At 39.9% G+C, this 65535-nt stretch overlaps 3 protein-coding genes across 3 annotated transcripts; 1 reads left to right on the forward strand and 2 right to left on the reverse strand.

The window, feature by feature from the left end:
- Window positions 1-4845: 4845 nt before the first annotated feature.
- med9 (mediator complex subunit 9) lies at window positions 4846-6302 on the forward strand. The gene is made up of 2 exons (XM_027005086.2): window positions 4846-4938; window positions 5351-6302. Exons 1-2 carry the CDS (start codon window positions 4862-4864, stop codon window positions 5568-5570), a joined length of 297 nt encoding a protein of 98 aa, XP_026860887.1. The 5' UTR covers window positions 4846-4861; the 3' UTR covers window positions 5571-6302.
- A 91-nt stretch (window positions 6303-6393) lies between these two features.
- rasd1 (RAS, dexamethasone-induced 1) lies at window positions 6394-8087 on the reverse strand. Its single transcript, XM_027005081.2, has 2 exons — window positions 7741-8087; window positions 6394-7533 (listed from the first exon to the last, which is right to left on the reverse strand). Exons 1-2 carry the CDS (start codon window positions 8009-8011, stop codon window positions 7007-7009), a joined length of 798 nt encoding a protein of 265 aa, XP_026860882.1. The 5' UTR covers window positions 8012-8087; the 3' UTR covers window positions 6394-7006.
- A 958-nt stretch (window positions 8088-9045) lies between these two features.
- On the reverse strand, window positions 9046-59089 carry pemt (phosphatidylethanolamine N-methyltransferase). Its single transcript, XM_027005084.2, has 7 exons — window positions 58835-59089; window positions 57204-57311; window positions 42184-42299; window positions 30189-30334; window positions 25075-25186; window positions 13357-13431; window positions 9046-11956 (listed from the first exon to the last, which is right to left on the reverse strand). The coding sequence occupies exons 1-7, from the start codon at window positions 58946-58948 to the stop codon at window positions 11902-11904; spliced, it is 726 nt and encodes a 241-aa protein (XP_026860885.2). The 5' UTR covers window positions 58949-59089; the 3' UTR covers window positions 9046-11901.
- Window positions 59090-65535: the final 6446 nt, after the last annotated feature.

Genomic DNA, 65535 nt, shown 5'->3' on the forward strand with positions numbered 1-65535 from the left:
ATAGATGTTGCTTCTAGCAGTAAATGGAATGCAGTGATGAAAAACTGCCCTCCCTTTCTTTCTCACAGAGGAGTTATTATGTTTTTGCCCTCTCTGTGGTTTCTTCGCTGAAGAGGATGGTGTCATACATGCGAGCCAGGAGCCAGGCACAGTGAAGGAGTCCAAAGCCTGGTGTATCAGTGCAATATCTGTTCAATGTGACCAGTCGAGGTACACGGTATAAACATTGAAAAACATTTAAGTTTCAAGTTTCAAGTTTGGTTTATTCGTCACATACATAGTCATACACAGTATAACCTGCAGTGAAATGGTGGAGAGTGCTCTGTCCAAACTGAGGAAAAGAAAACAGGGGTGCATAGAGAAAAATATATATATGCAAGATAAATATATATATTCTATGTATGTACAAAATATATTAACAATGTATGTACAATATATGTATATTATGATTATATACACAATGTACAATGTATATGGTTGGGTATATATGTACACAATCTACAGAATGTACAGATCCATTTTGTATAGTAACATATCAACAGTTGTTGTGTAACAAGGTAATTGAGTATAAATCTATATATACAGATGTACAGATATACAGTTATGTTACATGGTGGTGGTGGTCCCCACAGTTTATCAGTTTCCCTGATTCAGGGCCCGAATGGCCTGTGGGAAGAAGCTCCTCTTCAGCCTCTCTGTCTTGGTCTTCAGGGCACGAAAGCGCCTCCCTGACCTCAACAGAGAGAAGAGTCTATTGTTGGGATGGGTGAGGTCCTTCACAATTTTCCTGGCCTTGGTCTGGCACCGCTTGTAGTAGATGGTCTGCAGGTCAGGAAGTTCCGTGTGAGTGATGCGCTCTGCTGAATGCACTACCCTTTGGAGTGCTTGTCTGTCCTGCTTGGTGCTATTCCCAAACCAGACTGTGATGTTCCCCGTGAGGATGCTCTCGATAGTGCAGGTGTAGAAGTTCCGCAGTACTTTGGAGGGCAGTCTGAAGTCTCTTAGGCGTCTGAGGTGGTAAAGACGCTGACGAGCCTTCTTTGCCAGGGAGTTGGTATGGCGGGACCAGGACAGGTCCTGCGAGATGTGAACACCAAGGTACCTGAAACTATCTACTCTCTCCACCGTGGTTCCACTGATCCTCACAGGTTGGTAGTGCCGCTCCTGCTTCTTGCTGCAATCCACGATCAGCTCCTTTGTCTTACTGACGTTTAGGAGGAGATTATTTTCCTGGCACCAGTTTTCCAGGTGTTTAATCTCCTCCAGGTAGGGACTCTCGTCGTTGTCCGAGATCAGACCCATGACAACGGTGTCGTCAGCAAACTTGACAATGATGGTGGAGCTGGAAGTGGCTGTGCAGTCGTAGGTGTACAGTGAGTAGAGCAGGGGGCTTAGGACACAACCCTGAGGAGCTCCAGTGCTGAGGGTGAGGGTGGATGAGGCGCAGTTGCCCACTCGTACTGATTGTGGTCTGTCTGTTAGGAAGTTGGAGATCCAGTCGCACAGGGATGTATGCAGTCCTAGATCCCCCAACTTAGTAGTGTTTTTTTTTTTACAAATGTATTACATTAAATAACCAAATATAGCAAAAATTGGAAAGTACTTAACTTCAGTGTAAGAACTGAAAAATAAGTTGTTTTTATAACTTTAGTTTATAGCCACTTCTTATAGCTGTGACAGCATCGTTCCAGTCCACTAGCCTTTCCCCGCCCAGACTGAGGTCCCAGTCACCGGAGTACTGATAAGCTACACCTGTCTCTCATTCCAGTCACCCATATAATATCCCAGTTTCTCACCTCGAACTTGCAAAGTATTGTATCCCTATGCGCATACTGAGCGTTTCTTTATTCCTTTTGATTCCCCGGCTTTTGACCTCTGCTTCCTCCTCAGACTACGCCTTGTTCCTAGCCCCTTGGATTATTCGTACCTACGGACCTTGCAGTGAGAACGGTAACCTCGAGTCTCCTCGTTCGGAGGACGCACTGCGTTGACGACTGCTGCTCATATCCACCACATACCCAATCCTGTCAGTGCCAATAAACTTGTGCTATTGGATCCTCACTTATCTGTGTCTGGGAGTTCGTTACAATAGCCTACTCCGTAATAGTATCTACATAACTGTACTCCATAGTAAAACAGGTACAAAGTGGTACACAATATTTTTGGGGGTGTATAGAAGAAAGAGTTTGTTGGGCCTTGATGGAATTCTACATGCAAATATGTATAAAGAGATGACGAGTGACATTTTCTCAACTGTCATTCTTTGAATGGACATTTTTCAAACATGTTAGAATTAAATTATTAGTTTAATTATTAGTTTTTCCTGTACCACTGCTTGAAGACAGTGTCTTCTAAAAACTGGCAGTAGATTTGGGAGTTGATTTTGAATCCATCTTCAATCAAAAAAGGTCCAGCTAGCTCATCTTTAATAATACCAGCCCATAGCAGTACCCCACCTCCACTTTGCTGGCGTCTGAGTCGAATTAGAGCTCTGTGCCCGTTACTGATCCAGCCATGGGCCCGTCCACCTGGTCCATCAAGAGTCTATCTCATCTCATCAGTCCATAAAATCTGTCTTCAGTTATATCTTGGCCCAGACTTGATATTTCACCTTGGGGCTTGTTCAGTGGTGGTCAGATTTAAGCCTTCCTTACCATGGCCATGTCTCTGAGTACTAAACACCTTGTACTTCTGGGCACTCCAGGTAGACTGCAGTTCTGGAATATGAGAGCACTGGAGGATAATAGGTTCCTGGTTACTTCACACTTGATTCTTCACAAATCTTTGGCAGTTATTTTGGGTGTTTTTTCTCTCAAAATTTTTCTCTCAACATGCGGCTCTGTTGACTATTTGCAACAAAACATTTGATGGTTCTGTGATCACGCCCCAATATCTTAGCAATTTTAAGAGTGCTGCATCCCTCTGAAAGACTTTTCAGAATTTTGACTTTTTTCAGAGCCAGTTATACCTCTTTTTTGGCCCATTTGCCCAGAGGAAAAGAAGCTACCTAATAATTATGCACATCTTGATATAGGGTCTTGATCTCCTTAGGCCACACCCTCCCTCATTACACAAATACAAATTCACCTGATATGCATAAATACAACAATCATTTAAGTTTATACAGCTTGGAGTTGGAAAATCTGCATAAATATGATGATATGGTCAAAATATACTCTTGCCTAATAATTGTGCACCCAGTGAGTGTGTGTGTGTGTCTATGTATATATAAAATCTGACTCACACAAGGAGTGATGCAGGAAAAATGAATCTCTCATGTATTGGAGATGGAAACAAAGCTGTAATTAAGCTTGACTGAAGGCCAGGAAATCATGAGGGAGAAAAAAAAAAGATTTTACATAACTTCGGAGCTCACGGCAAAGAGAGCAAGAGCAAGAAGAGAATGGCCTGTTCTTTCCATGTCTGTATAAGTGGAGGGAGGTTCTGTTGATATGTTGTTGAGTAGTGCATCTTGTTCCTCTGATTTCTTACATACTCCTGTTTACATGTCTTAATACATGACCAGCTATGCCAACTGTGACGGCTGTGACCTGAACAGGCACACACTCATATACATCAGAGAACTGAAGCAGATCAACCGGCAGAAGCAATTCTGAAGAAGAAGCAGGTTTGTGGACAGCTGCAAAAAGCCCCAAGACTGGGTCACCCTGAAAATGATTTCGCTGAAGCATACACCTTCCAATTTGCCATTTTGGGGGATTCTGAAAGAGTGGAAAACTGATGTCAACATAATACTATGGAAAGCATGAAAGAGAAACATACAATGCAAAGAAAATACAATGATGTGATCTAACAACCAAGTAAGCAGCTGAAATATCCAAATGGCTGGACTGTCCCCGGGCTAGGTGGATGCTATTGAGGAGGGGCTGGTAAATCTGCAGGATTTTGTCCCAGTAAACTAGGAGCACAGCTGATATACAACGAATTGGTTGTTTGGAGCCTGACACTGACTATATATATTTGTACCCACATCGGACCTGGTCTATTCCCTCCTGTCTGCTGTTCCCACAGCACAATGGGATCCAAATGCATTACCAAGAGATGAAAGACTTAGCCCTGGGTTTGTAAACTGCTGGAAACTCTTCTTTTAACAGAAGTCCTTCTTCAGAGTTAAAGGTGTATCTTTATGCTCCATTTTTACTCCATCTCATAACAGCACTTGTCCAGCATGATGCCCAACTATCATACCTTACTTATCCTTACACACAGATCGGGCTGCTTCTCTCAGGTCTGACTGCAATGACCATGGGAGGTTCAGCAGTACTCTGTCACAACTCCCATGCCTCTCTCCAACACCCCAGCCCTGTTCCACTGTAGGGAGATTTAAGGACATGTCACAAGAAGAGAACAATTATTAAGAAAACACTCCACTGGTCAGCAGAAAATTTTGTCTGGGAAGAAAACCATGGAACAGTGTGGACTGAACATGTCACAATACACTGTGTTAGTTTCTTTAAGAAGTTCCAAAACCACACCAAGACCGAAACGACCAAAGTAGATATTCCAATGGCACTTTCCAGATAGGGAGTTTATAATTCATACATCTGTGCTATGGCAGAACATTTCAGCAAGGTGGTGGACAAATCTTCAGAACTCTGGTACCACTAACCCCCTTTTAATAAATAAAAATGTTAGATTGTTAACAAAATCCAAATAAATAAATAAATGATAATAATAATAATAATAATAATAATAATAATAATAATAATAATAATAATAATAAGGAAACGCTAAAACAAAGAAACGTCACAGTGTTGGACATGGGAAACATTTAGCTGACACCACCGCGCCACATGCTTATGACGCAAAAAAATATGCGTCAGATATTAGTCACACAAATATGGCGACTACTGTATCGGTAGTAGAAGAGGTAGAAGATTACTCATTTTTACCTCTTATACACGATATTATCAAAGGGTAAGTAGGGTTTACTTTAAAGATATATGCACTTATATGATAAGCAGTCTGTATTAATCAAAAACGATCATGTATGGAACTTGTTTTCGTAAACCAATTGTTTCTTGGCAAGTTAGCTAACCAGCTAGCTAGGCCTGGCTAACCAGTTAATAACCGGGCAAATGATAACTAACGCTAAGCTAACCTAGATAGCTAAATATCTAGTGTGATGGCGATATCTTCTGTCTTAAATCTTGCGTCTGTATCTGAAAAAAAAATGCTTTGTTGACTGCAGTCAATATTTATTTGTATAATTCATAAGGTAGCTATCGTTAACTAGCTATATTTTAGTTATTTCTTGTCGTTCGCTATAGTGTTTTCGTGTGGCGTCCGTTTGTGTTAATACTAGCTAACATTGGTTCTGCGTCAATAGCATGGACAAAGACAGTCAGGATGTCCACCAGGAATTAAACAAGTTGAGGACAAGGATTCAAGACGCACGCGAGCAGATTTTAGCTATGCCCGGCATCGACGTGAGTCCCGAGGTACAGCAGCACGAGCTCTGCACTCTGAGGGATCAGGTCCGCACAAAGAATCAGCTGTTGCAGAAGTACAAGGGCTTGTGCATGTTCGACATTCCCAAACCTTCCTGATTAAGGTGACCGGAGCCTGTTGCGTAAAAAGGACGAAAAGTGCAGGTGGATAATTTATTAAAGAAAAAAAACGATTGTCTGCAAAGGATTTATTCGACTAAGCCACAACTCTGAAAAGGAATCAGTCCTTATTGGTGCCAGTGAGACTGCATTATTTATTCATCTACGTTTGCAATTTTTGCGAATGTTGGACCTAGCTGCGCTGTCATTAAATTAGTCAAAAATAACTGAATTTATATACTGAACTCTGTCTAATAAACTATTATAAATGTGTAAACATGTCGATCTGTATTTTGAGTTGTAGCATGCACTGTATGGTCAAAAGTATGGACACAGTTAAGTGACTGCCATTACAAAAATACAAGCTTTGGTGGAAACTACATGGTTATTTGCCATAAATGGATTGTTTACAATAGATCTGTTATGTCTTTATACAGTTCTGTATTCATTGAATGTGCAGCCAGTCGTATAGAAGCTAATGTTATGCAATCATAAGAATTCTTGGAGGCTGTTGTCTGCAGTAAATGAGTCTATCCATCTGTCCCAATGACTTACGGGGATGGGAAGCTTTAAGGTTTACTTTTATAGTCTAATCAAATTGTGCATGGAAAGTTCCCTTATAGGCTACAGTTTCTTTTTGTGGCATAAGGGGAAGTTCACTTATTATAATAGGCTATGGTTTCTTTGTGACATTCTGTACATGATGAATAAACTGAATCTGGCTACGATAAAGTTATGATGTTTATCACATTTTCACGGACTATTCTATGTGCGATAAATCGATGTCGGATACACGGAGTTCAGTTTGCTTTGTGATGTGGTTACTAAGTGACTAGTTTAAATGGAAGACGGGCGCGCTACATTGTTCCTATCCATCCCACACTCATCAACTAGATCGAAGAGCAAAAATGAATAGGCTTATTTGACAATTTATTTATAATATCCTGTTATTTGCAAAAATGTACAATGACATAGAATAATAAATATACATTCACAATAAAAATGTTAGAAAACAACATTCAAGTATTTGGTATAAAGTATAACAAAATGTAAACAACAGTAATCTATTTTTAACATTGCAGCCCCACACGCTCGGCATGTGCTTTCACCCCCAAAAAAGTAAAAAATAAAATGCAGATGAAACAAGCTATTTTTTTTACGCTGTTTGTTGAGTAGCACAAGTAATTAAGCCACGTTACAGAGCGCTCTGACTGAGCAGAACAAAGGGACATTCTGTGAACAGCTCGTGGGCATAACACGCGCTTTCGCGTCGCGAAGTGACGGTTCAAGCCCATGACATTTCCACCCGTGCTCAAACGCTACTCTCGGCGTCACCGCACGGAGTGAAGGGCATAACAACCGTGTGCACGTCCGTCCGCCTGTGGCTCAACTGTTTCATCTCGAGAAGGAAACATCACAATTTCGTCGGGTCAGTCTTAGCTAATAACGCATCTCTCTTTATCTTTGCCCTGGCTGCCCCCGACCGCCTTCTCTTTTATGTACATCAAGTCACTGTGCACACTGGGGCGGCGCGCAAAAGGTGCCACGATTCCATACGCGTCGCCGTCTTTAAGCTTCTTGTTTTTGAAAGACTTTCTGTGCAACATGTCACAGTACTGCACCGAGACCTTACGGTGGAGGTCCGGACTCATCTCGTTCGGTAGTTTTGCCATGGTGAAGAGTCTCTGAAACATCAGGTCAACATTAGTGTTACGCTTGGCCGAGATCTCAAAATATGCGCACTGCTCGTCTCCCGCCACGAGCTGCTCAATCTCCTCGCGCTGGACTTCTCGGTAAAACTCGCGGTCGCCTTTGTTGCCGCAAATCACGAGCGGCACGTCAATGTTTTCCTTGGTTTTGTTTTTAAGGCAGGACTTGGTCTCGTATATCTGACGCTTCAGGCGCTGCACTTCTTGAAAAGACTCTCTGTTGTCCACGCTGAAAACCAGGACAAAGACGTCACCTGCGGAGAACGAAAGCGCACAAACATAAGTACAGGTCCAGTAGCCCCATTCGCAATCTCAAAAGTTACTTTAAATATCTTTGTATTTTTACGCAGACGTGCGCTCTCTTCCAGACTATCAGGATACATAAGGGGTATAAATGAACTTCAAACTACAGCATTGCGTTTTCCATGTGTTCTGTTAGATATTAATAAAAGTTCATTTACCTGTAAGTATGGACAGTCTTCTCATAGCAGGGAATGGATGATTCCCTGAAGTGTCCAAAATGTCCAGTTGGTACACATCACCCCTGATGCTGTACAGCTTTCTGTGAAAGTCCTCGATCGTCGGCGTGTATTGATCATCAAATCTACCGTTCAGGAAACGGGATACTATAGACGATTTTCCAACTTTGGTGGATCCCAGAATCACCATTCTATAACAGTTTTTCGCAGGTATGTCAAAGTCATTCTCCGGAGGTGACATTTTCTTAATCATGGCTTAGGGTCTTCTGTAGTTTCACAAACACGCGAAGCCAGGAATTACTGTGTATCCTTTCGCGTTGGAAAGGATGAAATGTGCTTCTAACTCCAGTGGTGAGGGTCGGTTATTTAAAGGTCTTCAGGACTCCTCCTCCCAAAGGCGTCATTACGGCTCTTGGCTGAGATGTAACGGGTAGCGTAGCGTATGATGCGTCATTCCGCAAAGATCAAGCTAAGACAAGTGCTTTACTTTGCGGTGACAGTGAAACACTGGAAACTCTCGCCCGGTTAATAAGAGCTGCTGAAAAAGATGCAGATACACACATTGCGCGCCTGAAAAGGTGGTTATGGCAAAATTCGAATTCTTTATAATAAATATTTCAAAAGAACACAACCTAATTTAACAGGATTTGCATTCTATTCTGCAGTTTGATGGATCTTTACATAAATGGAATATCACGAAATGGAGTGTTACTCTTATTTTTGAAGAAAGTAGTTCTTCTGCAACTTCTTCCTGTAGGAGGAACTAAATCGAACTAAATCACTCACCTAAACAAACCAATTAAACTAAAGATAGAAATTAATTCCCCCTTTTCGGCAGTGACAGAATTTAGCCCTGAATTTGCTTAGCTGTTTTTTTAAATGATCTGAGTAATATGACATTTCCTCCATGATAAGGCTGTTCTGATGGATTTAGTGCTCTTCGCGGTGGAAGAAGTGCTTTACTTCTCCTTTGCGCACCGCGCAAAAACTGTTTGACCTGTCTATACCGCAAGAGGGTGCATATTTGTCAATTTGAGTACGTAAGGTTTTCTAGTCGAACGATCAGTAAAACAATTTGAAAAGTAAAATCGAGGATCATTTAACTAACTTATTATAAAATTATTTTCTTTTAAATAAATTAGTCTGCGGCTCCCACAAGCAAACCTCAAAACTTGATTATGATATTCCAGCCCACCCCTCACCAGTGATTTTCTTCCTTACTTTATCTTATTTTTTATTATACCTGAAATGTAGTCACAAGCAGCACAAATGAACATGACACATATAGGCAATGCATTAGAGCTTTAATGACATACAGGGGAAAACCATCAAATAAGAACTTGCATTGTATTCACAGGAAAAGTCAATATGAGTGTGGCAGATTGCACCCAAGTAAAGAAACACTCTCATGGATTACAAGGTGTCCTCACATATTGCTTACATACACAATGTATAAAGAAGGGGAAAATAATGGTAGTTTCGGCCTAAGCCAAAGCACGTTGCACATTGGGCTTACTTCATCATAAGACATATGTTAAGATTACATAATTAAAACAAGGTTTTCACTAAACTCTAATTACAGACATAGGCTAAAGTACGCCTAGGAGAGATTACTTCTGTAAAAGCAAACAATAACGCAACCTCTAGTTTGATAACACGTAGACTACCTCATTATAGAGGGAACCCTAAGAGATGACGATGTCATTTCACTAGTCAATTTCACAGTAAAGTTTGTGCGGCAAGCTCACCGCCAACCTGCCTGAACAGTGCAGGTCACGGATGTGGGAACAGCTTTTTCATAGCCAAAGATACAGGCTGGTTGAAAGAGTACACGTAAGGGAGAGCGGGATAGCAAGCAAGGAATGGCAGTGAGGTATGTTGGAGAGGAGAGGCATCAACTGGAGACAGAGAGAGGGCGAGAGCTACCGCACAAAGCATGCGTTATAGCTGTGAATAAAGAAAGGCCAGGCATAAACGAGCGCACACACTGAGCCAGTTGTCAGCCAGTCAGCGTGAAGGAAGTCTAGCTGAGCCTTCCCTAAACTACCGGTTTAATCACAGCGACATCAGCACAGTTGCTCCTTTCTTACTTATGGACATGTACATAAAACTCTACTTCAATATAATAGCACTTTTTTTGTGGAAAAGTGTAGCCTATTCTATGTGAAAACCTCGCAACCATTCTACAAGCCACCAACATAGGTCTGAACAGGCAAGAGAGAGGACACTCAAGCCCATTCAGTCCTCCTGTTCTCCGATACTAAGAAGCGAAGGGATAACACGAGTGTGCTCTATGCAATTAATTGTCAAGTACTGAAGCACAGTCCTATAGTTCCCTAGTAACTAAGGTAGAATTTCTTGGTGAGACTACTGTAATGCACTTTGCACTAAAAGAAAGAGAGAGAGGAAAACTGGTGCAAAATTTCCTACTTACCTGAATTGGGTAAAGCAAACAGTACATCTATCTATCCTATTATCTTTTCATTGACCTCCAGAGTAATTTACAGATGTTAAAATAATTTTATTTGCTTTTAGAAAACATTTTGGCCCTGCACTTGTGCCATGACTGACTGAATATGTATTAGAACATAAAATAAGTCCTCAGGGTGCCTTGTCTTATAGAGAACTTATAGTCACTGGAAATTGTTATAGTGTTATAAGTATGCGAGTGAGATCCAGGACCACTTCAGCGAGGTTAGCTCTTGCAGATTGGAGTGGTGTTCTTCAAACACTTTAGCTTACACATTCTCTGGACAGGTGACCACTATGCTTGGTTTATATGCATTTCCACAGGTGTAACATAAGTTACACTTCAATATTTCCTTCCAATATTTGTAGTCTAATACCTTGAATCTGATGTGCTTTACTTTTATCCAAGAAGGAAATACATGTTTTGTAGTAGCATTTCAACATTAGAATTTAACCCGCTACAGTCAGGATGAGTTATTATTTGGCTGATGAGTTGATGTTTTAAGTGAAATGCCCTTATTTCTCTTATATACATGCCATAAGGTACTTTCTGTTGAAGAGCTCCTGATGATTTAATTTACAGAGTCAGTTAAGTCATTCAAATCACACTCACAAGTGCCAGAGCCAATATATTGGCTTGTAGTTATGGTATGTAGGAAAGGACCATGTGCAGCTTGTCACGATTCATCTTAGTAAATGCAATAATGGAACCAGAGAATTCTAATCAATTCCTCCTCTATAGTACAGTTGCTGAGTTTAAACTAGTGTTTCAAATAGTCTGCCACTGTGATTAGCTAATAGGAAATGACCATTACTGGGAGAAATGATCCCATACCTCATTATACAAACATCTGATTGATCGACTGGAATCAAACATGTTTGCTGTGAGGGAACTAAGAGATTTTGTCCCAGTACCCTCCGTTTAGTGCATGGTTTACCATTCTTTATATCTACTTGACCTCTCTCTCTGCCAGAGCCATGACAGTGAGGTATGGTGTTTATAGCTTTTGGGAAAGGGAAAAAAGGCATGACTATGTCATACTTTTGGTACACTGTTTTAAGCATTACATTTCGGGCTTCACAGAAATCTCATTATCTTCTATAAGGTCAAAATGACAGCACAGCAATTCACACATCTGACTTTTGGGAAATAATATGCTGATTTATTATTTGCAACTGGTAAACCGAGTAGTTTTTATTTAGTCATACTATTGCAACAGATATGGGAATTACGTACAAATATATACATACACTTGCAGCTTTAGCAGGTTCAATTACTCTGTGCCTTCTGTAGCTGTTATTTTATAAGGTCTTTCAGCTATCTCTAGTCTGAAATGTAGCTTTAATTGACATGCTGAAAGGGAATATTAGGGAATATTTCTATAGGGAGATAAACTAAAAACAAAGGAATAACATTATGGTTACCAGGCACCCACTGACAGCAGAATAGGAGTCAGTGGACTTACAAAAAGTTTGTCTAACAGGACTGAACCATTAGGAAGAAACCGTTGCTCGAGAACTGGAGATGAGCTGCTGATGACCTTTAGCCATGAGCTGATATGAGTTACCGTGTGATCTCCATCTCCTCGTCCTCTCCATGTACTTCTGGTGGGTGGAGGGGCCAGAGCAGGGTGGGTTTGTCCAGGGATAACCCTAAGCAAACCCCCTCCACTCTTATTTGTGCTGGCATCGTTTGCTCCTTCTCCGGTAGATCTCCTCTGTGAATGGCCTATATATTCCACATAAGGGACACAAACGAGGGGGGTGAGGTGGGGGTGGGGGGGGGATGTTGTAAATCTTGTGCATCGTCATGTCGTATCAACTGGCTCCTGGCATGCCCAGCAGATCCACTTGTGCAGCTTATCATGGCACATGCAGGCTATACCCATGACCCGCTGCCCTAGCGGGTGCCCCTGAACATTTCACTGCAGTTATGCTCTCGGCCAGGCATGTGACTGATGATGCGTGAAAGGCAACAAAACGTTCACGCAGACAGAATTGTACGAATGAGATCACTCTAAGCAAGCTGATATTTGCTCTTACTTGCAATTGGCAAATGTTTCCATTTTTTGAAAAAGGAAATCTCCTTTAAAGACAGCTATGAAAGGATAAGGGAGAGATAAATGAAGAGCTGACTGAAGAAAAGAGAGAAAAGTAGTCCAACTAAATTAGTAGGAAAGTGAGAATGAGCAAATCAACACTACTGATGCACCCAAAATTCCCAGAGTCTATCAGGACTAACATTTTTTTGTAACAGTAACTTTCTATTGCTTTTGTAATATCCAAGGAAACAAGCCATTACTGATTTCTATTAGAGAGATGTCTTTTCAGAGGAGAAGTGGTGTATATATTTCTGTGCAGAAATGCGAATGGGATTTACACAGCCCAAAAAAGAGAGCATGGTCTCCCCATGTGGTCTCCCCACTGCCTGCTAGATGAGGGGCACTAATTTCATTAGTAACATTTTGGTCCCTTTTGTGAATGGAACAGTGGGAGTAAATTTAATGGTGCTCATATTGTTTGTTTGTTTGTTTAAAAGGAAACAGAGAGAGGGCTGGACTGTTAATATTTTTGGTCATAGAGCGTGCTTCTAGAATGCTCTTCGTTACCTGGGCTGCATGCTGACGCCAGACCACTGGCTTCTCTCCAGTCTGTTGTCTTTTCTTTTATTGTTTTAGTTGTTGTTTATGTATCATATGTGTCAATTGCTTTGCAGCTTCCATCAGCAAAACAATGCCGACATATTCCTATCGCCAAGGAGAAGAGAGGATCGCGTCCTCAGACTTGTCTTTCACAGCAGTGTGGGAAAAACGTCAATGTGGGCTTCAGTCTGCTTGCCCTACCTTGTGTGTAGGCTGAATGAACCTTTCACTTTTTTTCTACTGAACTGAAATTAGGTGTTTTTTTTTGTTCCCGGCATCGGGCACAAACACTTTGAAGATTGATGACTTAGTTTTGTCTCTGACTTTGCAACTATAACCAATAAATATGACTTTGAATAACATGCACAGCTTTAAAGACTAAAGCTGGGGCTAGTCAGAGAAGCGCCATTAACTGAAAAAAGCAGAATTTGAGGAAAGACCTGAGGTAAATGACAATGATAAAAATAAATCCAAATATCCATCTTACCCTTCATATGCGATAGCCACTCGGTAGGACAGAGCCACCACAGCCGTCAGGAGCACTCCCACAGGACTGGCATTCCTACAGAGCACATAAGAACATATAGGGCAGTGGTAGCTCAGTGGTTATGATACTTGACTAGCAATCAGAAGTTTGCCAGTTCAAGTTCCACCACTGCCAAATTACCACTGTGGGGCCCCTGAGCAAGGCCCTTAACCCTCAATTGATCAAGTTGTATTCAGTCATAATTGTAAGTTGCATTGGATAAAGCATCAGCAAAATACCATAAATGTAATACACAGGTAAGATTTGCGTTCACAAATGGAACTATACTTCCAAAAGAGTGAGGGGCAGTCATCAAAGTTCTTGGCATTAAATACCAGCTCCGTGTGACCATGACATGTAAATGCAGTGATAATGAAAAGGAAGCTGGGATAAATGGGTGTGTTACACCCATGTTTCCTTTTTTGTCATCTTGGATTGACCACTGTATGGTCTGCAAAAATCAAATATGATCATGACTTAAAGCATATGTTTTTATATTCCACCTTTCACATACTTACAAGTTTGTTTTGACACATATACATCTTGTCTGTTATATAAATGCATTTACTATGACAAAGTATGTACTGTATACTATATACCAACTGTAGAATAAACATGCATTTGTTTTCCAGATGTGTTATATGTTCCTGCAATCAATATTCAAGCCATCCATTTGTTCAAAGCCCTTCTTCTTTGGTACCAAGGTAAATTACTTATATATCAAGTTCAAGTTCAAGTTCGGTTTATTCGTCACATACATAGTCATACACAGTATAACGCGCAGTGAAATGGTGGAGAGTGCTCTGTCCAAACTGAGGAAGAGAAACAGGGGTGCATAGAGAAAAAAATATATATATGCAGATAAATATATATATTCTATGTATGTACAAAAATATATTAACAATGTATGTACAATATATGTATATTATGATTATATACACAATGAACAATGTATATGGTTGGGTATATATGTACACAATCTACAGAATGTACAGATCCATTTTGTATAATACCATATCTACAGTTGTTGTGTAACAGGGTAATTGAGTATAAATTTAAATCTATATATACAGATGTACAGATATACAGTCATGTTACATGGTGGTGGTGGTGGTCCCCACAGTTTATCAGTTTCCCTGATTCAGGGCCCGAATGGCCTGTGGGAAGACATATCTGACCTATGTCCAAGAAATTCCACGTGCACAGGCACAACACCTGGGCAAACAGGGCATTTCACGCTTCCTGGAGTGTGGGAGATTCACTCAGGCATCTGCCTCTATCTAAAAGGGAGTTCCAGATAAGGCAGCTATCAGAAACGCTGACATGGATTCAGAGAGCTCCTGTCGTGGTCCGAGGCCGATGCTCATGTGTGTGCTGGAGAGGGGAGAGGGAGGAGAGAAGAAACCAGAAAACCCTTTACGGCTGTCCCAAGCTATTTATGGCCTTTATGGCTGGCTCAAGCCCTTTTTATGGCTGGCTCAAGCTCCTTTTACAGCTGGCTCAAGCTCCTTTCACAGCTGGCTCAAGCTCCTTTCACAGCTGGCTCAAGCTCCTTTACGGCTGGCTCAAGCTCTTTTTATGGCTGGCTCAAGCTCCTTTACGACTGGCTCAAGCTCCTTTATGGCTGCCTCAAGCTCCTTTTACAGCTCCTTTTGCTGCAGTGGAGAGGGAAAAAACACCTTCACAAAACCACCACCACATTAAACGACAGTAAACATGTCAATGGACAGACTAGAGTGATGGTGAACTTTTACATATGAGGATACAAGGTTCAGTTATGTTGCATGATGAATAGGAATAATACCCAATATGAAGAAAACCTGACAAATGCACAGTTCACCACAGTGAACTGAATGTTCAGAAAAGGCAAGCCCAGAGCTGACTTCTCAACTCAGCCTCTGAATAAATGTCCAGCCATAAAGAAAAGCATTCAAAAGTTCCACCTACAAAGAGCCACATTCAGTACGCTCCAGACAAGGTGGAGGAAGATTAGTCATCGTCAGCAGACCCATGTTTGTCAGTCAATCCCGTACCCCCACAAATGCCTTTTCGTCAGATCCTGTGAACCTGGACTTCTGTTAAGACCAGTTCTCCGTTGGAAAAGTCACAAGCACCAGCAGCTGATAAGTAAGACAAGACTGCTTACCCATGACCCATGACACCTTACTCATGACCCCCTACCCATGATGCATGGCGAGTCAGGGCTGTGAGCCCAGCATTAGCATATGCCGAGCAGAGAAGCAGTCGATGGAAGTGCTGATTTTTGGAGTTCCATTTTACACTTTTTCATCCCAAACATATATATGTTTTATGTAACATATATATGTTTTAATACGTTTTATGTAATTTACTAAGTAAATACAACAATATCAAATAATGTTTTGGGGGTTTTTTGTGCACAGGTTGGAGTGGCTGTGGCAGACCCACTGACTGACAGCAGCAACTTGGAGTTGTACAGGTTCATTTTCAAGGAGGGAATATGACCTGAAAGATCAGGACATCTGTGCAAAATGAAGGCCAGTCAGTGTAAGCGCTGAGAGGATCCAAGGACCCAGGCTCCTCAATGAACAACATAAACAAAACAGCAAAGGTGGGCTGGGTAGGAATCAGTATATGCTTTTAAACACTTCAACGTAAAGTTTAAACAGACTCCAAACCTACAATTACATGATAAAAACTATAATCAAAATATGGTACAACCGGTTGAACTTTTTTATATGGCAATGTAATGAAATTACACATGCATTAGTCTTATTTCTCAAATCAAACTGAATTATTTGCCATATTTACATGTACAACAATGCCCCAATTATAATACGACTATATTATCATGTTTAGAAACAGTTATATGAATGCAACACTATGATTATTATAATGTCTTAAAGCTCCCAACTGCAAGTGAGCAAAAATTACATAATGTTAGGTGGATTTTTCAGATCGGACATATTTTACTGTTGAATATTGTAGTGGAACTTCAATGGCACTTCTCCATTGTCCTAACATTACACACCCAGGTGCAAATACGTGTGTTGAATATGTTCAGCATCGATCTATTTATTTATTTATTTTTACAGTATACAATATTCATTTTTCATTTCGTTATGCGTAAATTCACCCGTAGCAGAAGTGATTACACTGTTGGAAAAAAAAAAGCACAAACATTCAGCACAAATAAGTAATTCACACAAATTCTGCGACGCACATGCCACTGGTGCCCCTTCCTGGTCTGATCTGACATGCCCGATGGTGGTTTATAGTGGTTTCAAAGCAGCTCTGTACATTAAAATTCTCCACTTTCACTAAAGAATTCTGTGGCAAATATACTTCAGTATTTGCCAGACAGAAAAGAGGCATTGTAATTGTTCAGCACCAAAACTGTAACTCATCCAAGCATGCAGAGCTACCTGATCACCAACTCCCTTCAACTGTTCCCAATGAAAAGTTATCCCACAACACACATGTTCCAACATTTGGCAGGGATTAGATTTTAGTTAACCACAAGCCATCAAACCAACTCCAACTGCATTATTTGTTATTTTATTTTTTTCCTTTAGAATGGACTTCTTTACCTCCTGTCTATAATATGAATTATACATGTAAATTCCTATTTTCCATAAGAACTTGAACAAAAGGCTATATCTGTGGTGTTAACTTGACACTTGTGCATGGAGGCATAACAGAATGAACAATAGCAAATTCACCATAAACAAGCTAAATCTTTAATACTACAATACTACACCCGACTGTTAAGTATGAATGCCTGATTAATTCCATTTTGTGTCCTGCACTGATGTCCTGCATTGTGTATGTGTGTAAACGTGTAGTGTGAATGAGTAGTGTTCATTTATTGTCTGTCAACTCTGATAATGTCATCTCTGGCCACCACTGTAACACTACAATTTCACAATTTCCCCTCCGGGGATCAATAAAGTCCATCTGTCCATTCGTATGTTGCAAACCAAATGTGATTATATTTTGCTTGGTGGCTAGGACCAGTGCTATGACTAACAGAACTAACCCAGGTCGCTTTGGTCCGAGGTAACTGTTGAAATATTCCACACAGGCAAATAATGGGAAGGTGCCGTTTCTCTCCATATCTATCTTCATCCCCTCCTTAATATCATCTTATTATCTCCGCCAAATTTTTGCAAGAGGATCGTTGCTGATTGAATTCCATCCGTCCCACAATGCTGCTCGCTGAGTGAAGGAAAGCAAAAGAGCGGAGGAGTAAAGTGAGACGAGAGGCGGAGGATGATGGGGAGAGGATAGGCTGAGTGGGATGATGTCCAGGTGCCTTGACTGCAACAGGTCAGGGTAACCATAGCTTGCCAACAAAGGCACTGCCAACTATCGAGCTCTTTACACACTGTCATTCTATCTCTAGTTAATCTTTTCTCATCAGCATCCATCTCCCAATGAGCAGTTTAAGAAGCAACTTGAAGTTCAGCTTTGATCAGACATATAGTGTCTGCTATTTTCTCCTAAAGTAGGTTCCCAGAGTTAGCTAAGCATCAATGAACCTGTGAGTGTAAACCATGAGAGTCCTAGTCATGCACAAAAGAATCCATGACTACAGTAGTATATCTGTGCAGTGGTGGAGCTGTTTTCCTTGTCAGAATACATGATGTTCTCAAATGTCAGGAGATTTTAGAAGCTTTTCAGGCAGGCCAACGATCCAAGGAAAACCTGAATCAAGCTACTACCATGGCCATACCAGTCCCCTGACATCAGAGCCACTGAAGAACTCTACTAAAAGCTGAACAGGAGGATCCTTCACTGGAGAGGCTGGGGAGAGATTTCATATGGAAGAATGGTCACTCATGTCACTTTATATGCATTCTCCCACTACAAGAAAAGACTCAGCAGCAAAGTGAGGTCCATAAAGGGAGACACACCAAGCATTAAATGCAATATGAACTTATGTTTAATTGTTTTGTTTTTTTTGTATATTTTTAAGGATCAAGTTTCTTTGAATATATTCTTAGAATCTCATTTTTTTTCAGTGTAAGATGCTAACATTCTTTTTCCATTCAGTTAAGAGAATTATTTTGAGTAGGCAATTCCTATAATATGGGTAAAAGACTAAGACTAAGACTAAGACTAAGACTAAGCAATTATGCTCCCATTTCACACAAATCTTTAATATCACTTGCATCACTTGCAATCATAGTAAAACACCCCTTCCATTTCAATCCACTCTTTATTATAAAGCATCATAAGATTTAGAACTAACAGATAAAGCATCATAAGATTTAGAACTCCCAGTGAGACTTAACCTCCTTAGAAGGACACCTAGCCCTAAGGCATACACCAGATCCATGCACTTTTTCCTAAACACATTTCAGTTGCAAAACCAAACAAAACACAGTGATTCCATTATAAAACATTATAAAAATGTTCACCTTCTAACTGGATCTCAGCATGCATTTAACTTAAACAGACTTATTAAAACTCTATTTTTTCTTTTTCATGGCTGTTTTAATTAACTTATTTCAGTTTTAGATGAAGTACAACTAGGTCAACCAATTGGAAGTGATGTATGAAACAGCACTTCCACCATCATATCCGCAGCCAAAATTGTAGCCCCTGCTCTGTGGATATGGGATAACAGGAGAATTACACAGATTATACCATAATAACTTCTCATTTCAAAGCTTTGTCCACTGAGGCAAGTGTGACGGTGTATAGCCAGCTAAAACATGGCCCCCATTCAAAGATTCACCCTCAAGCTCGTCTGCGACGCACCGACTCATGAAACACCTGAGGCTCCAATTTCAGAAAGTGGGTTAATAGGATATGGGGAGTAATCGACAGGTGAAAGCAAGAAGAGCTAATACTGGGGTGTAAAAGAGGGGCAAAGCCAAAGAGGTATGACTGGTGACAACAAGTGCTCCTTTAAAAAGGCTACTTTTGTCTCCTGTTTGAGAACTTCAGTGTGAAGCCAAAGTCTGCTTCTAAGGCTTTTTTTGTGACAGTAACATGGACATCACAATAAAGCATGTCTCAAACTTGGCTACTCGTGTGCCAATGCTAGGTCTAGTCTACATTTGCTAAACCAGACTGAAACCTGACTACAGCACACCACTGTGTAACCTGTGGACAAACTGTGCATGACAAGGCAGGGGGACAGCAGCAGATGACATGCAGGAAGCTAAATTGGTCTCTGTGTATATTTTCTGGATTTGCGAACAAGTTGCTTTTAATGTGCCGTATCTTGCAATCATACCCAGTGAAGTCAGTTTCATAGCATGGAAAACATCGAGGCATGTGAGTGGGCACTCCTTTTTCTGTCCAAGGTTCAAATCAGACAAAGTGTGAAAGGTGGAAAGAGAAATATCTGTCAACTATGAATGAACTTAGAGGAATTTTTCAAGCAGTGTGAATTGAATAGACATGATATCTAGTTAGTCTGCATGTTTTATCCTGTTGGTTAAAGGCTTCAGGAAGGGCATGTAGAGTGCATGAACTTTTGGCCTGTGTGAAAACACTGGTAGCAGCTGACTGTCTTATCAGATGACCGTAAAGTGCCTGTGGATGAGAATCTTTAAAAAATCCTCAATAAAATTGATTTTGGCTATAGGTCAAAGTTTGTGGGCTATGGAATAACAATGTTCTGTTTGTTCTTTTTTGTCCTGATTTTTAAAAAGACATTTAAAGTCACTTTTGCTAAAATCGCTTAATGGCCATTCACCCAAAAGCTCTCTGCCACATCTACTCCTTCTGCCACTCTCTCACCTTCTCTGTACCTCTGTCTCGCCCTCTCTGCCCCACTGTGGGGAAAGAACTAGGTTAACTGGATGCATGTGTGGAGGCGGTCACCAATGCTCCAGCTCTCACGAATACCAGCTGCTTCTTTACCCTACCACCAGCACCCCCCACCCCACGCCCACACACCAATCTCTGGTGGGCACAGAAGACCATCAGATGGTCTTGCAAGCGAGAAAACCAGCTGGTCTATAGGGAGGCTAGGATGAATGACCAGGACAGAACCTGCAGGCCACCCCACCCCCTCCTCTCCAGCGTCTCCTAGCAACACACATCAACTCACAGCTCAACATTATCAACAGAGTCTGAATGTAAACAACAAACATTTTTTAAGGTTTTCTCTGCAACAACATTCTGCCTTTTTTTTGAAACACACATCAGTGCCCCAATAATATGACATTTTGATGTCTTGCCTTTACTTATATAATTTGTGGCTGTAAACTATTTAATAATTCTAAGTTAACCAGTCTACCCAGAACAGAACCGAAGCATATATAATAAGCTTTAAGACTTCTGTACCTGTTCTTTTCCAAGTCACATACATAGTGTGTCCTCTTTTCTGAAGGGCATAATTGACAAGAAGGTTGATTTGGTTATACGTTGTCTTACTGGCAATATATGGTATGACTTTTCTTTGCAAAGCATTTCACCCGGTTTTCTGGGCACATGGACTGCCAGAGTTCTCATTCCAGCAACAGAACTTTGCTCACGTGAGCACTTCCAAAATGATCCCAGGGTAAAAGAAGGAAGTTACGTTTGCAGTTAGCTAGCTCCTTTCATTTGGTTTTCACAGTAGGAATGCTCCTGTCTAATTCTTCATTCAGATCAGCCATGTTAATGAAGAATGAAACAGGAGCATCCTTACTGTGAAAACCAAATGAAAAGACTTGGATCGAAAGCTGAACGTGGATCCTGCGGGAAGCAATACTTTTAGTAATCAATAGTGGGGGGGAAACAGAAAATCTTGGTTCATATCTGTTTTATAATTGAAGCTTTTAAGCATGTATAGGCCCATGCCCTGAATTGATCAAATTTAGACTTCGGGAAAGATCTGCAACAAAACCGATCATAATAGAAGACCATGAGACAACCATCAGAGTTACCAAACCATTTCTTTACGCAGTATAATATTAAATGACTTAGACAAAACAGATATTTTAAACTGACCTACATGTATCTCCCACGTTATACACAAAGATGTTTAATTAGATGTTTCAATGACATTAAATGGAAATATGGGTGATAATGAGGTTTTCTACGTATATGTGTCCTGGCCACATCATTCTGAATCATATCCTCAGCACCCATAGAGGACGAATCCACGTGACGTCTTCGATGACGCACGCCTGTTCGTCTGGGCCATCTGAGCCAGGGCGCACGTGGGAGAAATTGTGCAGCCTCAGAAGATGAAATCCCCAAGGCTCTGTGAGTACGAACTATGAAGAATGCAGGAATATTTTTGAAACTTATCGGCTAGCAAAAAGCTAGGAGGCTAGAGAAAGGTACAGAGAAATCTCCCATTCACTCTTTCCCTCCATCTCCCCACACTCCAGTGTAGGTCACATGAGGGTCTCAAATTGAAGGCTGAGGCAACACAACTCAAGGATTACTGCTTCCGGGTTACATGTTAGGAAAGCAGACAGACCGCGCAGAGTTTGCACTTGTGTCAAGGACGAGGTTTCACCCCGCACATCTGCTTTTAGTGTTGGGTCACTGTTGTTACTCTGCATGTACAGGAAATACACGGAGAACACGTGCAGATAGCATTTGTATCATTTCAGCTAAATAGTGCATCTTATTGTACACTGTGTCATTACATTTGTCATATCTGTGCTATGATGATATGCAGTGACCTAAGTTAAGGAGAATAGCTCATTCCTTGATGTCAGAGGATCTAATGTCAGTTTGTCATTTTTTAAAATGACCATATATGGGTCAAGTGATTCATGTAGGATCAACATAATACGATTGACTCTTGACCTGATCCAACCTCATCAACTAAGGATATACAAGTGCCTATTAAATGCAATTATTAATGTGTGTGGTGACAAATAAGCTAAGAGTTATCTGGGTGAGTCGCCTACTGAAAGCATGTCAGCACACTTTCACAGAGAATGAGAGAAAGAAAAAGGTAGAGAGAGACTCCCACAGGTTTGACCTCCATGACAATTTGGAATACACTGCAGCCATGGCTGCAGAAAGACTAGTCTGTAACACTGTAACCCTGTAACATTGTAACCTTTCCCCCTGTCTCACTGCCTGGGTTAACCCTGTTTAATCACTTGTTATAGTTACACCTGTATAATGCTGTATGCAAACTGAAACATGGATGGTCATATTTAACAAGCCAGTCTGAGAGGACTGCCAGAGGGTTTTTTTTTTCTTTCCAAACTGACAAAAAATATGAAAGATGAAATCATGAAAAACGCAAATCAGGCCAATTAACAACACTAACTATTATTGTATTTTTGGAGCATGTGCATTTGAATATATGCCATTAGGATACCCAGATTTACAGCATTTCATATGAAGTTTCTTCCAATGCCTAAAAAATTATTTTTAGGTAGTGTTTAAAAAAATGATTGAATGTAAGGGGAGAACCGATACACATTTACAGAGACAAGTATTTATGAACAAAATCACTTTATTTTAAATATTAACCTTCATATTTTAAAGTAATTAAATAAGAAATGTAACTGCAAAACCATAATGTATTTGTAGAATGAATACAGCTTTTGGTTGACACTCTTATCCAAAGCAATTTACATAAGTTATTTTTTAAAAAGGTTTTGTTCCCTATGCATATGTTTGCAAAGTTGAGGAACAGCTACAAATTTAAGCAGTTCACCACTGCAACTGATGTGGTTTTAAATACCCGCCCTTCCACTTCCCTTTCCAGTGATGGGCAGCCAAAAGCCATAGCTAGCTGCAGCATCACCTGCACAACGGGCAGTGGGTGGGACCTGAGGCAGTGACACCTTCGTGCTTATTTGGCTATGAGCCACGCCCATGTCTGTTGTGAAGGGAACATAAGTGCAGGGACCGACTGGTGCTCAAGGCAGACTGCTGAAGTGAGAGGTATAAAAGTGAATTAAAAAGATGAAAAATGTCTAATCGATAATAGCACTTCACTCTGAATTGCATCGGAAAAATAGTATAAAAGTATTACAAGAGACAGCAAGAGAGAGAGAGCAAAAGAGAGCGAGAGAGAGAACAGAGACCATTATGAGACCATGGACTAGCAGCAGCTGCCTAGCAACCAAGCAAGCCAGTCGCCAGCAGAGGTTTGGCCCTTGTTGCCATGGTGAACACATGAAGACACATGCTAAGCTCGCTATAGTGTGTTTAGGCACAAAAAGTGAGTTAGAAAGAAAAACAAAACAAAACAAAAAAAACCAACAACACGAACATTTTAGCATCATAGTTCCACTTCTGCTAGTCTAACAGTTTGCTAATTTTTTTTCAAGCCCATAGGGCTAGTCTGTTTTTTTTCTTTTCTTCTCCTGTGTCAACCTAAATAAGGTAAACTAGAAAACTTAATACGGAGCCATTCATATTCTGTCCAGTCCTTTTTTGTGCTTTTAATTTGTATTTTTAGAAGATTTATTTAGATGCACCTCAGTGAGTCTGCCCCACTGAGGAGAGCCCTTATGATTCCTGCTTCCACTGCAGCTCTGAAACAGGCCTTGGGTGACCCACGCAGGGCCTTGGGGCCAGATCAGGACAAGCTGACTGCGAGCATGATGTTTAAGATGCAGCCAAGGCATCTGATGGATGTCAGCATGCGGAGGCTTAAGGGTACAGCATGTCGAAGTTTCGCCGTCTAAATGACCAGGTAGGCAAAATAGCAGCATTCGTGTCTGATGTAATCCCGGCAGGGAGAGATTAGACATGACCAAGGTTTTTCAAATCACTGACAGGGTTGTTAGAAATGAATGCTTTTTATAATTTTACAGCACATCAGTGTGTGAGTGATTATAAAAAGCTGATATCTGTCTATAAAGTGTCCTTGAGTTTAAGAAAGGCACTATATAACTAATAATAATAATAATAATAATAATAATAATAATAATAAGCAGAGAAGGAGACAGAGTAAAGGAATTGTCACATCTTTGTGAGTAATGACAATTGTAGCAAACAGAATGAAGTCTTTGGCAAAAACAGGCCTGTGTTGTGGTTCAGGCAGAACTATGGTCTTGGACCAGGGGCAGGCAGAGAATCTGCCTCAGTGTAACACTAGAGCCTAAATAAAATGGCTTTATTACTACACCAGCACTCTTATCAACTACTGTCAATCTAAGAGGATGAACTTTTCATTTAGCAGTCTCTACCATCTTGACTATGATACAAAAGGTAAATTGGAACAAAAACAACTCTTTGAACATGAAATTCAATATATGTCCAATATATTATTAATGCAATACTGTTAACCTAAGTTGTTGACAGACTCAATTTGATGATGTCCTGTCCTCTTAATGTTCAAATATCAACAGCCTGTTTGCTGAAATTGCTCCTAAACAAGGAAGTCCTGACTCACTCTTTAATTAAATAATTAATTAATCATTAATTAACTAAATAAATCTGCCATGCAGCAGACTACAAAGACCACATTTGACAAAATATTTCTTAAAACCATCTTAACTGCACACTTGTTCAATAATTACATGGACCAGCTTACACTGGATGCTTTACAATCATGAATAGAGTATTAGCCAGCATGCAACATGTGTCAAAATGTGTGGTGAATCTGGCATTTGCACACACATTTACAGAACCTAATGTGTATTTTTCAGCCAATAATAATCAGTACAGTAGGTCAGCATGTGTGAATGAGGGTCCCTGCTGTGCTTGAGACAAGCTTCTGATTGGCTGCACAACTGTTTGTGCAGACACCACTCGCCTCTGAGTACTCACATTAGGGCCAGGCCCAGGTAGTTGGCTGTACTGCCCCAGTACATTGGGTTGTCCATGACGTTAAAAGGGAAGTCAGTCACCTTCTCTTCCATTAGGATTCCAAAGTAGTCCCCTGCGGAAACAAAAAAGGACTCCTTCAGCCAATAGCAAGACGCTGGGACAAACAAGCAACCTTTGGCCAAATTCTGTACATGCCTCGCCAATCTCTGAAGAGTATTTATTCTTGTTAAATACAGTTCCAGAGTATCGTTTTGGTAAAGTGGCCTGTGGTTTGCTCCTGGTTCTGGGTGTCATGGACTCTCATTCAGTTGCACGAAATCATTCACTTTTTGGTAAAATATGATATATTAAGTACAATGACAAACAATACATTTCAGATCCCAATGCCACAAAAATAAAAAATGTAGTTCGCACACTACCAGAAAAGATCAGGAAAATCCAATTTTATTATTTATTTTGAGATTTTGATCAATTTTATTTATTCTATTGTCAGTACTCATCTCTGCATGTAAGCCAAAACATTTGCTCTTGATTTATTGGTTGAGATCAGCTCATACTAATGGAATAAAATTGATCAAAACTTCTGCTGGATTTTCCTGAGCTTATTTGGTAGTGTGCAGGCTACATTCATTATTTTTGTGGACACACTACTATTTGTTTCATGCACCTACCGCAAATGTTTTTGTTCGTTTTCTTGAATTGAGTGCTACTACACCCCTTTTTTTCAGATTGCAGATGGTTAAAATGCCACCAAAATGCAACTGGATTAAAACACAAATGAAGCATATTTCCTTGTTCCAACATCTTATTTGGCCAATCTTTTTAAGAGTAATGCCATCATGCTTTCACTGGCACAGCAGCTGTGTTACAACATGAGAACAAAGGGAACAAATCTAAAAATGACCTGTAACTGATCACAGAGGGCAAGCCTTAGGGACGAAGCAGCAACAAAAACCCCAGCTAAACCACATTCCTGCTCACTTTGGTAGAAACTGGAGCTTGTGAAGGGCTATTAATACGCTTCATATCCATGGCAACTCCTGCCTGACACACAGTAAAACAAGAAAATTGATCTCTGTTCAATCTTTTAACTAGTTCCTAGTAAGTAGTAAAAAAAAAAAAAAAAAAAAAGGTTTTATTTATCTCTGACTTGCTTTTTATCTTTTCACACCTGTCTCCTGCCCTCCTCCTGCCTCCTATTTCAGGTCAGTCATACAAGACAAGGTTGACTCACCTGGTTAAGACTTTTCTAGGCCACATTTTAAAAGAAGTGGAGCAGTCTTTATGGATGCTGCATAACCAGGGCCTGGATGTGAGGTCCCCTTCCGCACACGCGGTAGTGGGCATAAACAAACACAAACATACGGTCTTCTTCTCACTGACCCAGTTCAGGACAAAGGTCCAGCTATAACATACCTGGTTAGCAAAGGCTCCAGGCCTGCCCGAACTCATTTCTCATTTCCAGACTGAAGGCATGAATTAGTTTAGGTTGCATAAGGTTGGATGTGAAGCAGCAGAGCTTGTATGAGTGGACATATATAAACAAATAATTTGTCACCTGTTCTCAATACAACAACGGCTTCTTTCACTAAACAAATAAAACACTGCCAACCTACTTTTTTTTTTCTTTGTCAAAGGAAAAAAGGAACAAGACAGAGAGACCAGGTGGGATTAATAAGACTCTCGGAGGCCTTTCGGCATTCGTAAATTCATTCATTTATTCATTCGTTCCTTTCCTTTCTTTTTCCAGGTGGGAAGAGGGAGTAATAGAACTCTACATAACTGTGAATGATGGCATATCAAGGTTTTTGTAACACTGTTGGCCCGAGTGCTGCAGGGCGTGGCGCAGGACGCACAGACGTCCTCGATCACGTGAAACACACACTACACGACAGGCGCTCACAAACGTTGACAGTGAACATTACTACACGGTTTACATTTAACAAAGTACACACTAACAAAGGTGATCACACAAACACAGACGTTACGGCTATCGCAAATAGTTACACTGACGGATGTTGACGTTAAACGACTTACGTAGCGACAATGACCAGCAAACGAAGTTCTCACGGACATGGGTTTAAATAGACACGGCAACATTTGACCGTACCGTACCACGTGACTTATGGGGAAGGAACAGTCCGTGACAGTTTTTTAATATGTATACTCAATTTTCATAGCAGCTTCGGATGATCTTTCATATAACTTTTATCCAGGTCTCCAAAAGTTAAATTTTCTTATGAATCAATGGGTAATTCATTTTGAGAGAGGAGTACCTAATTAGCTATTGCTTTATATTTCTTGGCAGAATAAAAATGAGCTAATCTTCACCCATCCTTGACAACCACACAACACATACTGCCATGAACAGAAGACCCATGACCAATACAGAGAGCGATCAAGTGGGTGGCAACAGTCAATGCCAGTCAATGCTCAGCAAACGTTTCTCTAAAACTATTAGAAAGCATTGGCTATGCGAACATTTCACTGACACATCACCGAGATTTACATTTGCAGGACTTAACAGATGCTCTTCTCCAGGACAACTTGCATATATTTATCAATATGACAGTACAGGTGCTCCCTGGGAACTGACCCTACGATGTTGCTAGCACATTTCTACTTGCTCTACCAGATGAGTGACAGAGTTTTGGAAGAGGAACTGAAGAGGAATTTCTGACTTGTTCACCACACTGATTCTGGGGACATTTCAGAGAAAGAGAAAAGCAGGACTTTTTTTTCCACCAAAAATTGGAAGGGCCCTGGACTTGGCTGCCAACACAGAAGAATGCAATAAGTGTAATGACCCTAATGAAGTTTAAAAATCTAAATAAATAAATACATTAATTATTATTATTATTATTATTATTATTATTAATAATAATAATAATAAAAAGCACTTCCCTTCTTAATTGCACTAAGGCAACTAAAGAGGCAACTCAACCACAAATGCTGTGTCAGTCTTTCTCTGGACAGTGGCAAGGTAATGATAGATTTATGTCAACCTTAACTGGAACTAAAGTTTCACTTAGGAATGCATCACTTTTCTCTGATCTAAATATCTGGCATATCTAAATATCAAACTGATTCCATCTCTGCACTCTGTGTCTGAAAGTGCAGGGCACGCAAAGCAATAAGCATGTGCATTCAATCCAAAGTCATTCATACTGCATTACTACTATACATTGTTACAGTGTACCCATGAATCCATTACCAATAACATAAATGAACACATTACTTTTCAGACTATTTAGATCAACTGATGTCATAGATCAACATATTTGAAAAAGAAGAAAAAAAACAAAACAGTCATTAGGAAATTCAACCAGTGCAACATTTGTACATTTCAATGCAATGTTCACATTTAGTTCGTTAGAAGCACCTAAGTTGTACCTACACATACAGGCTACTTTATTACGTATGTCTGTTTTAGAAGTATAGTCTACATTACATATTGTAATCCATCTGTTGAAATGCACAGACACTACCTACACTGTTCATCTCTAGTTAGTTTCACTGCTCTCATTTGGGTGGTGGACCCATGTCAGTGCAGCTTGAGTGCTGACAGGCCAGTGGCCTGGTTGTGGGGGTCCAGATGGTACTGGTTTATCAGGCTCTACACTGCTGCAACTTTTAGGCTCCATGTCAGTGTCGGCTTCAGAGTGATCCACCACTGGAAGCTATCTGGCCTGCAGCAGTTATATGGCATGAAACTGACTGTTAGAGGGCAGCTAACATTATTCTTGTCATTGATAAGCAATCCAACTGTACACCAGCAAAGTGTACCTACATGTTTCTAAAATGTTTCTAATAAAGTAGCTGGTGAGTGTATATTATAAATATTCTGTAATATACTGTGCATTTTTTCAATAAACTGGCTGATGAGTATTACAACCTCTCCTTTTAGTGTACTGTAAGTGTTCAGAAACAAAAGTATCTACAACTCCCTTATTATAACATATTATCATTATTAGTTACATTTATATATCATCTTTCTCGAACTTAGGGATGCTTTACAGACAAATACAATCACTCAAAACAGCTTTTACAATCACTCACACACATCGATGAGAAGCAGCAGCCAACTTGTGCATAGCATACTATCGGAAACCACAGCCCCCTGGCGGACTGCACCAGGTGCAGGGGATGGCAGGAGGTTAAGACCAGAACAGAGCACCAACCATCATGGACATACTTGCACACATACATACATACATACATACACACACACACACACACACACACACACACACACACACACACACACACACACACACACACACACACACACACACACACACACACACACACACACACATATATAGACTTTCTTCTTTGGTTCTTTCTCCACTTATCAGGTTCTAATCCATTAGAAGCCTCACAGGAGGAGGGATGAGTAGGGGTGGGGGACAGGGTTGGGTTGAGGACACTATGTAGATGTGAATATGGACTGCAGCACTATGATTATGGCTTGCAGTGGAAATGTGGGCTCTGTGAGACCAGATGGTGATTTGGGAAGTTCAGAGATTCTAAAATGAATTGCAGTATCCATGATACTATACATATGCTTTTTTATATGTGCTGGAATATAATACTAACCAATAATTAGTAAATTATATAGCAGTCTGACTACACTTAAAGTATTAAAGAGCTGGATAAATTATTAAGTGGGTGGATGGATGACTGCACCTCTGAAAGCTTCATACAACAACAAACCTAACAACACCCCCCCTCCCCAACAGTCTAACAACAAAAAACAATAGCAACACAACAATAAAAACATTCTAACAACAAAAACACAACAACCTAACAACAAAAAGAACACCACCAACCTAACAACAAAAAAACACCTAACAACAAAAATAATTGTAACACTTTTTCAAGGTGATCAAAGGGAGATTAATACAAGCTGATGAACAGATGACATACAGAAAAACCCAAGGATAAATAATTAATGCACAATATGAATAAATAAATAAACTACATGAGTAATTAATGAGCAAGGGGACCCATGCTGTGTTTTTTTCAGCTGATTTAAAACATCTGCGAAATGCTGTTTCCTTAACAAACCGGTCGACTGAGCAGGGAGTGGAATGTGAGTAGATAGCACCTACCGAGGAAGGTTCCAGTGAAACCTAGGGCCAGGAAGCTGGCCACGACCAGCAGGGAGCCCACAGCCATCAGAGAGGCCCCGACGTAGTACATGTGCACCCCGTCCAGCAGCTCCAACCGAGGCTGGCCCTTCATCGCCACGGTAATGCTGGCAGGAGAATGGAGGATAGGTGGCAGTTAGGCTCAGGATGGTGTGCTCCTCATTCAGGCCTTGCGATTGGCCTTTTATTCAAGTTCGCACCAAGATAAAAACCTTGCCAAGTTCATAAAGTACAGCATTATATGAACGGTATTAAACAGGATTGAGATAGGGAGTCAGGGAAAAGGTCACTGACCCTGGAACTGACACAAGAAAATGAAAGGTGTGAAGGAGATTTGATAGAGAAGTAGGTCAAGCGATAATGGCACACTGTAGATGCATGATGGTTCAGGGACTGAAGGGAAATGCGAAACAAACATGGAGGTGGTGTGACTGTTGGCACCAACACGTTTAGCTGACAGCTTAGCAGTAGTCAAAACAGATATTCATTGAGATGGAGAAACCCAAATGTGGTGGAGGGCCACTATAATTGTTAGTTTTATTGCAAAAGAAGCAACATTATACATCCTGTATTAGTTTGCTCTTCAGTGTTGACCAGAATACATTGGGTTCCTTTTCTGAGTTTTGGTTCGTCTTAAAGTTTCTTCCTCTAGTACTTATGAAGTTTCTCACTGACAGTGTCAGTGTAGGCTTGATCATTAGAGGCCCGGACCTCTGACGCTTTGGTTTATCATTAGTTTATCATTTGGTTTATCATTAGGGGCCTGGACCTCTGATACCTTTAGTCTCACAATAATTTAGCGTGGTTGGTCAACTCCATCTGTAAGTCTTCACCAGAAATGTATGTAGTTTTGGTAAGACAAACTGTGACAGGTATGCCTGGCTAACAAGTAGCCTGCAGCATACACACCGCATTTGATTTGTGAACTGTAGTTGCATTTTGAGGACTGCCGACTTTTAGAATTTTAGTATTTTAGAAGCAAACAATATTTATTTATATATTTTATGCCCTGCACAGCACTGCTATTTGACATAACTATATGAAGTGCTTTCACTGCTGTAATTCCCAGTGGTGATGGTGTAAGCAAAGCCATTAAGCTTTTACCACCTAATTTTTTTAATTTATGACACCTAGCTCTTGCATCTAGTGGCCTTTCAAAGAAATACAGAGTCACTTTGTGCTTGCCCTATATCTAGACAGGTTTGCTTTGCATGCACATACGTTAGTGATGACTCATTCTGGCCACTGGGGCAGAGGCTGTCTGCCAAGCAAAGACAGGTAAGACGCTTCTGTTAAAGGGGACATCCTGGTGACTTAATTTCCAAGCACAGGCAGGGCACCTCCTCTTCCAGCACCTCGCATGCAGAGAGCAGAACGCGGAGGCTGGCGTACACCCACTGGCACAGTGGGAGGTGACTTTATAGGAGCAGCAGGAGAGTTCGCAGCTCATCTGAGCAAACATCTTGATTCCGGACTGCAGTATGGGGGGGGGGTTAAGTCTGCACACTTGCATGACACAAAAGCTACAAGCCAAGCCTTTGGGGCCTAAGCCCTAGGTTCTGCCCTTCTGAAAGCTGCCTGACTGTGTAGCCAGACATTTCAGGAATTAGGAAAGAGAGTGAGAAAAAAAAAAGAGAGAGAGAGAGAGAGAGAGAGAGAGAGAGAGGATGGACAAGTGAGTGGAGGCAGTGTGCTTCTTTTCTAGGTCCATGAATCAGGCTAATAGTGGGGGCTTCACATCATGCTGCTCTAGCTAGATCAGGCTGAAAGAAAGACAGAATGAAAGTCAGGCCATGTTTCTTCATTAACATCACAAGTGTTAAATTAAATGTGCAAAGATTTAAATCCCAGCTGCTTCATACTTATGTATCTAACCGAGGGATCCTCAAGAACACGACTGTCACTAGGGAGGGGTTACTGGGTCAAATTCCTCCTGTGCAGTAGCATTCTGCTGATAAACACCATAGTCTAGCAGGCAAAGACATGCTGGCAGGCAAAAAGTAAGACAGACTGATGAAAAATACTCATTAGGTTTAGCTTTGTTCTTCTATCTTTGTTACGTCTACTTCACCTGAGTCTCCTAGTTTATGACTCACATATTATCAGACCAAGTGAAGGAATGATTTTATTCTGCTATTATATTATTGTCACAGAATGCTTGGCTTTGCAGTCATGTGTTGCACAATGAATCCCATTTTTCAAAAAATCCAACATGCTCTTCAGAACTCTTCTCATTGCATCGCAATTAGGCTGGATTTCACTATAGTCTTATGAAAAAGACTAAGACTCACAAGCTGAAGCATCATGACTGGTCTAAGTAATTTCTAAAGACAAGATTTCTCAAAGGTTTAATGACAGTTGAAACAAGAGTGACAGCAGATGGACCAGCTGAGTGAACCTGTGCAAGGACCACAAATGGACACAGGGTACTAGTTTGAGAGAGACAGCAGTGAGAGGTACAGATGTGGGCTGGTAGCATTAATTCTGAGCTAACTGGACCTTTTTGTGTTGACAATGGACTGATAGTCAACTCACAAACCTATTGTCACTTTCAAGAAGACACTTTCTTCAAACAGTGGTACAGGAAGTGGTCAGCACCATTCAATAAGGACATGATCTTTATGCAGGATAATGCTACATTGCATACATCAAGGTACTCCACTGACTGGCTATGAAACAAAGGCATCAAAGATGATAGAATGATGACCTCTTGCCCTTCTTTTTTAACGAATACAGGAATACATAGGATCCACCATGTATTAATTATAAAGAAAATAAGGAAATAAAGGAATAAAAAATAAAATGATATACAAAAATACTCCTATTCATTTTTACCTCCAGGTCTTAGAATGAGTGTACAGCATTTGGATCAGTTTAATTACGTTCCTGGTTTCTAGACATTACAAACTACCAACTTTAATATATTGTCTTATTGGTTTATATAGGATTTCTGGTAAACACAACTAGGAGTGAGTAACAATTTGTTTACAATATGCATGAGGCTAAGCAACATACAGATGAAGTAATATTAGTGAATAATACAAATTAATGAAGGATAAGTAATGAACAAAATAATGCGACAACAGGTATTTCTAAAATAACAGGAGCACACATCACAATTTGTAGATTATATTAAAATCACCATACATTATTTGACATCACAGTAGATTAATTGTTGTTACTCTGTGAATATGTGGGATGAGCAAAGTTACTTGCCCTGGTAGGAATTTGAGTCTAATGAAATGTATGGTTTTCTTTACTATATCCAGTCTTGTAAGAGCTTTTCACCTTACCATCCATCACTTTAGGACTCATTAGGGAGAGGGGGTTGAGGGTAAGGAGCCAGGCCATCTTGATAGTTGGACCATTTATGGTTTTGTCGCTAATCCTCAAGGCACCAGCGTGTCCCAGGTATGATCTGTGACCCAGGGGTGGAAGAGAGCCTCCCTTTAGTGTTCTGTGTTGGCAGCCAAGTCCAGGGCCCTTCCAATTTTTGGTGGAAAAAAAAGTCCTGCTTTTCTCTTTCTCTGAAATGTCCCCAGAATCAGTGTGGTGAACAAGTCAGAAATTCCTCTTCAGTTCCTCTTCCAAAACTCTGTCACTCATCTGGTAGAGCAAGTTAGAACTTGATCGGGGGAATAATTTTTAATCTATCTTCACTACATCAGATACATGGACACTCAAGTGCTTAGCCCTTTATACAGTCAATAGTCAACAAAACGACACAACACTGACACAAAACTAGAAGCTCGAAAAACCATAAAGTGGGGTATTTACAAAGAAATCTGCTCAGGTGACCAAAAAGTGTGGTATATACCTAAACATCTGCCCAGTTGACCATAAAGTGTGGTATATACCAAGGAGATCCACTGACCCCACTGTTATTAGGTGATGCAATTGCAAAATAAATTATGCAACAGATATAATCTGGGATGATCTCAGGTTGCTTCTTTGCATCTGTAAAATCTAATTTATTTATACATAATCATTAGTAGAGACCTTTATTATTTAAAAATGCGACCAAGACTTTATGACCAATAATTTTATATTTAGACTGATTCCTCCTCTCCAAACTGTTTCTCACCCATGCTTCCTCATCTTCTCTATTGTCCGTGGCTAATTCTCGTCAAATTTTAGGCCGATTTATCACAGATTATCAGGAAGAAGGTAAAACTACACATTCTACCAAATTGCTACAAATCAAATGTTTGGAAACATTTCAGATTCTTCAATTTGACAAGTGCAATTTGCAAAATGTGCTGTGCACTATATAAAGGAAGACTAACTTAAGTCCTCACCTGAAGCAACGACATAGAGTGAGAGCAGAGATGTCTGTCTCCTCTACCCACTAGCCCCAGCAGTACCCTTAGCAAGAAGATGAGTGAGCAAAGCATTGCAACCTTTTTTCATGCTCTGCTGGCTAACTGCTGTGCTCTTTCAAAGGCAGTAACTGACACCACTGCATTCATTTGTAAAGATCTCCCATTTTTCAGTGTTATAGAGAATGAGGGCTTCCAATTCCTCCTCCACATCTTGAAGGCGAGTTACTCTATACCAAATAGGAAGATACTCACTGAGAACCAAATCCCTGTTCTGTATGACAAAGTGAGACAAGATAGTGGTCACTAAGCAATGCCCAAAGAGTTGCAGTCCAGCTGATGGCTGGATGTCTTGCATCTTTGACTCGTCATGTGATATTGACTGGAGTTGTTACATAGATGAACCCCCATGTGTGATGCACTGTACACTAAATATGGCCGTGCAAATAGTCCTGAAGATGGATGAGGTGTCAGGACTTCTGGTAAAAGGTGGTAACTTTCTAAAACCACTTAAGTTCTATGTGAAATGCAGTCCCAGTTACACCTGCCAAACCACAGGCTACTCTATGATGTTTCCAAAAGATGGAACAATTCCTTTGACATGTTGGAGAGTTTTTCGGAGCAGCAGCCTACTGTGTTGAACATCATGCTGTCATTCAAGCTACAGAAGGGAGAAGACACAGCCAGACTGACAGAGCAAGACATGGTATGGGTCCAAGAGGTCATCAAATTGACATCCCCTCTGAAAGTGGCATGCACACTCCTCAATGAGGAGAAAAAACCTCCACCATCTCAATGATCTCCCCAATCCAGGCCAAACCACGGAGCAGAGGCAACTCTACTCTAACTACTCTACTCAACAGGAAGCCCAGTCTCCTCTAAAAAGTCATGAAAAAAGTGTTATGCGCCAGTCTAGGTCAGACCACAGTAGAGTAGAATGAGACTGCTGGTGAACTAACCATCTGTTTATTACTGTGTAGAGGGAGTGAATCTAAGGAGCTGACAATGCAAAAACTAACAATCGAATTCATCTTATATAAAAAAAGATAACCTTACTGAGCTAACAAAAGAAATAACAATATACCATTCCCTATCTCCTTAGTGTCATATATCCAGGAGGATATACATCTACACCTAAATCTATTACACACAATATCTACAATATTTACAAATATAAAGGTACAAAAATATATACATTAAGTCCAAAAGGGCCAAGCAACAAATACTCTGGGCTAGAAAGTGTCCAACTTCATAGTTCATTCAGCAGTAATTTATTGCAATTTGGCCTAACTAATGCTTTTTGTCCTATTCCATTAAGATTGATTTGTTTTGTTTTTCTGTTTCACTTCACAAATGATGTTCCTCTCCAAAAAAGACCAGATGGTTGGGGACTTCCTGAGTGTGAGAGCACTGAAGAAGACCACAAGGGATATAGCTGAGGAGAAAATCTTTAAGGACAGAGATAGGAATTCTTTAGATCTTGCTGGTGATTAATTGGCGATTGGTACTTGGTGTTCCAGTCATTGAAAAAACTAAAGGTTATTCTATTGCATTCAACCTTGGCATAGAGGGATCTGTCTATCACAGCAACAAGTGTACATTCTGAAAGAGCGTTTAGCACAGCTAGTGACAGTTACGTCACAGCTGGAGTGTGTGAATCACCTAATATTTTTGAAGAAAATCCTGAAAGTAGGACATATGAGTTCAATTTAGGGTGCGAGGGGTTACACTGGTGAGACTGGTGTTTAACAGTAGCATAATGCGTATAATAGTTTACCTATTTTACAAAGCTGTCTTTTGAAAGCTGTTATGAAAGATCTGTTTGCAAAAGGTTGATTTTATTTTTTATTGTTCATACAGAAAACAGAACTACTGTCTTCTGCCCACTGCCAAGTTAGGCTACCTGCTGAAAGTGTAATGTACATCTGTCTGCTGGCAGTAGTTACAGCATGTTGCACTATGCTTCCCTGTTAATCCTGAGAATTCTTAAATCGTTTAACTCTTAAATGTGTGCTATAAAAGTGTAACTGGAGACAGAGAACAGGAAAGAAGATCTGGGCTAAGGCAAGGTCTAGGCTTGATTTTGTCTTTTGTTAGAGACTTTTTTGCACTACAAAGGACTTGTGAAAAGGTTTGACTGTGAAAGGGCCAAGTGTTTTTGAAATAAAAAAGAAGCAACTTAAATGAGATGCTGTGACGATTGGCCACCCTCTTAGCGTCTCTGTTTTATTATTTCTTTCTGTCGTATCTTTGTTTTTCATTTACTTCCTTGTTCCGCACCTTGGTTTCGTGTTCTCCACCCCTCGTCTGTTCCTTGAGTCCAGTCCGTGTTTTAGGTTTTCCTGTTATCACCTGCATCTGATTTTCTTTGATTGTCTTGGGTATTTTAGCCCTGTGTTTTGTCTTCTAGTTTGTTGGTTATTTTGGTAAGTTAGATCGTTCTGTTGCATTTATGCTATGGCTGCCTTTACTGTTGTCGCTCCTGCTCTGCCGTTTGCCTATTCGTGTAGTACCTGCCTCAGTGTTCTCCCTCAGCCTCTGTTTATTAAGCCCTTCGTATTTGTGTTTCCCTCGTTTATTAAATTGCCTCCTGCACTTTGCATCCTGCCTCTCTCCTTGTCCTGTTGGAAGTGTTACAGATGCTTACTGAGTTGCATTACTAGAGAAACATATACATGAAGTAAAATGGCACTTTTTACTTGAATCTATAATTTACTGTCTGCTTAAGAAGAAAAAAACAAACATACTGTTTTGCATAGTATCATATTGTTTCTAATCAGATCTGCACCACAACTGCATTGTGTCGAGTTAAAACACACTGCATCACAATAGGGGGGAATTAAATCATAAGGCATCAGAAGTGGCTTCAAATGTATCTGCCTCAATAATGGAGATGTACATCCCTAACGCACATGAACAATACAAGTATATGAGCTGATTATGCCAAATTTTGATCCCACTATCTGCATGTCACAGTGGAAAGCAATAATCATCACAGACGATGTTTTTCCAATCTTCAACAGTACAGTTTCTTTAAGCCTGTGTCCACTGTAGCCTCAGATTTGGGTACTTGCCTGACAGGTGTGGATGTGGTCTTCAGCCGTTGGAGCCCATCCACCTCAAGGTTCAATGTGTTGTACATTCTAAGGGGTTTTCTGTTCACCATAGTTTTTAAAAGTGGTTATTTAAGTTACCAAAGCCTTTCTGTCAGCTTGAAGAAATCTGGCCTCTCTCATCAGCCAGCTATATCCCCCCACAGAACCACTGCTTACTGGATATGTTTTGCTATTCGCACCATTTTGTGTAAACTCTAGTTATTGTGTATGACAATCCCATCAGTTTCATATTCAAAACAGTCCCTCTGACACAGCCAAAGTCACTCAGATCACATTTTCCCTTTTGATATGTAAACTGAAGCTTTTGACCCTTGTCTGCATGACTGCATGTACTGCGCTGCTGACCCACAACTGGCTGATTGGATAATTACATAAGCGAGCAGGTGTTCCTAATAAAGGTGTCAGTGAGTGTATATGAATACATGGATATATTTATGAATATATCTGACGCTGTTCTGCAGTATGTGGGTGAATCTCTATGCAAATGCTCAGTAAGACTAAATTCAACAATATTTTGAAACAGATACGCATGTGGTGGAAACAGAGGTTAGACAGTCGGCAACAGCCCGAGTAGCTCAGTGTATCTGTTATAACAACACAAAATTGCTTAATTTGATTTCCTAATCAGAGGGAGAAACAGGGGCACCAATGCTGATGAGTGTGAAGCACAATATATATATATATATATATACCTATATATATATATATATATATATATATATATATATATATATATATATATATATATATATATATATATATATAAATAAAAACAACGACACATAGCCAGGAACAAAAAAAGCGATCATACTTCAGAAGGGCTTTATTGATTATTAGATGTCACTTTCCTCATGGCTTACTGCTTTCCTCTTTTAGACATGCAGTGAAGTTTCAGTTGAGCACTAGCACACTGGAGGACAACGAGGAATTCTTTTGTGGAGGTACTATCCTACCCTGCTCTAATCCTACTTTAAATCGATATCCATTTTCAGTATAGGATTCCCACTGCAGGGCCCTTTGCGAGGCTGCACATGTTCCTGAGGGATGTGATTTGTGATGTCAGCCTATTCTTACCAAATGAGAAGCAAAGAATACAAGAGGTTCATGAGCAGTAATAGGTGTCAGAATCCTGAGTGATGTCAATGTTCAAAAGAATTTTGAGAAATACCAGAGATTGAACAAAGAAATATTAACACCAAGGATGTCCCAGTGGTGACAGGGGCACCTGGGGCCGTGAACCCTAAGCTGGAGGACTGGCTCCAACAGATCCCAGGAATTACATCATGCTGCACTCTCAGACTCTCAGTCCTTTGGTAGAAAGTCCAGAAGGCCCACTGCAAGGGTGAGTCAGGAATAAATAGTAATATACTTCTTGATTATTAGCTGACTGGGTTGATTCACAGAATATGTCACTATAATGTAAGTGTATATAAAGCAGGAATAAATTAGATCTATAATTCATTCATGGGAATCAAACATATTAAAACTCAAACTGAATGAAAAAGTACTGACTTTTTTGACCTGTAACATGCTACACTAGTCTATGATCAACTTAGCATAGACCGTACTGCCTGATGCGCATACAATAAGACACACTGAACGAATAAGTGATGTATACACTAAGTGATGTATACAAATATCATTTAATCTGATGATTAACTATCCCATATGCCTAGACTAGCCATGAAACAATGCAACACAACTAAAAGCAGTGTAGGGTTTTGTTATAAAGTTAAGCAGAACTGGTCCCACCAAATCCAAAAAACCCCAAAACAAAGCATGCGCCAGCTTTGCATAATTGCCAAAGGACTCTGAAGGCTCACATTCCTCTGTGACTTTGTGCTACAAATAGCTTCACTGCATTGTCTTTTAATAACTTATGAAATCCCAGCTCAGAGCAGAAGCTTTGAGTGCAGTCTTCTACTCATGAACATCTTACTGAGATATGCATATATAAAGATATTATTCATGCAGAGAATAATCACGACTGCAAATACAGTGGGATGTGTCTTGTTATGCATTCATTATTATTCATTATTCATTAATCTGCATGTTCAAATGGTCCCTGGGTGGGTCTGTGACGTTCCCCACCTTTTTTCCTCAGCAGGACATGCCAATCAGAACTGTCTGTCCCAGTACTATGAGATCTTTAGTGCCACTTCTGTGTGTGTGTGTGTGTGTGTTTTTACATCTTTAACAATCTTGGAATACAGACCCCGAGACAATCTGACATCATTTATGTGCATTTTTTGACATTTGGGAGACAAGCCCTTTCTTTCAATAGCTCCACTTCTCCTGCTTTTAAAAGGTTTCTGCATAGATGAACATGATACTGAACCTGCCCCCCACGCTAACCCTGAAAACACACAGTATTGTCAAGAGTAACTGAATGAAAATCTTTGCATATTTGCATAACGCATTACAGTCATAATTTATGTTTTCCCCCTGTTGATTTGTGTTTTACTCATGTCCCAGTCTCCTAATCACTCACGTCAGGGAATGATACGCACACGAGTGACCTCTTCTATCCACCCAATGCATATTGAGCCCACCAGTCAGGGCTGCCTTTTCATGTAAATGTTACCTCTTTGCCCTCTTGTTATGAAATCCCTCTGCAGCAGACACAAGGCAAGGGCATTACCACCTCTCCCACCACCTCACAGCCCCAAGGGCAAAGCACTGGCTTTCTTCAGTATGAAGAACTGGACTGTTACACGGATTAAAGTGCAGTTCTCGAATATTTCAAGAGCCTTCTGTCTTCTGTCACTCACACACACACACACACACACACACACACACACACACACACACACACACACACACACACACACACACACACACACATTTCCCTATAGTAAAAATTGAAACAGCACTCTAGTAAAGTAGGGGCCTTGTACAAGTAATTGAGTGAATGAATGACATACACTGTGAGCTGCACATTGCTCAAACTCTGCTGGTGATTTTACAGTGTAGATGGTATTATACAGTTGCAAGAATGTGGGTAACAACATAATTGATCATGGTCTTCAACTGTCCAATCATCATGGACAGTGACATTCGAGTACCTCAGCAACAGGGGATTTTGATTATTGGCAAGACAAACTAAACCATCTTACTGGAGCCTCTGTTCTGGGGTGATTTTAGCACTGCTTTAGTCTTTAAAGGTAGAATATACAGGATTTTGACCTTTTTGAAAAGGTTTTTTGGTGATCTCCAATAAAAACTAAAAAACTAAAAATATTTTCAGTACATTCCTAGTCAGTATTACACAGCACTTTCAAAATCTTCATACTACAGAAAAACATTTTACACAGTACAGCACCTTTTGAAACTACTATGACATTTTTAGAGAGTTTAAACAATGTATTACTCTACATGAACACCTAAAATTCTGCTCAGAGTACATTTTAAAGATATAATAGCACACAGAAGACAAGAGTACTAACAGACAGAAAGGTGCTGATCTTCCAGGACACTGTGTAGAAGGTTTCTGGCAAATAAATTGATGATATACAGACTGTGGGTGTTTGAGATTTAATAGGCCCCTATTTGGCATTCCTGTCAAAACAGCCAAATAGCCTAGGGGGAAAAAGTATCATGCCCAGCCTAAACAAAGTGCCTGAAAGTACAGAGGACAATGTCTTCTCTCAGCTAATCCCCTCACTGCTCAAAGTTGCCAATGTGGAATGGAAACAAGCAGCAAAGAATATGAAGACCTCTGAAAAGAGCCAACTTTCTACCATCTACACCTACACACACACACACAGCCAGCACCTGTCGTTCACACACACACACACACACACACACACACACACACACACACACACACACACACACACACAGCCAGCACCTGTTGCTCACACAAGGTCAATGACACCAGCATTAGCACATCCAGTGGAGAGGCAGTGGCTGCCATGGAAACGCTGACATATGCGTTTCAGTAAATGGAACAAGCGAGGAGAAGGAGGCATATAAAACTCCAGCGACAACTCAATACATGAGGAGAGCTTCCACTGCTTGTGGGTCAGAGGTTCTGGACATGGTGTCAGTTTCTGTCGGAAAGCAGTCAGGGGAAACCCAATAAGGGGTACTAAAACTAGAAATATTAGTAGGAACAAAGTACAATAACAACAGGAAACACCTTATGTTTATGTATTACATGTTATATGTATCTCGTTTCCCTGAAGAATGAAAAGGTGCTGTTCAAAGAAAGAAGTCACCATTCTACACCTTTAAGACACTCATATCCTATTATCCCTTACTTTTGTGCTACCTTTGAAGTTAAGACTGTACAATTTTCAGGATTTACCTTCCCTCATCTACCATTACATTCAGTACATTCAGTCCTAAATACTCATTCAGAGAAAATATAAATTAACAAATCAATGGCCAGTCACCATGTCAGTATTGCCTTAAAGGATTTGTTACACACTTTGATGGCCCTTTTCCTTTCAGGTATGCTGTTTTTTCTGAAGGTATCATACCACTGTGTGTAGGCTGCAGCAGTGAGCTTGCTGTTACCTGTGACTGCGGTAAACGTTGAGTAGCAGAATGAGCACGCCCAGGCAGTAGCAGGCCAGGTAGGGGCTCCCAAAAAGTCGCGTCAGCCCCCGTGTCCTGTGTTCCCACCGGGCCACCTGCAAGCACATCAGCGAACACATCAGGCACCAGCTGGGGGGCAGGGCTTGGAGGTCACAGCACATGGGTGCAGTGCCGCCTCAAACATTGGTACTACCGATTAAAGTGAAAGCCTCGACCATGTGGCCCCTGCCTACTGGATTGCAAGGTCTTGTTTGCCCTCCCACTGTTGATTAGCACAACTGGCAACTAGCCAATCGGCAAGTGATTAGTGCTCTCCTTTGAACACATTCAGCTGCTAAGAGTCATTTTGAGAGCGGTGGTTGGCTTCATGTCTTGCATTAGCCTTACTCTTCCCTGTTTGGAAACTATCGTGAAATAGAGGGCAATTACGGGTTGAAATTGGAAACAAACAAATGTGGATAAAATTGGGGAAAAAGAAGTTGATGATTTGAATTCTACAGTGCAAACAGGAAACGGCTCTAGCTAATAACGAAGGTATATTGATTTTGCTCTTTTTTTCTTTTTTTTTTTTTTGAACACTTCTAACCATAAGGGACACTTTGTTTGCACTTCCTGTTTGCTTGGGTGCACATATCCGTTTCCATGCTGACCAGAACACCAGAAAAAGACAGTGTACGCTCTGTATATGACTACATTCTGCTAAGGACACATTTCTCATTTGAAATAAATAAATGCAGACAGGTCAACTCACATGCTGTTTTCTTGTCTGTCTGGGAGAACAATATTGTCTGTCTAAACAAGATAAAAACTTTAGAGTAATGAACGACAGACATCTGGGTATTAATGAGGTACAAAAAGAAGTATAACAGGGACTGAATACAGTTAGACCCTAAAACTGAACACCTCATATGAGTGAAGACCTTTTTCCTGTCCAGACTGATTTTAAGCGCAAGTCTCACCTTATAAGAAGAATAAACCCACACAGACGATCTGAAAAGATGAAAAGGGGACAAAATCCTTAAGCCTGAAATTATAGAATTGCGAGCTGGTAGCAGCAAACACACAGCTCAGCTATGAACCGTTGTATAACCAACAGACACAATCTAAATTAGCCAAAATAAAATAATGTTCCTCTCATTACGATGATTTATACACTCTTTTTAGCACTCACTACCATGTATATAAATCAGTAAAAGCAAAACTTGAAATAAAACACTGTTATTAACATTTAAACTGTCAGACTGAATGGCCCAGTTAGTAGCTTGGGGGGGGGGGGGGGGGGGGGGGGGGGGGGGGCGTCTGTGCATATAATTGTGAGAAGTGTGTGTGTAAGTGAGTATGCATGTTTATGTGACGTGCGTGCATGCGTGTCTGTGCATATTCAGCCCAGCTTCATAATGTCGCACGTATGCCACCCCTGGCCCAAGACAGATCTGTCATTCCACCTTTACTCCAGCCTATCTCTACCCTGTCCCTGGGACACCACAACCTGAATGTCCAGCATTCCCATTTCCCAGAACCCACACCTTATCAAATTGCCATTTTCTATCATAATAAATGTTAAAAAAAAAAAATACTACAGCGTCTACAATGATCTGAAGCACTTGCCCTTGACTCGTGCCTGTGACAAAATCACAGCTCTGATGTTATTTGTGATAACACATGACATCAGGTGTTGTATTCCTTTTATTAAACAGTTCTACTATATAAAGTAACAAAATGCAGAAAAGAATCCCAAAATGTAGTGTTCAATGTTTTAATATTGGAAATTGCTTACAACGAAAAGTAGTTCCATAGCAGCTGATGTACCACAACTCGTTACTATATGACAGCAACTGCCTGCCTGCAAGTAGCAAGTAAAGTTAGTTTTAAATACAAAGTGAAAATAAGTGGTAAAAGGAACAAACACCAAAAACTAAAAATAAAGTGGGTTAAGAATTAAAAGATACAGTTGAGTTATATATTACGGTTGTTGCATTGGTTGTTATTCTGTCCATTTGTGTTCATTGTGCAGATTGACTAAAGGTCACTTTTGCATTGGACATGTGTTCATATCCTACCAGCTCCATCAGCCTGGCTGGCCTCCGTGAATTTAATGGTTCTACTGTCACAGTAGTCAACATAATAGTTTGATGTGCGCCTGCCATCACACACCTTCAGAGTCTGATCAAACAGGCTTCAGGTCAAATGGGTTGGCTGCGTAATGCTAGCCGTTACTTAGCAACGCATCAGCGGGGTGATACAGTTTGGTTTGAAAAACCTGTGCAGTTATCACGAATATCAGCATGCTTAGAACACTTCTCAACCAATCAGATTGTCTTGGAACTAACTGTGTATAAAATATAATTAATTCTAATTGTGCAACCTGACTGCTTTGTTGATGGGTTTAGTACTGAGGTTAGGGCTTCATGCTCCCCTTGGCTTAAACACTGTCAAACTAAAGCCTGTAGATGACATGGTGAATCAAGCAACATGGATGATTGTACTAATGACTTAGAACAGCCAGGGTAGACACCATCTGATTGTACCCAGCCATTGTTTCCGGCATGGCCAGATGGAACCTCTTGTTCAGAGCACGTGTATCACTCATATGAGCTGAGTGACATTCACCTGTGCAGGTACCCCTCAAAACAGAATAGCTCAAATTCTAATCTGTGTGGCTCACAAAACATATTAGTGTAAACTGAAGATAAAAAAATATACATAATCAAGAATGCCGTCCCTAAAGTCTACCGGTTCATAGCTCACAGAAATAAATGTAATAGTTTTTTGGTATTCTGGCTATCAGTACCATGACCTGATCTGACAAGAGCTAATGTCTGAGGCCAAAACCTGAATTTCTCTCCCTGTCTATCGTCTGTGTTTTCCCTGACACTTTTCATACAGACATCCAAAACACCACACTGTGTCTCAATCTCTCACACGTTCTCGCTCTCTCACTTTCTCTCTGCCGATGTGAAACTGATGCTGTCACACAGCAGGGAGAGGACGAGGTGAAAGGAAACTGCCCTGATGAGGCTCTTTGCTTCCTGCATCGAGTGAGGACTTCTCTAATTACAACTAATTAAAGTCATACTTCAAAGGAAGATTTGTCGGGGAGAGGACTAGACAAGTTTATTAGTGAACTATAATTAGCCCAGCGAACATTAAATTTATCTCAATTTGTGATCTGTTCAAGTGAGGCAGGGATGCATCAGCTGTTAGACCTCAGGATGGTGTTGATGTAGCAGTTTGGGGTGATATTAGAACAGGTTAATTCATGTGTGCAGTCATTGCTTTGATGCCACTCAAAAAGCTTTAATCTGAGTCTAATGTTAATCAGTACCATGCATCACAGATAATCGTCACTAAGAGCATGAGGAGAGATCGCTCTCCTGGTGCAAAGACGCAATTGCACGTGCATGGAAGGACATCACCATTAGAATTTCCCTGTTTTACATACAAAATCAAAATAAAAACACAAAAAAACATGCAATGTGATGCATGAAATGCAGTGTGTTGCATTTAAGTCATATACACAATGACTCTCCCACATCAATAAACTTTTTTTTCAGTGTTTGAAATATGCAACTGCAAAATATCTCCAATAAAACTTTTAAACAAACCATATTTAAAGAAGCTAAAGATTACAGCATTCTCAACTGTACAGTTGTTCAGAACATTCAGAAATACAGAAATACTGACTGCAAACTCCTTCCACGTGCATACACTCACTGAGAAGTTTAGTGGGTACTCCGAGCTTATAGATACTGTTCCAGACTAGAGCCCATCTGAGGCAGAAAAGACCAGTATTACATTATATGGATGGCTTTGTAACACATGCGCTAAATCATTGATTATGCTAATTTATTACAAACATGATCCAAACAGGGCAGGCAAACTCATAAAGGTAAACAGGTGGAGGGTCAGGCAATTGCTGGCTGAAGAGACACTCCAAACTGTGACAGCAATAGTCAGGTTGAAATAAGTCAAGCAGAAGAACCAGGTGCAGGGGTGTGGCTGGTGATCCAAAAGACAGGGATGAGAATGAGGTAGTAAAGGAGGAGGTGAGGTACAGGAGGAGGTGAGGTAAAGGAGGAGATGAGATACAGGAAGAGTTTAAATAAAGGAAGAGGTGAGGTACAGCAGGAGATGGGGTAAAGGAGGAGATGAGATACAGGAAGAGGTGAGGTAAAGGAACAGGTGAGGTATAGCAGGAGGTGAGGTAAAGGAGGTATAGGGTGTTACAGCAATGACACTGACATGATAGTGACACAGTGGTGGGTGTTTTGCCAATAAAGTTACAAGGCACACATACTTACTTGGATATAAACAGCATACAACAAAATACATGCTTGCAAGGAGCCAGACACAACACACACACACACACACACACACACACCACTTTACCCCTTTTCTCTGAGGTGAGAAGCTGCCATATGTAGATGGATTTTAACACCTTACTAGAATTCACCTACCAAGTGACGTGCATGATACCAAAGTCTTGATCTCTAATTAAACTAAAAATAGCCCTGATTAAGCAGTCATTATCTGAAGAAGACACTTATATTGAGCTTGCACTGAGTCACTGCTATCCCATATTCAAGTCTACTTCCCTATTCAATTAGTGTCTTAATAATTCAAATTGTGTGGAGGTTTTAGGGAAATTACAAGCCTATTATCCAAAGCTGCATTAAATTGAGAACATGTCATACACTTCTGATAAAGCTCCATTTGTGGTCCATAAATGAATTTGTGAATTAAAAATCCCATTGCAGGTAACATTATAAACCAGTTTATGACAAGTGTGAATACATGCAGGTCAAGCGAAGAACCAGTTTATAACAAGTGTAAATACAAGCAGGTCATGCGATGAATTCACTTACAACAGAGTCTGAACACAAGTAATTTTCCCTGTGTATCTACTGATGCATCATTTGAACTTAAAAGGCTGGACTTTTAATGCAGCTCACAGTGAATCAGAGCTACTAGCCTGATGGACTGTAAGTCTTCTTTATTTTCAGTACAAAACAACTGATTAGAAATCATATAGTGCTTTTGCAATATTAATCCTACAGCTCTATGATCACATCCGCAACGCCTGCCCCGTGTCATCCGTGCGTTCCTCCTCTTTTTTCTTCTCTCTTGCTCTGCTTCTCTCCCCCTTCTCCCCACCGTAGATGCCCAGAGCGTAGCTTGTCCGGCATACTCCTTCCAACACCTCCAGACATCTGTGCTTGATAAAACCCCTGGCTGTGGTAGCAGGAGTTCATTCACGGGGCTCGCAGCAGGTCTCACCGCCCAGGCTGAGGCAGAGTTGTGGCCAGCGGCTGTACTTTCATCTCTGCAACCATTGCGTAATCCAGTAACAAAGCCTAATTAGCCAAGTAGCACTACACACACACTTTATCCTCCGGCTCTCTTCTTGACAGTGGATGGTGAGGGGCCTTGTCACCTCTGTGACTCACTTCCACTACAGTGGCAAAGCCTGGGTTATGAAATTAAATCAACCATAATAATAAAAATATATATATATATACTGACTGTACGTCATGAAGGCTGCTTACGCAAGTCAGGCTGGCTTCATATGATGTCTTAAGAACGTCTGAGAGATTATATGCTGTTGAAGTGGTTTCTAGTTGTGATGCCACAGTTGTTCGATACTATCCACATCATGAATCAATGTGGATAATATTGAACTCTGCAATACAGCGGTATGGCAGGACTATGTCACTGTATTATTACAATCCATCTGTCTGGCTAACAGTGTGATATAAACATATATGCCTGTTTTCTGACAGCTTCAAAGACACTTCATTATGACAAATCTGAAATTCCCAACCCTTTTGTATTTATGGCTCCAGGCCCATTTAATTGGACAGGTTAAATCTGATGCAACACACAATTAGAAAACTGCACATAAAACCATTACTGGGATCTTCAGTTTATCCTTATATGGGAAATGTGTGGTGATATCAAACTCACAGCTATGTTGTCACGTTGTGTCATCTCAGCTATGTTAACACATGTTGTGTCATCACAGCTATGTTAACAGACTCCTTCCAACTACAAAGAACACAATGAGCCACTCAGGCAGCAAATAAGTATTACTCATACTGTAGTTTACTGATTGCAGACAGACCCATACAATGCCATCAGCAACTATTTAAGCAACTTTTTTAAAAAACACTCATGCACACACACACTGACACAAATACACACGTGTTTGTACACACACAGGCATGCATGCACAAATGCACGTGCACGCACACACACGCACACGCACGCACACACACACACACACACGCACACACACACACACACACAAACACACACAAACACACACACACACACAGTCTTACTGATTACAAAAGGCTGAGTTCTAAATGAAGTGCATGTAAGTGGTAAATTATAGATATATATGACCCCCCTTCAGTCTACTACGGAATGAAGGCCAAACCCACTAGCCACTTACACACACTGCACATGGAGGCTTGGACTTCTTCCAACTGTGAAATGCATAAGAAAGCTAAATGTTCCAATGACGCAAAACCTGAGTTTTAAAATACCACAAATATGCACCATTCATGATTCTTGATGATGTTCTTCTAATCTGTCAATTGTTCTCTTACTCTGTCTTCTCGTCCTTCCTCTCTCCCACTATTTTTATGTGCTTATTCTAATGGATGTGAACACTTGATACCTCATACACACAGTATGTCAACCCTACCGCATCCTAAGATTGAGCCATTACATAACCTGCACTACATTCAGACTGTCTGAGAAGGAAATTGAATTTTTGTGGCAGCAGGTCACAGTGACCCATTTAAGATAAGATGTGACCTGCCACCATCTACTCCATAAGCACACACCAGGCATCACCCCTTGTGGGTTTCCTTTCAGAAAATCAGTTTGTATGACTGCACCTGGTCAGACTCAATAACTTGAGTAATGCTCATAACTTCAGAATTAAAACTGTTGTAAATGAGTTCCATTCATTAAGAGGACACACATCCCTGAGAACTGTGAATGAGCATATTTTACAACCCCCAAAATGGCTTATTAAGTAAGTTAGCTCAACTCATCAATCTGGAACATCATTCACAAAAAAGAAATAAAAAAGAGATTGATAAACAAAAACACATAATTTTAATAATGTTAACACTTGCAATAAGAGATGCTAGTGGTCACAAAAGCATGCATTGCAACTGGTGGGCCATAATGTGTAACTGTACATTGATAAATTAAAAAGCACCTATAAGACCTATATTTGGAAAATGTGTGATAAACTCACAGCTACAATAACACATGTCATCATTTACAAAGTTTAGCTGATGCTTTTATCCAAATCAACTTACAATTATGACTTGAGCAACTGAGGGTTAAGGGCCTTGCTCAGGAGCCCAACAGCGGCAACTTGGCAGTGGTGGGGGCTTGAACCAGCAATCTTCTGAATACAAGTCAAGTACCTTAACTGCTGAGCTACCACTGTCTACTATGTTGATGTGTCAACGCTATGAAAACTAAACTTTAGTGATTGCAGACAGAATAAACATTTTACAATATAATTATAAAATACAATCAGCAACAATTCAACCAACCTTTTTAAAGACACACACATACAGAAATTGACAAACTGCAAAGTAACCTATGGGCCATAGTCTGTAACTGTACATTTCTAAAATAAAATCGCTGTTAGCTGTAGCTAATAAAGTAACAAATGATTGATACTAAACCACATAGTTAAACACACATATTCTTCTCAAATGCCTAGAAGCTATATGAAGGCATTTGCTTAAGTTGTCACAAATCATGTGTGCACACTATCTAGATGAGAATGCAAAATATGGGGACATTTTGTGTTATGACAGTTTTTTGTGTTCCTTAATATTACTATTTCAGAATATTTCTTTGTCAGTTTGGTTTTACATGTACTGAATCTGGATTCACTGACAAAGCTCGAATATTTTCAAGCTGTCTTTCATGCAACATGGAGAAGAACCACAGTATACTTGGAGAAGCATGCTAGATTATCAAACATTTATGAGAAATCATAAAAAACAGAAAAAAACTGTCAAAAATAGGACTCTAGATATAATTCGGTGACCATTTTCACATCAGGCCTACACCACTCAGGAAGCTCATATGTGTACAAAAGATTGGTAAGATTTAGAAAAGTCTGAGGAAAAATTATCACATTTGACTGCCAAACAGACTATGGTAGTTTATATTGAAATGAGCCTATTTGTCAAAAAACGTACACACAAATACAATATATTTTCCAGTATGCAACTAATTGTATTTAGAAAACTTAATATACAACAGCACAAGCAATGAATAGTAGAATGATGCTCTATGACTCTCATCAGGGAATAATGCTATTTATAGCTATTAGTAATCCTATTTAATGACCACCTTTTGCCTCATTCATTTGCAAATGCAAATCGCATTTGCCACCCAGTGACGACTATAGCGGTGGTAAAAGCCACAGATAAGAAGAACTGGAAAATCCACAGTATCCCAAGAGGCTGTTTCCTGTCTTAATTAACTAAATGCCCCCTGACGAAGCAGAGCCCTGCTTACAGAATTGGGGTGTCAACAGAAAGAAAGGGCCAAGCAATGTGAGCACTGCAGCAGACAGTCGAGAGAAGGAGGAGACAGGAAGAGACAGGAGGAGACAGGCCTGCTCTGTAGTGGCACATGGAGGCCTGCAGGACAGAAGGCGACAGCATCATCCAACAGTGCTGGGAATCATAGGAATGATATACATTGGAAAAAGCCAGGTGAGAAATCTTCCCAACAACAACGTGTTGATAAATACTGTTATATGTTACTTCTACTGCTTGGCAGCGGCTTTAGCAGGATATGGATACCATACCCCATACAGGCACAGAGACTCTTGCAGTTACAATGTCAAGAACATGGTCTGACTTTCATCACTGCAAGGTTACGAATAGGTTCTGTACTTTTGATGTCTGTGATTTTTTTCTCTACTTAATCTCCAATCTCATCATTAATGTCTTGACATTAATGAGATCAAATACAGCTGGTAATTGCAGTTAGGCCAGTTCATTTCAGTAGCCACTGGTTCACAGTGTGTAGAAAAACTTTTGAAGCATGGATCTTGGCCTCCAGGGTCGCATACATATGCTTCTATTTTGTGCATATGTTCCCTAAAGCTGCACTAAAGCAGCGATTCATAAATCTAGTGTGAAGCTCAGTTTACCCAAGCTCTGCTTTGCATAAAAACTTTATTGTTTTAGCATCAACTATAAAACAGGAGCACCTATATACAGCAATGCAGAATTAGGTCAAGTGTAAACACATCAGTGGTATATTCTGAATTTTGCTGCATAATCCTTACACAAGTGAGCTGCACTGATCCAGGAATAGCTGATGAAACGCTCCAACTACAAATGGCTTCATTTGCAACAGAAGTCTATTTCTGGCATGGCGGCAAATCTGTATCCCATGCGTGCACACATAACGTGTTAGATACTGCCCTGCTACATTAGGCAGAGTACAACGCATTATGTTCTAACAAAGCTTGAGCATAAGGCTGAACAGTTTGTAGAATGAAAAGCTCACATGGTGATGGATGAGCACATCTTGGCTTCCTATCTGACTATGCTGGAGTGGAAAACAAGGTTACTAAGCAGGGCTGGGAAACAACATGTTCCCTTATTATAAAGCAGGAGCATGGAATGCAAGCCCTGCATGAGGGCCCTCGGGGACCTCGATGGTACTGCACAGTCTCTCTCCATCTTACTGAACAGCGAATCCCTGACTGTCAATTCGACCAGCTTCTTGAGCCGTTACAGTAAGGCAAACACTTCCTTTTGTAGATCTAGATCTTAAGATCTAGTTATTAATTCCCAAAGTACTGTCATTCCAAAAAAGCAGCTTCCATAAGTACAATCTGTGCCATTGCTCTCTAAGGGAAACAGAAAGGCAAGACTCAAGTGGGCAAAAGAACAGCAAAACTGGATCAATGATCAGTTGATGAGCCCAATTGATGAGCCCTTCCACTCAGGAGGTAGAGTAATGGTTTTGGGAATCTTTTCTTGGCACACCCTGGGTCCTCAAATACCTGTGCATGGACATTTGGACACCTCCATGGCCTTCACAGTCTCCAGATCTTAATCCTACAGAGCATTTCTGGGACGAGCTAGAACAAGCTGCTCAGAGCATGTCAGTACCTCCATCTAATTTGCAGAAACTGCAAGAAGCTAGCCTCTCTGAATGGGCTAAGATTCCTGGAGAACAATTTCAACATGTAGTAGAATCTGTGCCACAGTGAACTGCCGCAGTTCAGAAGGCCAAAGGTGGTCAAACACACAAACGCAGATGGGTTTCTCTAAAAAAGAGGCCATTCAGTGTATATTATTACTGTGTTCAGTCATCAATACCCAAAAGCCCATCAAGGCCATTGAAGATGATTTAAATGGCCATTGAAGAAACCTTTCCTTCAGGTTTCATATGTTTGTTTGTTTGTTCTAAGCAACATAACGATGCCTGTACTGTTGTTATTGTGATAAACATCAGATCACATTTTAGGAGCTATTCATCCTGAAATCCACATGAATCCAAACAATTTACAAACTTTGTGTTCAATAAAATGTAAAGGTATTTGCATAGTTCTTTTAACACTAGAACCTTTTAACAATAAAGAGGCATTGTTACATTAATTTGGGCCCAGACCTCTTCAAAGAAATGTGCTTCTGAAAATGAAAACGAGAGTCCACTGATGATAAGTACTCACATTACTGAGCTTCGGTCGTGTGTTTCAACGGCACCTGGTCATCGCGCTCTCTCCCACGCTTGCACGACTGCTTGCACACCTGGGTGATGACTCAATTCACACCCGCTCTAGTGTTATTCACCTTTATGGTGATTGCTTGCTGAGGGACATGCACAGTCACTTCAGAGCCTGAGTCAGGCTGTTTCTGGGCTCACCTTTGCACAGAAGTAAAAACTGTAAAAAATTACCATGTGCTCATTATTGTACTTGAGTGCTGTTTACTTTAAAAAAAAATGTTTTTAAGGCATACAAAATACAAAAAGAAAACAACAGAGACAAAACTGTACCTTAAGTATAGATTATTTCAATCATTCTGGTGTCATATATGATTTTATAAATTAGGAGGAGCTTCTTTACCACAAAGTGTGCTGCATGTGTGTGTGAGTGGGTTTGTGTAATGAATGTGGGCTATTTTCACACTGTGGAGTGCAGCATGTGGCTCACTGGTGTCAAAGGACAAGCAACACTGCAGAAATGATAGCTGCTGCCTGGGTGCATACAGATCCCAGTGACCTCACTCACTCCAGAACTGTCACACACTTCCCAACATATCAGACAGCAGTTTACTCCCACATCTACACGCACTCACTCACATTCAGAAGCATGCACAAGCACACACACAAACTCACACATCCTACTGGAACCTCATCCGAGAAGATCGAACCAGAAAACCAGATCCCTGACCAGATACAGGAGACTTTTAACCGGTATCCTCTTTTCCCAAACAGCCTAATGTTGGATCAGCAAGACCCAGGGCAGAGGCATAATAATAATGACAGACAGCCTGGGCCATGAAGAAGAAACCCATCTATGGGGTTTCTGAGGACACAGAGATGAGAGCCCCTCTCAACCCTCCTTGTGTTTCCACCAGAGCAGCATAGCTCAGAATCCTGAACATAATGCTAGCTCGCCCCTGTGTCACACAGTCTTACAGTCATAGGCGTGCTAGAGTGGGGGAAAATCAGGTGACAATTTCAGGAGGTGATCTTATTATGCCCTGAGGCACGTTTCATTTGAATTCAGATGTAGAAACCCATAAAGATTATTAAGTGCTCCAAATGACTCAAGAAGGAGTTGGTTAATTTAACAGCTTAACAAACTGAATCTTTAAAAAAAATTTTTTTTATAACCTTAATTATTTAAAGCTATCGCGTCCGTGAAACATCAGAACATCTTAAATGCAAAGGAGATTAATCATTTGTGCAAAAGAAAAACATTACAATCACCTGACCAACTCAAAGTCCTGACATTATTTTAAAAAGGCCTCGTTTCAGTCAAAAAAAATGTTTAACCACGCAGTGCTCACTTTTCCAAAATGTGTTTGTTTCTGTACCAATAATGTATCTGTACAGCTGCCAAAATAGTTGATGTCTTACTATTCCATTAAAATCTCAACACACTTAAAAAACCCAAAACATAAGAAAGAAAGAGGGAAAAAAACAAAAAGGCAAAGACAATTCCAATTAAAGTTGGCAGATTGCTCTATGGATAGCACAGGCTTGGAGACTTAATATATTTACCAGTAGAAAAATACACACATAACTCAGTCTTCATAGAACTTAACATGACATAAAGGCAGAGACCAAAATTGGACTAAACAGTAGCTAGATTATCGGTATAGTCATTTGCATCAGTGGCAGTGGTAGCTCAGTGGTTAAGATACTTGACTAGTAATTGGAAGGTGGCCAGTTCAAGTTTCACCACTGCCAACACTGCTACTGTTGGGCCCCTGAGCAAGGCCCTTAACCCTTCAGTTGTGTTCAGTTGGAATTGTAAGTCGTTTGTATAAAAACATCAGCTAAATGCCGAAAATGTAAATACATCACTTTCACACCCTTAACAAGCAAGATCAAATGTGTGGCACTCAGTGAATGTATTTGATCCTTGTCTAAGTCCATTCAACAATTGCAGGAGTCCGAAAATACATAAAAAGACCATACTATTGCACAAAAGAGGAAGCAGGTCAAAGTGCAATTCACTTGGGTAAGTTAAAAAGGTGATCTTACAGGAGAAGTGTCTGATATTTTTATGTTATACAAGCACAGTCTGGTCCTGTATTAATATTGTCACGTGTTTGTCCACTGCCCCTGGCCTATCAGTGTTTGGCATCACAGGTCTATTCACCATTGGAGTCTTCATGACTGATCCAGCTTGTCCAGTAATTTTGCAAGATCTCTTATTTGCCTTTAAGCAATTGAGATAAATACCAATCAGTCCTGTTTCCTTGTTTTTTTAGAATTCTGTTTAGGCCGTCTGACTAGGGACGAATATTAACATCTGTTAGAGTAAGTGTATTTTCTAATTATCACCTTTGACAATAATATTCAAAATACTAATATTCAAGGAATAGCTCTCAAAACTTTGAAATTAAATAATGAAACCCAAAGGTCAATTAACAGTCATGCATATAACCAGCTACATGCACATTATATATTAATTGTCCCTAAAATACTTAAAAAGTTCATTTTTGCAGAGCTTCTAGGCATTTCCTTTCACCACTTAATGTGGTCAAGAACCTCCTACTATGAAAGGAAAAGGAAATTTGACTGACACACAAAATGACCACTCACTGCCTGCTGTTTTGGCATGATGTGTAGAAGGAAGCAATCTTGAAAATGGAGTCAGGACATAAACAGTACCTTGGGAAAACAGAAATATATGTTGGCACTGTTGATGTGGGACGTGCTGTACCTGTAACACCAACAAAACAGTTGGAAAGGGGTTCATGGTAAATTACTTTAAATAGTGAGAGACCATGGAGTTCACAAACCATTTCAGTCACATGGATATATCTTGCTTACCTTACTAAGTACAACGACACTAAGACTGAACTGAGCTGGAACAACAAAACATTGATTCACGTCAGACCAGTATGAAACGATGCACGGAAGTGTGTATACACATAAGTGCCAATAACCAATCAGAAAGCAATTGGCCAGGTGGTTAGACTCTCTGTCTATGTGTGGGCGAAGCATCTGTGGCTGAAATTACTGTCTCAATGACTGACTGACTCTCTATTGTTGAAATGTGCAGGGGCAGCAAATACACAAAGGTGGTGCCACAGAAGTATTTTAACACTTCAGACAACAACACATAAGTTAATTACTGTTCCCTAATTAATCAAGTAAATATAGTGAAGTAGTTATATGGCTGATTTAAACCTAAGAATGCAATTTTTGTCCAATGTCATTCAATTTTTAAGCCAGCAGACCACAAGAATGTTTTTTTTTTTTCAACAGGACAACACCCTCCCATCATAGAAAAAAGGAGACTCTCCTAAAAAGGAGGCTTGTTTTTATCCAAGTTCTGGATGAAAATGTAAATAAACCTGGACGGTACAGAAATTCATTATCTTGCTGTCATGTTCAACATCGCAGAACAGGATGAACAAAGCCAGAGAGCCACCAGCCAAGAAGAATGCGTGAGGCACATTCAGAAGCCAAGTCCCTCAAAGCAACCTGGAGAGAGCTGCCTCTAGAGTAAAAGCCTAAACAATACTTGTTCTCAAGAGCTGGTTGTCATGTCAATTCTGGAAGCCACCGTAGAATATCCGCAAACCTAGCCAATACAAAACAGACCACCTACACATTCAACAGACCACCAGTACAATTTAGTAACTTCTAGAGCAATTTTTTCCTTTTTGTTTGTAACATTTGGTCTCATAACTGCTCTGTTATACCCCAGGGGTTAAAAAAGTAGAACAATCCTGTTAAGTTACTGGATAATCTAAGGGCAAGATGGAGAAAGTAATATATGCCAAATCTGAATTGGCAGTCCTTGTTTTAAACTGCTCACATAGTATGATAAAGCAGTGGTAGATTCATGGAGGGAAAGTGGCTTGTATTGTTAATGAATTGTGACAAGAATTATTTATAACAAGTGTATGACTAGTTCATTTTAAATTCAACCCTACAAACCATCAAGGTAGGTTATATAAATATACAAAGGTCATTCAAGCAAATAACACATTCACCCATGTAAAATTAATTTGTACAGTAAAATTAACAAGTCTGACTGTCCTGTTTTTGAGCTACTGCAACTAATAGTGTCATTTCATGGTAAGAGTATTTACAATACTCTTTAAATCCATTTCCCACTTAACTTTTAAGTGTGAACAAGATTATTATTCTTTCCCATTCAAAGCTTTAACATGTTGTAATGGTGTGTTACAGCTATGTTAATGTGTACATATAATGCATAATGTTGTACTTAAGCTCACCACATTCCAGAAGAACGGGTTGAAGATGATGGCGACGACAGCCACACAGAACCTAGGCTCCATCAGGTCGATGTGCTTCATCACCTCTAATAGCACAGACATGTCGGCCTAAGAAAAATGGAAAGAGGAAAGATCCATTCATCTGGGTCATGTCTGGCAGGGATCAGTGGATGTGTATAAAATGCTAGGATTATTGCTTATGATAATAATTCAATAATTCAGTTGCAGTAACAGACCCTTCTTTTTTTACAGTAAGAAAGAGAAACTACCTCTGTGACTTATTTTGGTTTCTCATTTTCATTTAAATCAGAAAGTGATGTACTTGTGAAAATATGTGTAAAGAGAACAGACTCTCTTTCACCCTTCCTTATCTTTTTTGTCCTAATGCATCATTATTAGGTCTACATCCCTGGGTAATAAAGCGGTTATGCAACAAATGGTGATCTTATGATGCAGTGCAATGCAAGATCATCAGACCCCAACAAACAGCCTTTCTGAAAACCTCCCCTTTCAGGGTAAAATTTTGTTTATAGGAAAACTAAGGGGTCTGACATTCCTTCAGACACAAAACACATCTGATAGGCCATCACTTTACCTGCACAAACATGGTCATCAGAGCTCTGCACAGGACAATGTTGCAAGGACATCAAGTGTCATATGTCAAACTAAGTGGGTGGAAACACTATTTAAAGTGTGACAACATGTCCAAGGGATAAAATAGAACTAACATTTACATTTACATTTATGGCATTTAGCTGACATAAACAGTATGAAATATTTATTGCATCAGATAAGATTGCTGTAATAGACTTACATTTGTTTGTTTGTTTTTTTGTTGTTGTTGCTTGTTTATTTGTTTTTTACTGGAATTTACTTTATTGTGTCTAGCTTTTTTTCTTTTTGAGGTGACAAGAACCATCTATACGGTATATAGATACAATACATGTGAAGACAGACAAGGGTTGGATCCAGTGATACATGATGAAAGACTTAGCAATTTTCTTGTGTGCTGTGAACAAGAACAGCACGGCCCTGAGTAATTGTTTGACAAATGTCCCAGAACGACGGAAAGTTCCAGCAAATATAAGAGCTGGTCTTTTTGTTAGGGTTACTAGGAAAACTAGCTTAATGGAAAGCTAGTTGTCACGTGAGGGGTGTCGAAGAAATTCTTAATGAAGGATATGACACTCTGGGATCTTTAACAAGGACAGTTTATATATGTTCTTTAAAACTGCAGCTAAAGGCATGTGTTCAAACGCTGCACCGATTTCACCAAGACAATGTCCAATGCACATGTTAGTGTATCTGGCCAATAAACAGACCATGCTACCTATTATCCTCCCCGTCCAAGAGGAGACTTGTCAGTACGTTTATATTTATATATCTAAAGATACTTTACTGGGAAAAAAAGATAAATTACATCACAAACGGGCACCCTTTGAGCATCTATCGCGAAGTAATGACAGTTCATTATTAGGAGAGATTGCAAAATGGCCGTTGGTCTGATATGGTTGTCCTTTTTATGTCTTTTCCATAAATGTTATATAAACATGACAATCCGACAAAGTCTACTAAAATATTTCCTTCTTTTAGAGGCTGGAAACTACTAACTAGCTAGCAAGCTACAATACCTTGGTGTAATCCACGTTACTGAACCCTCCGCAGCAATCCAACACGGGATTTCTCTCAAACACGACAACGCCGTTCATACAAATATAGCTGATGCTTAAGTGGAACTTAGTCATACGTTTTTGATTTAAACGGCATGGACAACATCCTATGTATAGAGAGTTTCGATATATAAGAAATAAAACAATTTGTTAAAGACACATGTCAGTGTTTCTAAAGCGACATGACAGTAGTAAACTTTGACCTACAAATGTTGAAATGGATTGTGGGTAATATAGTTCACGAACCAAAACCCGTCGTTCATTCAACGCTGGTGGACGACAATGCTGTTAATGTCCTAAAAGACAGATTGTAAAGAAAAAATGATATTTTTTAAAGTATTTTTTAAACATTTTGCGTATGTTCTAAACATGATTTCAAACTACATGTAGCCTACATTTAACATTTAGTTGCATTAAAATTGACGTTCACGTTTAATATTTACATGTAGCAATTAGATATTAAGTACATTTGCAATATAATTTTCCAATTCAGCAAATCACAATACTGAAACACATCAATTCTATTACAAGATCAGTATGATAATGGATAATGGTTCAATTTTTTTTTCCACCTGGAAAAATATCTGTAAATGAAATGGATTAAGAGTTGTCTTTAGACATCATTAGATGAAGGGGTAATATGAGTCAGCCTGAAAGAGAAACAGAAGTGCACAGTATTGCATTACAGAGATTACATTTCAATAATTTGAACAGTTCCTAGATAAAAGAAAACTATACTAAGAATTTTAGAATACCATGTAATAACCTAAATGTTATAATTTAAAGAACTATTATTTTGAACATGAACTTATTTCACATGCTAGAACATGAGAAACACTTTGCTTTTATAGCTGATAAAGGATGTCAGATATATATATATGTATAGACAGAATATATGAAAATGTCTAGATATTTTCTAATATTTTCTAGATAATGTATCTAGATATTACTTTGTCGCCTGGCTCTATAGTCAGCCAGGTCCCCTTGATAAACATTTAATCCAGGGGTTTGTGTCATGAAGACTGCTAAACTACATGAAACATTTAAATCATATGAAATGTGTCATAAAGAACAACCTAAGCAAGCCAACCATAATAAGCAAAGTGGCAAAAGCTCTCCAGGAACTGGAAGTAAGGTCATCTCTGCTTACTACTGCGGGATCTGTGCATTTCCTTGCTGGGCAAGTGTCTTACTCTTTGAGGTCACAGCAACCCTGAGAGAAATCCTAGGCAGCTCCTTATGTCTAACAGGACAGAGCATTATAGGAGCCTGAACATCAGACTAGGAACAGACTGCTCTTAGCTGCATGATTATATAGATCATTTCCAATGGCACATGTGCTAGGGTACCTGTATCCTGCAATGTTTCAGATACTGTCTGAGCTAGAGTATCTGAGGTCTAAATTTTACACGGTGAACATTTCACAGCAATAATACACAAATCGATATGTTAACAGTCAGGTTTGCTATTGTGGCCATCCTTATAGGTCCAAGGTAACAAATCATTTTGAAATACAACAGAAAGAATTAAACAAGAAATCAATACTCACTCAAGTTATACAGAGGATGCCATGATCATTTTGGTGTTAGTATGACCTGACTAAACATTGACTATTCCATTAGATTAATTCCCAATTAGACGTCTAGTGTTCCGAAGTAAATGGAGCAATATTTAAGCAGTGCATTATAAGATGAAAAGAAAAGATTATGGGGGCTATACAATTAGAGGTACTATAAGTATTATGTGCTTATATTATTTTGCTTCAGTTTCGGCTTCTGTTTCTTTTCACGTCACATTTTCACCCACATGGACACATTTGCTGTTGGATGGAATAATATGGTTCTCTAATCAGCCTCCTATCAAGTGTTTACATAATGTGGGGGAATGTTGAGTCAAGTGGGGGAGGAAGAGCATTGCACAGGATTTTTAGTTTACTTTATTTAGGCTTCTTTTAGCCAACCTCACTTGATACCTAGCAAGTCTGTTTCATATATAAGAAATGTAAATGAAGAACGGAGAAGGGGAAAAAGAGGTGATGATAATATTTGCACAGGTGCATACAAATCATTCATATTTTGAGCTTTTTTGGAGTCTTTCATGGGCAGACTGTGCATCCCTTCTTTACTTTAGTGCAGGACACTATTTCTGGTGCTCTGTTGAGCTCATAAATCCTCCGGATGTGTCACAATGACATGTGACCTCATTGTATGGAGTTACAGGGTATGCAGCTGTGGATGGAGGACATGCCAGCATTAGGTGAGGAGCTGTTCTCTGTAACTGGCATTGTCTGGTGAGAAACAAGATATACAGGCACAAATGGTAAAATTTTGGCAGGTTTAAAAGTTTTGTGTTTTTATTTTTTTGACCTGATTCATTTCTTTAGTTCGTTATCATACTGTGAGTTAATGAGTTGAACCACCTGTGTAGAACAGCGAAACCACTGGACCATGGTTTGTAGATATGGGACTACCACCAGAAAGTATAAGACTATTCCACATTTTCAATATTGGACCATAAACATTTGTTTACATTGCTTCTCTCTGTTGAGGAAAAAAAACAGGTGTTGCATTTCTCCTGCTTGCAACCATGGACTTGCAAATCCAATGCAAACTAAATAAAATGCTAGTTTTCATTCGATACTACATAGTGGGGCACACCTTTAAATTCACATAGTACAGCTGATGGATGTACAGAACAAACTAAGGGTATTATTTGTGTTTATTTGTGTTCTAGTGACACCAAAGTTATTCCCACCTCAGTCTTCAGGGACACCCTGGGTGTGTTGTTCCTAGGGTGTTGTTCTTCTGTGAATCAGTGGTTGACATGCATAATAGTTATAACAAAACAAGAAATGGTGGTATTTCATAGTCTTGTATGTCATCAGGGTTTTCTCTTGTTTACTATAGGTCTGCAAAGCCAAGTTTTCTCATCTGTATTGGACCTGGAGAAAAGACACATGTTTTGTACATACTGCAGTTGAACTCATTGTTTGTGTATTTAAACAAGCATAACAATATTAAGAATAATTCTACCTATGTTTTAGGTTAAAACAGAAATAAACATTGCATTAATTGGCTCACTGCCATTATTGTATCTAACCCTGAGTCAGTCATACAATATTGTACATCTCTGTTGAATGCGTTCGTTGACTGAAAGTCAAGTAGTCACTGTGGTGCTATTTTTGTATATTGATCTTATAGGATATTGTTATTATGTAAAATCAATTTGTTATGTTTTCTGTCATATTTTAATAGCCTACCAGGTTTTTTTTTTTTTTTTTTTGCCATTATGTTTGTATAGAATGGGTTACATAGGCAAAATTAAAAACATGAATAGATAATTTTACAGGTAGAAATTTGCAGAATCAGGAGACCTGTAGAGACGCAATTTGTCCAGTTCAAAGTAAACAGTGGAAAATTGGCTTCAACCAGTGGCAGCTCAGAGCCACACAACAGTGTTTGCTGACAAATTCTAAATGTTTGCATTCAGCTGAACTTGAAAATAATAGTTTAGGTAGAATGTGTTGCATAAATTATGTTATAGTGTAATATATTTGAATAAATACATTGAATGGTGCTTTTTTATTCTTTCTTCACTCAATACAGTGCAATATTTCAGTATCTGTCAATTTAAGACACAGTTGCAAAATACATGCAAAATGAACCATGCAACACACAGGCGTTTCCATTTCAATTTCCATTTATGGAATTTAACAGACACTCTTATCCAGAGTGACTTACAAAAGTTTGTCATTTGCTCATAGAATACATCCTAACCAGTAGAGTAGGTTAGAGTCCAGTATACCAATGATCTAGAGTACTGTAGAAATACAGGGATCAGTGCTGATGCCTAGAAGTACAAAATACATAAGCTCTATCTTAAACAATGATAAGTGTAATAAACAATAAGTGCTAGAGTTTGTTAGATAACATCAGTGTAATAAACAATACCCTACAATAAGTACTAAGTGGTAAGTTTACAAACTTTTCAATATCTACCTACACACACACACACACACACACACACACACACACACACACACACACACACACACACACACACACACACACACACACACACGCACACACACACACAAACCAACCTTGCATCATCACATCTCAGGGCATAAGCAGTTTCCATGGGAAACAATGGACGTACCATGGAAGTCATGAGCAACAAGGAGTTTCCCTGTATCTACAAATCACCCTCCATTTGGTAACTTTTGTAAGATTCCTCTGCAAATGCAGTGAAGCACTTGCAGTTCAGCTTTTCATATGCTTAAAACCCCAAAATGTCAAAACAGTCTTGCTACCATTCAAACACTATTCCAACAACAGCTGATAGAGAGCATACTCGCTAGCTGCTAAAAACAAACAAGCAAACATCCACACAGCTCTGTTAAAAAGCATAATCTGCAAGTTTGGTCCATTATTCCTGAAAGAAGACTGCCAGGATCAAAATGTTCAGTAGATGGCTGTGTCCATTCCCTTGGGTACAGTTTGCAGTTATTCTCCATTAGTCAACTTGTTGCTGCTCTCAGTGTCCCTCTGATAATGTTGTGACGCTGCCGGAATGACAAAAAAAGTGCATAACAAAAATCTAAATATGTTTAATAAAAAAAGTCAATTAACAAATATCAACCTGTTCAATTAGGCTGTTTTAGATATTTGTTACTATAGGATACATTTCAGTCAGAGAGTGATACCAATCAAAACTGCTCAATAGTTTAGAAAATAACAGGGAATAGAAATATAAATAAATTCTATAAATAGAAATAGAAATAACAGGAAATGTAACCAATGAAAAATATTATTTTCACTATGGGGGTGGGCGTATAGCAGCATTCTGAAGAAGGGGCTACAGGTTCATTAGTAAAATGCTACTGTGTACGTACACGCTACCTTAACCAAATAACTTCAAATGGTGAATACAAGTGAGAGAGATTTTGAAGCATACCTAATTGAAAAGCTTTTTTCAAGGCTACCTCACTATAATTCAGAGAGGTTGGCCAACTCCATCTATAAGTCTTAGCTAGGGAAGATTTGCAGTATGCAGAGGGAGAACCTGCTTTATGCACTGTACAAAACTGGTTGCCATGGCTTTCACACAGATATGAGGCAGCCTGTGTTTCTTTATATAACAGCTCCTAGGTGTTACCTAGGTGAATAGAGTTACCTGAGTGATCACCAACTACAGATGACTTTTAATAGTATGTACTACTGAGGCATGTGAGCGCATTCATCATGTGTCGGATGACTGGAGTGTGAGAGGAAACTGTTGCTTCAGCCAGTGGCACCTTGTTTTACAGTGCGAATGTGACAGAGGAGTGAATCCAGATTTGAAGCTTTAATACACGGTTTGTTATTTTCAGATGGAAAAAGGGAAGACCCGCAGCATGTGCGGAGAACAGAATAAGACAAGTAATTAGCACAAATACTTAATAGAGACAAATAAGAGTCCCTACCCTCCTCTCTCGTATGTGGGAACGTGCCTGCCGATTTCTGTCTGAACAAATTACTTTCTTATGGAGAGGACAAATGAAGAAGTAAAAGGCTGTAATTTTCTTTCTCGAGCCGCAGAATCAATGTTACCATGGGAATGGGCAGCCAAGGCTGTCCATCCTGTCCTGGTATGGATGCAAGGAACACAGGGGGCTGAGTCTTGACGTGATCCTCATTGGCACACCTCTGTGTGCTGTACTGCAGGAGTGGCCCACCTAAAATGAGCTGCTTTAGAATTTAATTCTGCCTCTTCTAAGAAAGATCATGAGTGGGTGGAATGAAGACCACATCAGTACGCACAACTACTGGTATACTCCTGTTCCTCACTGCAGCTAGCACAAGGTGTTCTCAAGGTCAAGGGTTCAACTCCCAAGGACCACACATGCTGCCATCCTGATAAATATGTCATTCTGAATAAGAGTGTCTACCAAATGCTGGAAAAGTAACATTATTACAAGCCTCTCCTTTGCCAAAACCTTTCACTCCTAATCCTGGTGTCACCGTACTATCAACTGACTCAGTAAAAGCTGAAATTCCTAAAACTTTGGGAAATCCCGCCCCTTGCCTCTCACTGCTGAGGGCTCAGGGACTAGCATGGACAGAGAGAAGCACATGAAGAGATCCAGATTAAGCTACAGTTCTGGCACGCTCAACAAGTGTATGGAAGCTAGTCAAATATCTTCCAGTTTTTTCGTTCATAGACTCCAATTGCCATCATGGTGCTATTATGTAAATATGACCACAAATGGCATCTGCAGGATCACATGTATAATACATTTGAATGGGGAAATAATAATAATAATAAAAAATCATCAACAGCAAAAATATTTGAATGAAAAAAATAAATGAAATAACAATGCATACTTAACCACACACAACATGCTGTCAAGATTTTTCCAATATATTTAATGCACCACAAAGCAGTAGAACACGGTTTTCCAGTACTACTCATAATGAATTCCTGTAGGTCAGAGCTTTTACCAACGTGTAGCAAAATTGATTTCACTGACCCAGAAGTAATTATCACTAACCATACTGATGAAAAAAAGAGTTGCACTTTGTATATATAGCTCGTGTTGCATAATATGTTTGTCTTCTTGTCAATGAACTGTGTCAGTTGAGGCTACCAGACAAACAGCAAATGAGCAACTTTCCTGTCAC

Source organism: Electrophorus electricus, chromosome 14 (assembly GCF_013358815.1).
Source record: "Electrophorus electricus isolate fEleEle1 chromosome 14, fEleEle1.pri, whole genome shotgun sequence".
Classification (NCBI taxonomy): domain Eukaryota; kingdom Metazoa; phylum Chordata; class Actinopteri; order Gymnotiformes; family Gymnotidae; genus Electrophorus; species Electrophorus electricus.

What these genes read in the sequence shown, in the direction of transcription:
- med9 (XM_027005086.2), top strand. Translation starts at nt 4,862, where the DNA reads ATGGCGACTACTGTATCGGTAGTAGAAGAGGTAGAAGATTACTCATTT. An exon ending in ATACACGATATTATCAAAGG is followed by an intron (nt 4,939 to 5,350) that starts GTAAGTAGGGTT and finishes CTGCGTCAATAG; the next exon opens with CATGGACAAAGACAGTCAGG.
- rasd1 (XM_027005081.2), bottom strand. Translation starts at nt 8,011, where the DNA reads ATGATTAAGAAAATGTCACCTCCGGAGAATGACTTTGACATACCTGCG. An exon ending in AAGACTGTCCATACTTACAG is followed by an intron (nt 7,534 to 7,740) that starts GTAAATGAACTT and finishes CGTTCTCCGCAG; the next exon opens with GTGACGTCTTTGTCCTGGTT.
- pemt (XM_027005084.2), bottom strand. Translation starts at nt 58,948, where the DNA reads ATGACTAAGTTCCACTTAAGCATCAGCTATATTTGTATGAACGGCGTT. An exon ending in TTTCACTGGAACCTTCCTCG is followed by an intron (nt 25,187 to 30,188) that starts GTAGGTGCTATC and finishes TTGTTTCCGCAG; the next exon opens with GGGACTACTTTGGAATCCTA. An exon ending in GTGGCTATCGCATATGAAGG is followed by an intron (nt 11,957 to 13,356) that starts GTAAGATGGATA and finishes TGGAATATATAG; the next exon opens with GCCATTCACAGAGGAGATCT.